At 42.4% G+C, this 72,089-nt stretch overlaps 1 protein-coding gene across 2 annotated transcripts; it reads left to right on the forward strand.

The window, feature by feature from the left end:
- The first annotated feature begins 7,079 nt into the window (after positions 1–7,079).
- Positions 7,080–40,453, forward strand: LGI1 (leucine rich glioma inactivated 1). 2 transcript variants are annotated; one of them, XM_060125432.1, is made up of 8 exons: positions 7,080–7,765; positions 8,159–8,230; positions 25,909–25,980; positions 26,079–26,150; positions 33,870–33,941; positions 36,496–36,665; positions 36,937–37,101; positions 39,261–40,453. In XM_060125432.1, exons 1-8 carry the CDS (start codon positions 7,080–7,082, stop codon positions 40,094–40,096), a joined length of 2,145 nt encoding a protein of 714 aa, XP_059981415.1. In that variant the 3' UTR covers positions 40,097–40,453. The 2 variants fall into 2 exon arrangements, with proteins under 2 accessions (XP_059981415.1, XP_059981416.1); XM_060125433.1 differs by lacking the exon at positions 8,159–8,230 and having other exon boundaries at positions 7,227–7,765.
- Positions 40,454–72,089: the final 31,636 nt, after the last annotated feature.

The following is a 72,089-nucleotide window of genomic DNA, read 5'->3' on the forward strand; positions in this document are numbered from 1 at the left end:
ATAATATCTAGCCCAAGGGATTGTTACGAGGATTAAATGAATTAATATTCATAAAGTGCTTAGAACAGCAGCTGGCACATGATATGCATCCTGTGTCAGCTTTTGTTATTGTTGCCTTTTCAACTCCCCTCTTGGCCAAACTTCTGTTCTCTTGGACCACAAGAGTTGAAAATGCCCTGATTCCACAGTCAGGACATAAGAGTTTAGCTGACTTTTGGGAAATTATTCATTTGTTTGTCTAAATTGTCCCCTGGTCATTGCACTTTAAAATCTTGAGGATGGATTTGGGATGATAGCTGCTATCATTTCCCTTTGCCCTAGCCTAACAGACGCCGGCACACGTCCTGTAGTGAGTGTCCCTTGGTTTTGCCTGCCCAGCATCCAGCCTCTTTGCTTCTGGTAGTAGCACCTTAGTTTCCTTTGGGGAGCCACCCCTCTCCCACAGTGTGCACTCTTGGTGGGATTGCCAGTCAAGGTGCCCTGGCTTCCCATGGCAAATGGGAGGGTACCTGACTCCAGCTGAGCCCCATGGACTCTCTCCTTCAGCAGGAACATGTGGATAAGAACTGGTAGGAGTGGATTCACCAGAGGACACTGCCCATTAGCTCCTGCTGCCTAGATCCCCAAGCTCCCACAAATTTCTCTATTTCTGAAGCCTGCTTGGACAGCCCTTCTGTGAGTCACTCCATCACCATGGCAGTAAGGTCCTTTATTTTAATATATTTATTTATTTATTTTTGGCTGCATTGGGTCTTCGCTGCTGCGCACTGGCCTTCTCCGGTTGCAGCGAGTGGGGGCTACTCCTCGTTGTGGTGCGCAGGCCTCTCATGGCGGCGGCCCCTCCTGTTGCGGAGCACGGGCTCCAGGCGCACAGGCTTCAGTAGTTGTGGCATGCAGGCTCTAGAGCGCAGGCTCAGTAGTTGTGGCACACGGGCTTAGCCGCTCCGCGGCATGCGGGATCCTCCCGGACCAGAGCTCGAACCCGTATCCCCTGCACTGGCAGGCGGATTCCCAACCACTGTACCACCAGGGAAGCCCAGTAAGGTCCTTTTATGCTTAGATGGGCAGAGTCAGTGTCCATCACTCTCTACCAAAGAGTCCTTGGTGACATACTACTTCTAATCTTTAAGATCTGGCCCTCTGCTCACTGCCCTCTCCTCCCCTTCCCATTTAATTCTGGGAGAGTTATCAGAAATTGAACGCCTTCTTTGTGACATGCCTTCCACGTGCACTGTTACTAATCCTAATATCAACAATGCAAAGAAGGTATTACTTCCACTTTACCAGTGTGGAAAATGAGGCACAGAGAAGCTAAGCAACTCGCCCAAGGTCACACAGCTAGTAAATAACAGAAATGATATTCCAACAGGTCTGATTGCTGCTCTCAATCAGTAAGTGAAAGTTACTGGAATTGAGATCAACATTTCTCTGCCATTTCACAGACTCCTGGGGGTGGGTGAAGCTCTTCAACATCCTGTAAGGTAATGTTTTCTTTTTCTCTCTTTCTTTTTTTTTTGTGTGTGTGTGGGGGGAGGTTATAAACCAATTGTAAGAAATACATTTTATATTGCAACCCTGAACACACACACACACATACATATCCAAAGAATGGAAACAAAGGCTTCACAAGGCAACAGCTACTCTTATAGGTGCAGTACAGTCCAATTTTGGATTCAAAACTATTTTATTCTTTAAAATTCTGCTTGACCTACTAGACTGATTTTGCAACCCACTAATGCAGCTGACTTGCTGCTTCAAAAACCCTGCTCTAGGTCCTGTCGCACCGGATGCTTTCCTTCACTCCCTCGAGCGCTCTCTCTTCTGCTGCTCAACTGCCTCTCCCCGTGAATACAGGCTCTCCTTTCTTCTTTCCATTCCTTTTCCCTGAATTTTCTGATTAACTCCCGTTCTCCAGCTGTTATCAGTGTCTCTCACATCTGCAATTTCCTTCGTTTTTTCTTTTCTTTTTTTTCTTTTGTATTTTAATGGGACATACTTCAGACAAAAAGAAAAAAAAATTGCAAGAATAGAACAAAAAATTCCTGGATACTGTTTGCTTAGATTACCCAATTTTTTTTTTTTTTTTTCGGTACACGGGCCTCTCACTGTTGTGGCCTCTCCCATTGCGGAGCACAGGCTACAGACGCGCAGGCTCAGCGGCCATGGCTCACGGGCCCAGCCGCTCCGTGGCATGTGGGATCCTCCCGGACCGGGGCACAAACTGTGTCCCCTGCATCGGCAGGCAGACCCTCAACCACTGCGCAACCAGGGAGGCCCTAGATTACCCAAATTTTAATATTTTAACACATTTGCTTTTTGCTTTAGCCTTCTCTCTCTTTCTCTCTCCCTCACACACACACATACATACTCAGTTACATATTTTTCTTTCTGAATGATTTCAAGATAAGTTGCAGACAGGATGTTTCTGTACCCCTAATACTGCAGTGTGAGTTTTCAAAAATAAAGAATTATTTCTCAAAAAAAAAAAAAGAAAAAAAAACCTGCTCTATTGAGAAAGCTGCTTAAACTGACACCAGTTTGCATGTCTGAGTGTAAAAGGAGGCAGGGCCAAGCTGGATCTTTTAAGCCTCATAATAATCATTTGTTTACTTGCACGATGTGTGTTTCCTAGGTCACCAGCCTGAGGGGAAAACTGGGATCAGAACCACAGCACACGCTGTTCTTCTCTCTCTGTGCTTTCATCAACTCTCCCAGAATTGCCAGCCCCTCCTCAAAGACCCCTTTCAGTTTCTGAGAATGCCAGGGAACGTCACACATGCGCTCCCAAACATCTTCATTTTCCTTCTCTGCTGCTTAGGCTCCCTGCTGGGATCATTTGCCACTTCCTATGTCTGTGGGGCTGTCACTACTGTGGGACAGTAAGGGTGAGTTGCTCCTGGTGGAAAATCCAGTGATTCTGGTGATGTCTGAGCCATGGACCTGGATGGAGATACTATTGGTCTCATATCTCTACAGCAGCTCTGGATGCCAGAGCACTGTGTGTGGTCCCCATGGCACCCACAAGGAACGCCGTTGTGCCCACCAAACTAGAGAGAACACTCTCTGTTACAGGGATCCCAAAGTAGATTCTTCTTATGCCTTCAAAATTACACATGTTCAAGGGCAATGGACTGAAGAAAAAAAATTTCCATCCCATGTTCAAAACCACCTTCTTTTTCTCCAGCCCTGGCCCTTACCCTTGGACCAAGCTTGGGGGCTCCTACTCTCACCCAAACTGGGAGAGAGTTCTTTCTTCCCCAGGAGGATTCTTGGTTCCCTCATGTGCAGAGACTCTTGGCAAGGCCACAGTCTGTCATCCTGCACAGAAGTGCCTGCTTCTTGGAGTGAATATACACTTGAGATAAACCCATTATTATTTGAGAAATTTGCTTTCCAAATATCAGAAGTTACATGTTCAGAATTCAAGTCCCATTGCAATGATGACAATGATGATGATAAATCTTTCGTGTAACAGACCCCATGCTGAGCACTTTAGATACATTATTGTCCTTCATTCTCTCAACAACTTTATGTGATATGTACTGTTATACATACTCCTCATTTTACAGAGGAGAAAACTGACCTAGAAAGGTTAGATAGCTAGCCCATGGTCACATGGCTGGCCAAGTGCAGAGCCAGCCCTGGATCCCCTCAGCTACTCCTCCAGAGCTGGAACTGGGCAGTGAGCCTGCCTCAGCCAGGCCTCCCAACCTCCCTGGGCCTCCTTCCAGCTCTGCTTTCATCCTTTCTAAGCCTGTCTCCCAAGGCCCCCCCGTAATGCACAGGTGGGTTGCCAAAACTTATATAAAGGCTTCCAAGCTGGTGGAAAGCCCTAAGCTTCTACCCTCCCACTTCCCACACCCTCTCTGTGCCCTACCAGGGCTTCCTGAAGGAGAGCAGGGAAGCTTGGTCAGCAACAGAGCCCCCTCCCCAGGCCCCTCAAGACTTCAATATAGGGACTCCCTTGGTCGCGCAGCGGATAAGACTCCACGCTCCCTGTGCAAGGGGCCCGGGTTCGATCCCTGGTCAGGGAACTAGATCCCACACGTATGCCTCAACTGAGAGTTCACATGCCACAACTAAGGAGCCCACATGCTGCAACTAAGGAGCCCACGAGCAGCAACTAAGACCTGGTGCAACCAAATAAATAAACAAAAGACTTCAATATAGCGGCAACCTGCCCTCCTCTCACTAGTTCCCTCCTCAGTCCAATTCTGGAACCTGTAATGTTTCTCCTCCCTAGATGAACATCAGCAATATGTTACTACACAGTTAAAATTGTGCCTGATCTCAGCAGGTGCTTTAATTGAATAGGAAATTCAAATCTGGGCTTTAAATGCCACAGCAAAAGAAAAAGTTATTGTCTTTTCAGAATGCCCATTGTAATTTCTCCTTAAAGAACCGCCCCCAACAACCCGCTATGGTCCTTTTTCCACTTGAACTGACAAACTGAACCGCCAGATAAATACAGCTGCAAAGTGAAGTTATGGCTATGATTTCTTTCCCGCATTCATTTGGTCTCCTGGATTAACCACGTCAAACATGAAAGACTGCTCGCCCTTTCCTTGATGGCATCTACAGAGCACAAAGCCAAGGGCTGATCACGCCATCTTGATAATCTGATACATTTGAAAGTGTATCAGAGGGGAGGGAAGTATTCTGTTTGCCTACACAGATCAGTTTAACCAAGCATCTGCCAGAGTGTCACCCCATGCAGAGTGGTGGCCCTGCCACTTTTCATCTGTGTGACCCCTCAGTACCTCAGTCTCCCCACTGTAACACGCAAACACGCAGTGATTGGAGCCGAGAACTCTGAGGTCCCTAAAAGATCTCAGGGTTTTTATCTTATAGTTACAAAACACATCACTTACAAGTCAGAGAACTTAGGGCATAGGTGATTGTTTGAATAAAAACCATCTTTTATGAAATTTTCGTCACATAATTATTTCACGGAGCAAGTTTCCACTGTGCACTCAAAGCAGGATTCAGTTTACAAACATCTGACTTGCAGCCAACTTTTGTGACACTTTTACTGTTTCAAGTGGGGCTTGCCCATAGGTCACGGTTTCTAAAATCACTGTGATAGACTCCCTTCCTCCATAGAGTCCTAGACAGCGAAGCAAGAGTAGAATGCATTCTAAAATCATTACTTCTCTTAGACTTAGTTTTTCCTTTCCTTGTTTTGTAAGACTTAGTTTTTTCTTTCCTTGTTTTGTAACAAAACACACACACACACCAACATATTTACAAGCCCCCCAAAACTGGTTTAACGATAATAACCTACTGGTCCTTTGGAAACACAAACCATATCCTATCGCTCTGCTGCCTAGAACTCTGCAGAGGCAACCTTGGCTCTCTGGGTGGTGGCCAGGCCTTTGCAAATGCTGCTTGCTCCACCTGGAATACTCCCGCCAACTCTGTCATTCCCCCTTAACTTGGAACTCAGCTGGATCATTGCTTCTCCAGGGAACTGTCCTTAACTTCCTTTATGATAGCTCTGAGGAGCTGTCTGGAGTTTCCTGGGACGAGCATGTCCCGATCACGGCTGCCTCCGCGCTCTGTGGCTGCCCATGAGGGCACACTTGTTGTTCACAGCGCTGAACAGGGCGCTGTCCAGGCACTGGATTCACCCAGGGGTCTCTCCCTTCATGGAGCCTGCAGTCTTCTGGGTAAACAGACAGCAATCAAATGCGGGAATGACCATGACTGCCACCGCCCTCCTCTCACAGAGCTTCCAGAGAAGTAAACGAGGGGCGAGCTCCCTACAAGAGGGAAAGGTTAGACCATCAACGCCTCAAGCTCCATGCAGGATGAGTTTATGTCACAATCACATATTTGCTTAAATAGTCCTTGTACTCCTTTCAGTCTAAGAAGCTGAGAGAAAAAGGACTGTGGACTGACATCACTGGCCAACGGTGCCAGCTTGAGGGATGGCCGCCTGTGGCGTGGTAAGAAGACCAAGCGTCTATTCCTCCATCCTAAGCATCTCCACGCCCACATAGATTATACCTCCCTGCCCCAAAGCCAGGGCCTCTTGTTTTTCTCTTGTTTAAATGAGTTTCCTTCTCTAAGGGTACATCCTCTTTCCCATCATACAGGCCAGTAACATAGCCTACCATTTGGATTTTTTTTAAATAAATGTATTTATCTATTTATTTAATTAGTTAGTTTTGGCTGCGTTGGGTCTTCGTTGCTGCACGTGGGCTTTCTCTAGTTGTGGCGAGTGGGGGCTACTCTTCGTTGCGGGGTGCGGGCTTCTCCTTGCGGTGGCTTCTCTTGTTGTGGAGCACAGGCTCTAGGCGCGCGGGCTCACTAGTTGGGGCACACGGGCTCAGTTGTTCTGCGGCACGTGCGATCTTCCCGGACCAGGGTTCAAACCGGTGTCCCCTGCATTGGCAGGCGGATTCTTAACCACCGCGCCCCCAGGGAAGTCCCTACCATTTGGATTTAATGTTTGTAATATTTATGGAACATCTGCATTATCATGCCCATTTTACAGACAGGAGAATAGATCCAGAGGCACCATCAGCTAGTTCATGGCAGAACTGGACCCTAAAAAGCCAGGTCTCTGGCTCTTAGGTTGGCGTTTTCCCCACCGTATCTCAGCCTCCTGGGTTCAGCCAGACCTTACCAGAGCCCTGGAAACCAAAGTTGGCTGCCTCCTGCTGGCAGGGAGTTCCTTCCAGGCTTCCGGTTCCAGCGCTCAAGAAAGGGGAGTGTGAGAGGTGAGGAGGGCGGGTTATACACAGAGGCAGTCAACGAACCGCTTCTATCTCCCTCCCTCACCATGGGAGGAGGGAATGGCTTACACATGGGGGGGAGGGGGCGGGGTGGATTATGAAAATCAATAATTTATGACAGTTAAGTGTCAGAAAAGTATTTACTCACATTCATTCCCTGAAAGTCACATTCTCCATGTGTTCTTGCTTGTCTTTCAGTGATGGCATCAGTCAGGTGGACTCAGCAAGAAATACCAAGGTTTTAGCCAAAAGCTGCGAAGGGAGAGAGTTTCATTTCACTTCCTATTTCCAGCCAGGGCTGGCTCCAAAGCTAGCTTTCCTTACTAGGCTGTTTGCCACATGAAAAGCAAATTCCCAAAGGTTTCTGAGATTGCTGAGATCCGATGCAAGATGACTGCTCCCACCCACCGGCCCACCCACCCACTAATAAGACATTATGCCATCCTATTTTTGGTAACAATTAAAGGGCTCCCGGTGCAAGCAGAAAGCTGTTTATTTTCTGTTACATCACTTCGCTTTGCCTTCGAAGGCTGGTCTGTGCTCAGTGTTTTCGTGGTGATGCAAGTCCGCTCTCTCCTCGAGCAGTTGGATCCCTCCCATCTCGCAGCACCTCACAGGTCTCTTCCCCGAGCAGTGCATCGCTGGAGCAAGGAGCAGCTCACGAATCAGCTGCAGGTCCCTGTTTTGAAAAGCAGAGAGACAGAGGCAGAGGAAAAGGGTGGACTCTTATGTGACCTGGTCTTAAAGCAAGACAATCACCATCTGAATTCCAGAAGCCCTGTTCATGTTTGGGGATATTTTTTCGACTGCATGGAATCAGAGAGAAGCCAAAGGATGGGAAATGCCTGCATCCCCCTGAAAAGAATTGCTTATTGCCTATGTCTCTTATCTGCGCTTTTGCTGACTGAGGGGAAGAAACCAGCGAAGCCAAAATGCCCTGCCGTGTGTACTTGTACCAAAGATAATGCTTTATGTGAGAATGCCAGATCCATTCCACGCACCGTTCCTCCTGACGTTATCTCATTGTAAGGCCCGTAAGCATTTTGGTATCTAATTTACAATTTAAAAATTCCAGCCGATGTATTTGGGGCTTTGCATGTATTGGTAGAAGGGCATGGGGAGAGATTCCTCTTGCACGCTTGGCCATTTGACAGGGCTAACATTTTGCTGCATTTAGAAATTTTGATTTTTATTAGCTGCTACAGAACATGCTTAGATATCTTCCACCCCTGAACATTATTATGAGAAACCTGTAGCAGATTCATCTCTCCTACTTCATCTGGAAAGGAACAGTATCGTACTTCATAAAATAGTGTCAAATAGTGACTGTTTTGCTAAACTGGATTAACATAAGGTTTGTTCTGTGTGTGTGTCTCTTTGTGTGTGTCTGTTTATTGTTTTGTTTTGTTTTCTTTCAGATCCTTTGTGAGATCTGGTTTTACTGAAATCTCAGAAGGGAGTTTTTTATTCACACCATCGCTGCAGCTCTTGTGAGAAATATTTATATCATGACTATTTTTAATACAGCATATATTTGGATAAACCCTCTAGTAAAACGATCTCAATATTAATTTTGTCAAATGTGATTATATTTCTGGAGAGGAAAGGAATATCAGTAAAGTGAGGTAGCTGGGTTTGTTTGCGACTTGACACCCACGGTGCGGATTGATGCTTGCAATTGTAAATTTGCTAACCTGTAATGCTAGCTACTTTCATGGCTATTTATGAAGTTGTTGGAATGTTGCAACAATGATCTTCATTTCATTCCACCCTTTTACTTTCATTTTTGACTTGGGAACTTTGGTAATTTTACCCTGGAGTTTCTGAATTAGTCAATACAGAACCCAGCATAACATATGCGCTCAAGATGTTGTCCTCGGGGACCTGGGGCAGGCTGCTACTCTGTATGATTTACCGTGTGGGGAAGAAAAATCTCGGTTCTTTCTAGGTAATTCCTTAAAATGTTCATTCTCAAGTGACTGCTTTCTAATCTCATCTAATTTATAACTCATCCCCTTATAAGGAGGGAAAGAAAATATTAATATAGGAGAGTGCAAAGGATTAGTCTTTGCTGTGTGTTTTAAGTTAGCCATGAGGGAACCATATATTCAGTCTATGTCTGAAAATAGTCAAAAAATAATATTTGACTAAGAAATCAGATCTCTCCACAGTCATAACGTAACATGGATAATTTGTTCTGACGTGTAACGTTTGGCCATTGGAGTGTTAGTTCTTAGATCAGGACCACATATGGGGGCAAGAGGTCCCCCCCCACCCCCCACCCCGTTCTCAGGTGTCAGGCCACAGACTGGGTTGTAGTTACCGGTTCCAGGGGGGGGAATCAGCCGAATGTCCATCAACTGAGCTGTAGTTATCTTAACTGCATGATCCTGGACCCAAGTTTTTTTGCTTGTTTTTGTTTTCTTGCCTTAATTGGCCATTTTGGCCTTTTGAGGTTTTATATACAGAGGCAAACAGCATGGATTTGAAATGCGAGAGACCTGTGTGTAAATCTCACCCTACCACTCCCTAGAAACTAGACGTGAAATTGTGTGCAAATGACTAATTCTCTCTGAGCCTCAGTCTCCTCATCTGTAAAATGGAGGTGATGACACCTTGAAAAGTTATCAGAGATAAATAAGATTTAAGTAGATAAAATGCTTGGTATAGGATGTGACAAATGGTTACACATTTTATAAATGGTAGGGTTTTAACTTTTCACATAAAGCTAAAAAAGCTAAAAAAAAAATCACTTAATCTATTGTTTCGTCTATATGAAATCGCCAAGCTGGTTTGACTATTTCATTTCATAAACCTGATCAGGTGTTTTGATATTATGTAATAATGTTGGCTACTGTCCTTCTACTAGCTAATGTCTTTGAATGATTAACAATTGAGTAGAATATTCCTAAGTGATTTATCTGTTTGATTGATGGCTAATAGTGTGATTAGGGTAAGTGTTAGTACATCAAACAAATTCAAAAAAGACAGAGTCTTTAGCACATAAAGGGGCAAAGTCTTCAGTGCTGGGATCCTTCCGTAGGATAAGAATTGCTTGTATGTGAGAAAGTGATCAGTTGTGCCTATGTTATTATTTGTTAAATACATAAATGGCTCATTTTAAAAGCATCCTTTTGTTGAGCTAAGGCACCTCTCTCTCCCCAGGAGAGTTAAATAGATCAGTCCTTAAAATTTGAGAAGCGTCAGTTGACACATACTACTCAAATTCCAACACTGGATGGGCATTAGCTGTGACACAGAAAGCCCGGATCGATCAACCTCATCAGTTAGCACCTCTCCACTCTGTGTTTCTGCTGGGTGGATCCGGCCTCAGCAAACACAGATGCTGGACAATGTTATAGAAATAGTTACCGGCTGCTGCAGAGTAATGTGATTACACGTATTTAGAATCACAGAGGAAAGCCAAGGAACTGGTTTTTAAATAGCCCACACGGAGCGTGTGTGCCATGCCCCTGCGTTCCATGCTCTGAGTTCCTATGGAACATTCCAGCCCTTATTTCTAAAAGCAGTTCAGTTTTCAGAAATAACAAAAGGGCGAGTAATTCTTGCCCTGGATGTCCTTACTTAACTCACACTGGCTAACCTCAACGTGGCAGATCTGTGCCAGTGCTGATCTCATGCAAAACTGTCCAGGGTCAAAGTTTGTCTCTGATCTCCAGGATCCTGTTTCCTAAAGATTCTGCTCCCCATTCTTCCTGTCCAATGTTCTCTGTTTCCTCCCGTCATTGGGAAAGGGTCTAATAAGCGCATTTTCACTGAGGAGAAAATAAATGAAAAAGCTCCAAGTATGAACAGTGTCATAATCATAACAGTGGTGGGAATGCATGGCTCACAGACAGAAAGAGTTTTTCTGTAGGAAGGACAGGGCCATCCACTGCCCTGAACACCCCACACTGGAACATGAAGACCCAGGGGTCTTATTTGCCTTTGCATGACTTTTGCCATCAGACCAGACCTGGATCACACCAACCATTGCTCGGGGTTTGCAATGAATTCTAATGGTATTCGTGACCGCGGATTACCAAACTGACCTGTCATATCCTGTGAAGAGAGAAACTTCAGAATCGATTCTGCTTGATTGATGTACAAAGGCAGTTGGTTTCTTGCTAAGTTGTGGAAAAGAGAAAAGAAATGACCCATTCATGTCGCCCACCCTAACAATCTGATAATTTCATTATGGCCCCAAATGCTTTTTCAGACCTTCTGCAGAAGGCATGATGAGAAGTACTTTTTGAAATGTTAGCCTGGGGTACTGAGGGAAACAGACGTAGTGCCTCCTTAAGTTACATATAATGTTTTTGGGGAAAAGATCCTGGTAGGCCTTGGCTGGCAATGTGTGTTGGAGAACAAGAAAAACAAAAGCCCACACTCTGTAGAGAGGAAGAATAAAATTATCCAATAAAAATTCATCAGATTAGTTATACAAACCTATTTTTTTAAAAAACACCTATGGTTTTAAACAACAGCAACAAAACCTTTCCCAAGCAAATGTAATTTCATTCATGTTTCCATAGGCCTGCTGTGAAACATAACCGGTGGGAATGATTATTCATTCTAGTCTGTTTTTAGTGATAGGAGCGAGTGGTACTTGTAGCGAAGGCAATTTACAGAAATGTGTTTTCACACAGGACAGTCCTGTTCTTCTCAACCACAGACTAAAATCCCCAATGATGTAGGCTCATTACAGAAGTAAAATTCAAACTTAAGAGCATAAAATGTGGCCACATTGCCATTTGTTGATCAAATTTTTAATAAACTAAAGCTATCCAACTCTAAAGAGAGTTCTATTTGCAGGGAGTAAATTACAGGGTTAGGTTAGTATCATGCACACACAAAAAATCTTTATATAAGAATTTGGTGTAACCAGAAAAAATTCTATTTATTCCAGTGAGATCTGATCTTGTCTGAAGCAACAGAATTGATCCCTCTGGGGAAAAAATATCATCATTTCTTTTATTAATCCACAATCAATACATAAATATATAGCCCATAAGAAATCAAAAACTAAAAAACAGAAAAGCAAACAGCATGAACATGATAAATCATAAGTCCATCCTTACTAAGATTTTATCTTTCAGTTTTTCAAAATAGGATTTGTCCGGGGAAAGCTATCCATAGCCTCTCTCACCTGTACAGCGATTAGCCTCTTTTTCTATTCCTCCTTACATGACAAATGTAAGAAACAGTTAGCAATCTTCAGTGACAACTCAAGCCAAACCCATCAGCTAAGAGGGCTTCTAGAGGAATTATTGGCTGGTTATGGATGAGCATGTTTTGGTTTGTGCCCAGTTGATGGCCCACAAGGGACGAAAAAGTAAAAATTTCAATCACCTAGGCTGTTTTGTCTACAATCTGCCCAATGACCCATAGCTCTGATTTTTAACTTCTTAATTAATTAATTGTTGTGACTGTGCACACAGCCCTGTACAACAAAGGTTTTCTCTGAAGGTGTATTTCATTCTCTCAATTATTCAAGCAAGAAACTTAGGAGTTACCTCTCCCTCATGTCCACTTTCAACAGGAAACAGCATGAGAATCTGCCATCTCCTCTTCACCCCAGGACCATGGCCCTAACTGAGGCTGCAATCACTGTTCCACAGGCTGCTGGGGAGATTCTGCACTGGTCCCCCTGATTCCGGTCCCTATTCTCCCCACCTCCATCAGTGTTACCTTCTTGAAGCGCAGATCTCATCATGTCACCCTCATGCTTGGAAGCCTTTAATGGTTCCCTAGAAACAGAGAAACATCTGAACACCCGAGTTGGTATTAATAGAATTTGGCTATTTGTCTAGGGTCATCTCTCGCAGTATTGATTGCACACACACATACACACACACATACACCCACACACTGTAAGATCCATGCATACCAGCCTGAAGTACCTCTATTTTCTCAAGCTCTGTAGATTTTACTGATGTCTATAGTTCTTTCTGTCATTTTTAGAGCTAACTGTGCTTGTGTCTGCCCTTGTTTCTCGAGGATTCTCAATAGCCAAGGTCCTAGAAAAGAGCCCGGATGTTATAAGCTTAGATCTTGCTTACTATATGTTTGTTGAATTCAGTTCATATTTTTATAGATTTTATACTAGAGATTCCTGTTTTCCTATCAGTAGATAGTCTCGGTCATGTACCTGCTGTTTTGTATGTTTTGTATACACAATCAGATTTCATGTGAATTAATAGTGTGGACGTCTGGAAAGTGGGCTGAACCAAAAAAAAACCATGAAGAGATATTTGTTCACGACATTATGATGTCAAACTCCTTCAACAGATATTTCCAGTGTACTGGAACTTAAAAGGCAAAGCATCCAAAATCTTTCTTTAGACCCACCTGCTGAATCCCTTTTGTTTCACTCTGATTTCCTCTAGGTCTTTGACAAGTACAAAATCATATTTGCCACCCAGGTTCTCTCCCAGGTTTGACTAGCCTCTCTCCTGTGAAGGTTCAAAGTCCCCCTTCATCCAGTCTGACAGGACATCCAAAGAAAAATGTTGGTTGAGCATTATTAAGATGAAGAGCAAATTTATGAACACAAAGACTGTATCATAAGGCAGTCATGATAAGCTCTCTCATTTTGTTCAAAATGATATCCAGTTGATTGGTGAGGATGGTGACTCTTGCCCATTGTTGAGCCTACGGCTGATATAGGCTACAAAATGATCCCAGGGCATTACAATGACAGCTGTGATGTCAAAATGGCTAACCCTGGTGAGCTGGCAATGTGGCAAGTAGTAAAGAACACAGGTTTTGTGGTCAGATAGACGTGGGTTCAAATCCTCACTCTGCTGCTTCCTAGTTCTGTGATTCGGGGCAAGTTTAACCAAGGCTCATTATCTGCATCTACAAAGTGGGCAATAACCATAGTACCTGTTACACAGGATTACAGTCAGGATTCAATGAAACAGTACACGTAAAGCACCTGGCACAGCTCCTGTAACTCAATAAACATTAGCTTTCATTATAGTTCTGAAAATCACTTTAATTTGAATGACCTTAACATCAGATTAGCATCTGATTGTATAGTTTGGGTTTTCCTACAGTGCTAGCTGTAAAATTTTATTGTTCTACGCATAGGTCTCCATCAGAACCTGCTAAGAAATCTTTCTTCAAATACTTCTCACAAGGAACATGAACTATTTACCTTTCCGAGAATGGGAGGGGAAAAGAGAAGCAGAACCCTTTCACTTCTTCCTCATGAAAAAACAACTGGAACCGTATTTTGTAAACATGTCAAGTTTTGTTAAAAATAATTAACACTGGCCAGTCTTCAGATGAGTAGTTTTGTGGTAAGATGGAAAGAAGCCTGAAGTAGAAGTCAGGAGACTTGGGTTTGAAATCCAGTTCAGACAGTAACGGGCTGTGTGACCAAGTATCCCTGGGCCTCAGATTTTATATGTAGAAAATATCAGAGATAGATTAAATTATGGTTCTCACACTCAAATGCCCAGTGGGGGCTGGGGTGATAAGGTAAATGAAGGAAACAGTTGGGTATAAGACAGTAGGGAGTGGTAGTGACTGGGGTAAACCAGACAAGACATGTCTTACCTAAAAATGACATCTTCAGTTTCAACTGATTATTGCTGACCGCACATGAATATGCGGTCTTACTTTTTAAATTTTCAGGGGAAGGCAGAAATCTGGAGGCAGATTTCTGAAACAGGAGACCAAACAAAACATATGTAATTGGCATTTTAAGACCTTCATGTTCAATTAACTAAGGTCTCTTTCTGCTTAAAAATTCTATTGTATTCTATTCTATTCTACAAACAGAGTACTGTTTGTAGGATAGAATACATAATATAGAAAATGGCCTTGTTAAAGAAAAGGACAAAATTTATTGTATCAATTCTAACAAACCAGTAAATTAGATTGTTAAATGAAAGAGCCTCATTCTATGGAATTGACTATTATAAAGTTATTATTAGAATAATAATGTAGTTTGGGAATAATAATTTCCCAAGCAGGTCCACTGGGACTTTACCAGGACCTCCCATGGTGGCTGATGGTAGAACAATGTTTCAATATCCCTCCCATGGGGCAAGGACTGGAAAGGAATTGTTGAGCCCATTTACATGGCAGGATGACAGGTGCTTGCCTGTGTAAATTGTGATTAAAAAACAACGACCTTTAAAAAATAAACAGACTAGAATTTATATGCACAAGTAACTCCTGACTTGCAGAGAATTCCTTACAGGAGATCAGAGATTCTTCCTAACTTTGCTTCTATAGCTAAACGTTTCTAGATCTTTGAGAATTGTTTTCACTGCCAGTTTACAAGTCATACAATAAAACCAGGCAAAGTTTTGTTAGGGGACATTGTCATTTTTGTATTGCCTGATGCCAAGCACTGTATATGTCTCATTTTTTATTTCATCATCACAATAACCCTGTGAGGAAGTGTGATTATGTCCATTTTGCAGATGAAGCACTAAATCCTAGAAGGGTTAGGTAACCTCCGCGATGTCACACCCCTCATAAGTCGCAGAGCCGGAGTGTAAACCCACATCCTCACTTTTAACTACTTCTCTCTGCTTCCTCTTGAACATGAATAACTGGGCTTAACTTTGCATAGCTTTGTTCCCCAAATCGAATCCCCTCTCAAAGGGTCAACCTTTGTCATTAGTGCGGATATGCAGGGGATGTGTCCTCATTCCTGGAGAAAATCGTTGACAAGCCCTTTGAAAGAGTGGCCCGCTGCAAGAACATCGAGTTTCCCTAGGGTTCAACTCTCTTTGTATGTGTAAACTCTGGTCTCCTTCCTTTGAAAGAGAGAGAGAGTGAAGAAAAGAGCAAATGGAAAGGGACTTATATACTTTAAAGTTATATCTTAGACCAATGTTTTCTAAACTCGTGTCCTATAGAACAGTTGTCCTGAAAAAAAAAAGAGTTCTGTGCTCAAATAAATTTGGGAAACCACTCATTCTATCCCTGCTTGGCTACTCGCAATGCATCTTGGCTTAGAAAAGTCTCTGGAATTATTTTATGTTGTTTTCCTTTTCTTAACCTACAACAGGATATTGGGAATCTATGCCTTCGGTGTTTGCTTTATTTATTTATTTATTTTTAAAGAGCTTCTTTTTATTTATTTATTTTTTTTTTTTGCGATACGCGGGCCTCTCACTGTTGTGGCCTCTCCCGTTGCGGAGCACAGGCTCTGGATGCGCAGGCTCAGCGGCCATGGCTCACAGGCCCAGCCGCTCCGCGGCATGTGGGATCTTCCCGGACTGGTGCACGAACCCATGTCCCCTGCATCGGCAGGCGGACTCTCAACCACTGCGCCACCAGGGAAGCCCTATTTTATTTATTATTATTTTTATTATTTATTCATTTATTTATTTATTTATGGCTGTGTTGGGTCTTCATTGCTGTGCACGGGCTTTCTCTAGTTGTGGCAAGCGGGGGCTACTCTTCGTTGCGGTGTGGGGCTTCTTATTGTGGTGGCTTCTCTTGTTGCGGAGCACGGGCTCTAGGCACGCGGGCTTCAGTAGTTGTGGCACACTGGCTCAGTAGTTGTGGCTCTCGGGCTCTAGAGAGCAGGCTTAGTAGTTGTGGCACATGGGCTTAGCTGGTCCGCGGCATGTGGGATCTTCCTGGACCAGAGCTCGAACCCATGTCCCCTGCAATGGCAGGCAGATTCTTAACCACTGCGCCACCAGGGAAGTCCCTTGCTTTATTTATTAGCTTAATTATTTATACCTCAGCTTGTTCTAGAGAGGCTTGCTAACAGAGCTTGGGTGGGTAGAAAGAATCCTATCTTAAAGGATCCATTAAACCATCTATCTCCATATAAGGAGTGACTCACTGCCAGGCTCTCTACCTGGTCAAGCAGCGTGGCACACTCTGCTTCTTTGGGGACCTCCCAGTGGAGCTCCATCTTTCAGAGGAAGTAGATTATCACTTGCAGCCCATTCAATAGGAAAAAGCCCTTGAGCTTAAATTTACACTCTTACTGTTCTTGTTTTGAGAGGATTCCCTCACAGCTGTTTCCCAAATGCCTAATCCAGCATTTCCCTGGGTATACACACTGTATGTAAAACTCAATGATAAAAGCGTCCCATTATCAATAAGATTGGGAAGCTGCATATTTAAATCCCTTTTGAAGAGTCTCAATTTACTTAAGGATAGAAAGATTCGTGTAATTAGGAACCCCGAGTAACTTCATTTACCCACTTTCCCCAAATTTATTTGTCTGTTTTTTTCTGTTGTTGTTCACGTAAAACCTCTCAACCCCGTAAAGGCCTTGTGTTCCAGGGACTACACTCGGGGAACTACTGGGCAAGGCTTGCCTAGATTTGTAGCAGATACTGGGCAGATCTGATAGGACTAAAAAGAGGAAGCATGGCCTTGCCCGTGACCATTACCAGTCCGGGGGGAGATCATACCGGAGCACAGAATCCCAGCTCTGCCAGTTACAAGCTTCAAATTACCTCTCTCACCTTGGGTTTCTTTGTATCTTAAATGGAGACTACACTACAGTGTTCATTGGAGGATTAAAATGAGTTAATAGATGGCAATCTGATAAAGATGAGGCTTGGCATAGAATAGGCTTTAAATAAAATTTAAGTCCCTCCTCCTTTGCTTTTTAGAAGCAGAGAAATACAGACTGAATTTACAAACAATGTCGGGAGGGTGGGCTGTTGACTAGTTATGCTAATGTCTATAAAGGAAAAGTTTTGACTATCCTGGGAGGAGAGGTAATGAACTATAAAACCAAAGGGGTGGGTCCATGCTCAAGCCTTTGCTAGTGTGCATGCCAAGAATATTCCCCAGGAAATCCCTGCAAATCTAAAATCTACATTCTAAACCTGGCGCTGCTGCTGACAAACGATGTGGCCTTGAATAAGTCACTTAATTCTGCAGGCCTCAGTTTCCTCACCTGAGGGATTGAATGGCATATCTCTCTAGGATGCCCCCCCCTCAGACTTATGAGAGCAAAAGTAAGGTTACTCTCCATCAATCCAGATCGAAGAGGTGGTGGTCTACTTAAGGATCAGCTGAATTACATTGAAAATGTTTTCCAAGGATGAAAGTCAAAAAGAACTGTGACATAATGCGCTCATACGTGATGTGTCCCATTTTAATGCTTTCCTATCTTAAGAGCATATTTTAAAATATTCAGATGTAAATTATTCACATGGCACATGCACTTAGAACGTGTGCATTTAACTGAAGTTAATCATCAGCCTATTATTAACTTTCATTCAACCAGTCCTATTCTTTTGGATAAAGGAGAATATTAGTAACAGCTAGCAGGTCTGAATCATTTAAGCAGAGGCAGCTCTAAACAAGTTGGCCAGCCCCTCCAGCTATGCCCTCGAATCTTCCAATGGCTATAACCCATGCATCTTGCTCTCTCATTTACATATATATGCACATATACACACACAGGCACACATATGTACTTGGAAGTATGTTTATGCAACACTGCCCACGGCTGCCTAATTCCCTGGACAACACTCATAACAGCTCTCTAGGTAGGTGACAATCTCACTGGACCTCAGTTTCCCACTCTGTATAACTAAGGTCCTTCACTAGAGCTAAAAGCTCTTCCAGCTCTGATATTTTATGTCTATGCTCCTTGCTGAGCGATTCCTTGGCAGAAGCATTGGAGACATGCTCTTATACATTATCTCATGGAATTCTTAGAATCTTCCAGGAAATCTTTTTGTTATTATCATTCCTATTTTAACAGAGGATGAAATAGATTTACCTCCTTGATGTATCATGTACATAATAAGCGGCAGCCACAAACTTACAAACCAGATTCTCTATTCTACGTCTAATCAGTGCCATCTCTAAGGGACAGCCCAATGCCGGCTGCTCACTCTTCTTCATCCAGAGGAGCCCTTACTGAGGGGGTTTTTTATGGGAGAGCCCCCTAATTCATCCCCCACTCCATAGCTGCAAGGATCTGCTTTGGGCTGGAAGATAAAATGCAGACCACTTGTGGAACAATGACAATTGTGATGGCAGTTAAGATGTCACGGGTGACTAGAGAGAGTCTGAAGAAGTGTCATTAGAGCCAGGGGGGCCTGATGTGACCAGATGAGCAGTCTGGCTTGAGACAAGGGGAGATTTTCCCAGGAGGGTTACTCCTCCCTTTCAGCCATCTGCAGACCTGCCTCCCCACTATGCCCCACTCCTCATGTAGAGGCCATGCCTACTCTTCCATGAATGAAGCCTGCAGCGCTACAAGCCTGACGCATACATCTTTCAAGCTAGTTTAGACCCCTCATTTGACAACATAGAGAGGAGAAGTGATGTGCTCAAGGCCACACAGATGATTTACGGCCAAGTGGGAATGAAGACCCAGGCTTTGCGATTCCCTCTGCAGCATGCTCCTTCCCTGGTCCCTAGAAGAGGTGAGAAGCCAGGGCAAGAAACCACTTCAGCAGCCCAGCAGCCTTGGCATCGACACATGTCCCTCCTGCCCAGTTATTTTACTCTTGCGGACCCCCAGCTGGACGTTGGGCAGCCTTAGCCTTGACCTCCATCTAATGTAGCTAGATCCTCATTCTGTGATCCTCTGCTTCTTCCTTTACTTCTCTGTTGCTGATCCCAGCACTTGAGCTCCATGCCAACCCTATCACACACTTCTCTGCCCCTTTTGAATTAAGTGCTGCTGGTCCTAGTTTTTCAACTAGGAACCCCCTAATAACCTTTCAGCCTTGGTGTTAATTTATTGCTTATGGAGAGGTGCGACCCACTCCTACAGACAGTTGAAAATAGGTAGTCAGAAGGAAGAACTGGAGCTCAGGGTTAGCAGACATTTTACAGATCTCGTCCTCTGGTCCCAGTGCAATATTAATTTTAAATTTATGAAAGCTTTAAAATAAAAAACTATCATCAACAGGAAATTTTAAGAATATTATTCTAAATATTTGTTGCAATCAAATATGCAATTTTAAGAGATTACATTTAAAACTTACTGGATGCTTTACGTAGAGGTAAAGTCATATTTCTAAATATTGATACTTTCATTTTAAATCAGAAAGAATAAAAACATATGAATTGAGCATGAAACAATACATATTCTAAGGACCTCAAGAGAAAATAAATAATAAACAGAAAAAAAAATAAATTAGGAAGCAGTGGGAATAAGTAAATCCAAGATTTCATTTTTGGAAAAACGCAATAAAATAGCAGACATTAAAGGAAGTAATACGTACTCGCAAGTGGCAGAGCAGGGGGAGGGCATTAATTATTCAACAACAGGCTTTGGCAAATTTGGGTAAATATCTAGGCAGGAATCAAGGCAATGTCTCACCTCACATCATAGATAAAAGTAAGTCCCAAATAAATTAGAGTCAAAAAAAAAAAAAAGCTTAAGGAGGGAGGTTTAGGTAATATTTCATTAATATCAAGGTAGGAAAAAACATTTTAAGAATTACAGCAAAGAAAGAATATATAATAAAAGTTGATATATTTTGTTAAAATGTAAAATGTCTATATGTTAAAAATCATGATTCAAAAGGCAAATCATAATCAGTAGGGAAAAACTCAGCATCAAATAAGAAAGGAAAAGAATAGGTAATATCCTTAGTAAATAAAAGGCGCTTAGAAAGCAACAAAAATGGTCACAGGACATGATTTCATAGAAAAAGAAACAAAAATGATAATACTAAATGTTGGTAAGGATGTGGTAAAAACAGGCGTTTTTATATTCAGAATTGAACATGTAATTTGATACAAGTTAGTAATAAACTAGAGACATACAAACCATATACAATCCAATAATGTTACTTTTAAAAATCTATCCTAAGTCTATTCTAAGGAAAGAATTAGGAATATGGAAAAATACTTGCATGAGAGGGTGGTTATGGTAGTGTTTATAATAGTGAAAATTGGAATCAACAATAAAAAAGTTAAATCCCGATATCTCCATAATACAAAACTTACTCATCTGTTAAAATTATATATTGAAAATGTATTGTCCTGAGAAATTATTCTTGAAAAAATAAGTACATGAAAAGGAGGACACAGAACAATAAAATTATTATTCCAATTTTATAAATATATACATGTATATATCATATATTTATTATATATACACATATTCACATCTTTAGGTAGTATGATTACAAGTGATCTCTATTTTCTTCTTTAAGCTTTTCTTTATTTTCCAGAATTTCTACACTGAGCATATAGCGTCCTTAAGCAGAATACACCGAACTGCATTCAGATTTTTAAAATTCTTGACTTGAAAAAAATACAAGTTGACATGACCTTAATGTGACTTTAAGACTGCTTATTTTGAGTAATTAATTCCTTTAAAAAAGGAATTATGACTTAATTAGATTTCTTAAAACTGCATAAGCTGAGTAATGTTATTATGGTTGTCTACCAGAATGGGGATGTTGTATCACTATGTGATCCGGGTCCTATACTGAGAGACCACCCAGTGTGTGGAAAGGGCAGTAGACCAGGAGTCTTGGGCCTCATGACCTTGGTCAAAGCTTTTAACATTCCTCTAGGCCTCAGTTTCCTCCTGCCAAACAGCTATTAACACCTACTCTACCACTTTCACAGAGTTGGTTCAAAGACCAAATAAGATAATGCAGCAGGAGTCTATGAAATACAGGCTATCATGGAGGCAACAATCATCATTTAAAGAATGAGCTATTGCCTGCATGGTATTGACAGTTGGTATGTATGGTCTTAAATGTCTTTCTTGATAAGGAAGTACACACTCCCTTGGTTGCAGAGGAAAAAACTCCTCCCCACACCTCCTACACTCCGTTGTTTTCGTACTGCACTCGAGACTGATGGCTAAGAGACCTAAGTGCACAGCCCTTGGGGGGAGGGTACAGAAAGGACAAGGTGCATCCCTGTGTCCACCTCCACCAAAATTCTAGGGAACAGTGCCTGCCTTTTTCCCTCCCTAAGAATAGAGGAAGTGGCAGAGACCTCAAATGTTCCCACAGGATCAGGGGCAGAGGGCAAACTCTACATTATCTCTGCACCAACCTACTGGATGGCCGCTTGGCAAGTGTATGGGTAGAGATCTCTGATTTGCAGCTCAGGGTAACCAGTTCATTCAGACAGTACACTTATCCCCACCCACCCCTCCATGTGCTACTTTTGTGAGGGCAGTTGTCAAATCTGAGTCATATTATTGTGGACTCCTGCTGCCTGTAGTTATGGAGACGGGACAATCCACAGCACCTCTGTGTACCAGAGCAACTATTCCAGCCACACTTGCTGCAAGGAGCACAGGCCCCCTCGGTCACCACAGGTAAAGGAAGGCCATTGTGGCTGACAAGCAAGTTTACCATATGCAGCCCTGGCTGTGTGTAAGAGACACCTGGGGAGCTTTTAAATATCTCATGCCCAGGCCACACCCCAGGTATAGAATTTAACCAGAATCCCTGAGGGCGAGAACCTGGTACCAGTATTCTTAAAGCTCCCCAGGTGATTCCAAGTGCAACTAAGATTGAGAAGCACAGGTGTAGGATCTAACACAGATCTGGGCATCTCCCTGCTCCAGCCTTCACACACACTGCCCTTTGTGGGGTCTCCTCTGCATTCCACTCTCTTCTGAGTGTGCCTTGCACAGTCTGCCTGCCATGGAGGTAACTCAACCCTAAGGCCTCTTTTCTCCTTCAGCTCCTCTGCTAGCTGGTTCCATCTATTTGTGATTCCAAATCCCCAAGAAGGGATTCATCTTTAGCCCAACTCACCTTTTCGAACCAGACTAGTTGGGCCAAGGGATGCTGACTGACCTCAGGATCAGCTACTCTGGATGAAGAACAGAGTCCTTCTTGGTCTCATAATTTATGAAAAGGGACAGAGGTCATGAGGTATAAAAGCTGGCCACCCTGGTCTGCCCCAGATCTGTTTTGTGTGAAGATGGGGTGGAGTGACACAGTTTCCCTTAACAGGGACTTTGGGATCCTTTAACACATCTGGCTCAATAACAAATCATGATACTGAAATCAAACATTTATAAAGGAACCCATACAAATTAAAGATTGGCATTTTACCCCCTTTATAGCACAGGACCTTTTTAAGTTTTTTTAAGTATATATAGGATAATAAAATAGATAGCCTGCTCAACTATATTTAGAATGTATGTCTAAATTTACAAATCTTTGTCCATGGAATCCTTGTCCAAAGAAAATTACAATTGAATTTAGAATCTAGATATTAGAATATCTAGATATTAGAATTAGAATCTAGGTATTAGAATTTAGATATTCATTATTATCTTAGCCAGAGGGATTTGTTTTAGCTTTTATAAGAAAACTTTTTATTGAAATATAATTTACTTAAAGAAAAGTGTGCATATCCTAAGTGTACATCTTGATAGTTTAAATTAAGACTTAATTTTTTTAGAGCAGTTTTAGGTTCACAGCAAAATTGAAGAGAAGGCACAGAGATTTCCCATAGACCCACTACCGTGACACGTGCATAGCCTCCCCCATCACCAGTCTCCTCCACCAAGGTGGTATGTTTGTTACAACTGATGAACTTACTTGATCGCCCAGAGTCCATAGTCTACATTAGGGTTCAGTCTTGGTGCTGTACATCCTATGGCAAATGTACAGTGACATGTATCCGTCATTATGGTAGCATACAGAGTATTTGCACTGCCCTAAAAATCCTCTATGCTCTGCCTATTCATCACTCCCACCCCTGCCATGATTCTTTATAAAGTTAACACCCTTGTAACCAGCACCCAGGTCAAGAAACCAAACATTATCATTACCCTAAAGACTCCCTTTGTGCCCCCTTCCCGTTACCACTCACCTTCGAGGGTAAACCCTATCTTGACTTCTGCCAGCATAGATTAGTTTTGCTGGGTTTTGTTCTTTATATAAGTGCAATCATGTAGGATGTATTTTATTGCATTCTGGCTTCTTTCCCTGGACTTACGTTTGTGAGACTCACCCATACTCTTGCGTGTTGTTGTAGTTTTAGCCAGAGGTTTTGATCCTTACGAGCTAGTTCAGCAAACACAATTCAGCCAGGAAATATGCTCAGGGCTGAGGACACAAAAGTCAATAAAGATAAGCCCGTGCTGTAAGGAACATTCAATCTAGTAATGTAGTAATGACCAGAATTTAATGTAAAGTAAATCCCTCTTTATTTAACAAATGTTTATTCAGTGTCCACTATGGGACAGGCACTATTACAGGTGCTAGGGATAAGCAATGAACAAGCAGATAAAAATTCTAGTGGAAACCCTGTTTTAGTTCCCTGACATGTGCGGGCTAATTCTGCCCACTAATATCTATATCCTACCCTGTTATGCATATGATTCAACATAAGAAGAACTAGTGTTAGAAGCCATTTCTTCCAGTGACTTGGAGTGTGATTTTGAAGTCACTGGTCCAACCACGGGACAGTTTGCAAACCAGTGAGCATGGGAGGTATTTCTCTGTATCTATTTCTGCCTTATTTCACTCTCTCCATCCTTGATGCTGCTTATACAGAATGAAATGAATATCTGGAACCCAAGGAAGACTTTGGATGGTAGCTTACCTTGGAGTAAGGCTGAGTAATCCTCTTGTTTCCCAGAACCATGAAGTAAGCAGAGACAATTGCCAAAGTTGCGACTGAAATCATAAAACCTTGAATTTGTTTGAATAACTATGGGCATCTAATACGTATGACTATTCGATAGTGTTGACTCTTCAGAGTCTAGTGAATCACTTGAGTATAAAGCTAAGTATGATGTTGGAAGGAGAAGGGATAGAAGAGAATCCAACATCATTCCAGGAATGATAGCTTAGGAAGAAATGCAAGAGATCATCTGGTTTTGTTTGTGTTTTCGCCCATTTTTACAGAAATTTTCAAGCATATATAAAAGTAGGGATAATAGTAAAATTCACTCCCATGGACCCAGCCTCCAATTTCAGAAATTACCACCTCATGCTCAGTTCATCTCTAACCCACTGCTACCCCCTCCTCTCAATATTCTGAAGGAATCCCAGATGTCAAATAAGTTATTCACAACTGTTTAGAAAGTGACATCTCCTAGTTTTAATCCCCTTAGTTAACAGGCTCAGAGAGGGTAAGTCACTAAGTTGGTTAGTGGCAGTTATTTTTAACCCCTACACCTCAAAAATAAAAGTCAAATAGTTTACTAACTGAGAATATTGGACTTTACATAGTACAATTAAACAGTACGTATGAGACATGAGGTGTCAAACTATGTCAAACTTCTGGTCTGTCCCATGACCACGGTCACATTTTAGACTCTAAGTACAAGTGAAATATGAGGTTCTCCTATATGAAAACCTTAACATGTAGACTAAATGTCACTTGAACTCATTATAAATTTGTCATCAGTACATGAAAAATTTATATTCAGTCTTTATCAACACTTTATCTAATGAATTCCATAAATTAATACTCATTCTAAAAAAATAACTTTGTATTATTTGACCTATAATCACCTCTGTTAAGCCTCCCATTCAGAAAAAAAAAATTCTTCGGGAAATTCAACAGGATGTGGGGACGGCTGGTTGATGTTCCTTTTCATCAGTTATTTTGAAACCAAATCCCTGTGGATTTTGAAATTGCAAATAAATTTGTCCAAGTAAAAATATTCCTTTTCAACTATGTAGTAATAAACTGGGTCTGAGACTCTTCCTAAGCCTCATGGTTTCCCATCTTCAGCCTGTTCTATTTGCAAAGTAGGAGGTTAGTTGCTTTTTATTAAGCCAGTGTCAGTGGCTTATCTACTATGAGATATCACAGCATAACTGGACATGGAGCTAGTTTTCTAGGTTTCCCAGGCTTGAAACCATGACACCATTATTTGGCCTGGTCAGAATGTTCCAGAAGTTTCTAGAACAAGAGGGAGAGATTCTGCTAGTGTCTTTGCATGGAAACCTGCAACATGTTGATTTGGCTGTCGACTGCCATACTTGCCCTATTGTATCTCAAAATGTTACCCAGGGCATGTGACATCCATCCCTGTGAGGAGTGGGGCACAAGGCACCCCTCAATGAGCATTTGATGAGATAATTGACGGTTAAAAAAAAAGCTGCAAAGATTACCTGAATAAATAACACTGTAGAAGGCAGACATCCAGACATTTTTCCATGCACAACTCCCACTCGTTTCTCTGAGAGATAAAAGCAGCAAAGATTGACAATCTGTCAGTTTAATCATTTCATTGTGAACTTTTTCTGGGCAGGTTATTCACATCGAACTCATTTGATGTGATCAGTGATGATGCTTTTATTGGTCTCCCACATCTAGAGTATTTGTAAGTAAAATAACTTTTTTTTTTTAACATAATGATTCAGTACAAGGGCTCTGAGGTTCCTACAGCTGTCTGACCCAAAATATTATAACCTATTGCAGATTCATAGAAAACAACAACATCAAGTCCATTTCAAGACATACTTTCCGGGGACTAAAGTCTTTAATTCACCTGTAAGTATGAATGTTGCTATTACTTTTTAAACTTGCCAGTGGGCAATGCAACTTGATAACCTGTGGTTAAAGCACCCACTTTGTGGGTATCCATGAAAATTTAAGAAAGCCAAATGATTTCTCTACATGCACATTTGCCTTCTCTCCCTCCCATTAGCCAGTGTGTGTCCAGGAAACCAGTTACTATTAATACTAGCCCAAACCAGCAATAATTAGGAAAACAATCTACTCCAGGGAAATTGTGTGACTGAAATAACGTTTGTAATTATCTACATCATTACTCACTTCATGAATTGACTATATAGCTTAATTTGATATTCTCTGTTTCTCTTTTTCTGTACAAGCCCTGACTTCATATACATTTAAACATATACTAGAACCACAGGCCACGTCTACACAGCACCTGAACAACTTTTTAATAAGAAAAATATTTATTCAATGGATGATTAGAGCTACATCAGCTGTTCTTAACGGGACAATTTTACCTCCCAGGGAACATTCACCAATATCTAGAGACATGTTTGATTGTCACAAGTAGAGGATGCAACTGGGATTTAGTGGGTAGAGGGCAGCAATGCTGCTAAACATCGTGCAATGCACAGGACAGCCTCACAACAAAGAATTATCTGGCCTAAAATGGCACAGTCCTGAGACTGGGAAATCCTGAGTAACAGGAACCAAGTAACTCTTTTCCCTTACCCTCCCCCACCCCCTACACACACACACACACACACACACACACACACACACACACACACACACTCTCACAGACAGATGTACTTTTAAGGAAACTAGAAGGGCATGGGAAGAAATGGCACTAACATTTGTTAAGTGCCTACTACTATGTTGGCCAGTGTGCTTTATGTGAATTTTCATTTAATCCTCTCAACGATTCTGCCAGTCACACAACCCCCGTTCTAGAAATGAGGAAACAGAAGCCTGGAGGGGATATGTGACAAGTGAACTGAGTAGTTATGGAATTATGATAACATAACATAGCTGAACTGCTATGGCTACTCATCCATTCAGGGACTGTTTCTCAAGTGCCTAATATGTGTCTCTTTAGTGTTAGATAAAGATGCAAGTCATCTAAGCATCATAGTCATTCTGTCGATTTTAACCTGTTGCCTCACAGTACCTCATTTCCAGCTCTGCCCTTTAAACCTTTATTCTAGGGTGTCTACGTGGTCATCATGCTGCCTCTACTAGTCCTTGTCTCTACTGCTGTTTGGATTTGTAGCAACAGGGAACTGATGGCCAGATGTATTTTACGAAATCACTGCACCTTTCAAGGCTTCTGTATATAGTCATTATAAAATGATGAGGAAAATAATGTTTATAAAATAAACAGTTTGCAACACTGCTTTTCACATCAGTGTTACAATGTGCTGCAAACCTGGCTGTGTATGGTACGAATGCTATGCCATTTGATTACGGAGCCAAACACCACCAAGCCTAATCTTTCAGCAAAAATAAATAAAAGAAATAAAGAAATGGAAAGATAAATGGAAGTTCATGACTTCAACTTGAAATCTACTTGATTCACATAAATCCATCCAACATGGCCTGTGTCTAATGGCTCAGCATCACGAGGGGCTGAAGGAAGGATGTAAGACCCTGGTGTTCTCTCTGGGAACCTGGACATAGCCTTGCCGTGCCCCTTAGTTCAATCAAGTATATCTTCTCTCCAGCCTAAGGGCCTACCTCACATGGAGGGAAGAATGGAAAGAAGGGAAGGAGGGAGGCAGAAAGAGAGAGAAAGGAAGGAATGAGGGGGAAAGAGGGGAGGGGTGAGGAAGGGAAGAAAGTGGGGAAGAAAATAATTTATACAACACCCTAGTGAAGAACATTCATTTTGTTTGACTAGAGCCTATCATGCCCATCAAATAAAATGGAAATATAAATTTGGGTCATTATGAGGCCCCTTCTTTAGAGGTATGAAGCATATAAGAAGAAGGCACTGGTATAGCATGTGCTTAATACCTAGAAATTTTCAAGCTCAAGGGAACACAAAAGGCAGGCTTCAAAGAGAGAGGCGTGACAATGAAAGAGTCAGACAATGAAAGGGAAGTCCCACCTGTCTGACAGGTGCTGGAGGTAGGAAGGAGGTTTTAGGAGGGAACAGGTTAAAGTCGATTGAATATGACCCTTAGATCTCTTGCATCTTTATCAAACACTTAGGTTGATTCATGTGGCATTGCCAATATGAGACTCTTTTGGATCTGCAAAAATGGCATTGCCATATGGTTCATCCTAAATAGTCTCTAGGATGTGCCACACAAAAATGAATAAAATCCAGCTCCAACCTGGAAGAGCTCAGTCCAGCAAGAGGAATTAGATGAACATATATTTTCTCACTGAGTGCCTTGTCCCCAGGTCATGATCTCCTTTCTAATTATGCTGTTCCTCCAGGTGTAGTTCTCTGCTTCTTCCTTCTTTCCTTCCTTCTTTCCTTTTTTCTTTTCTCCTTTCCTTTTTTCCTTTCAAGAAGAGATGGGTAGGGAAGATTTGAAGCCCAAATGTCCCTCTGACGGCTCAGCACATCAAGTTCATTTTCCATTATTTACCACTTATAAATAAATCTGACATTTGTTTGAGCCATTAATTTTCTTTTTAAGATTTTAGAGGTGTTAGGTTTTAAAGTGCACTTTCCTCCACCTCAGACCAATTCTTCTCAATTAAAGGCAAACATTCAAGTAGCAAAGAATTATCACCTCACCCTCTAACCTACAGAAAGAGTTTACAAAGCTTTTTCATATTCTTGACCTCATTACACTCTCTTGATGACCTTATGAAAGATACAAGGCAGGCACTATCCCCATTGGCGAATGAGAACACGGAGGTACACCCTCAGTTTAAGCTGCTCCCCAGTTAGTAGCGGTAAAAGTTAGAAGTTTCCCGAAGTCTTTAATGAGACGTCTAGTGCCCTCTCCACCATGTCAATTATGGCAGGACCGGGGAATTCCCTGGTGGCCCCGTAGTTAGGACTCCGGACCCTCACTGCTGAGGGCCTGGGTTCAATCCCTGGTTGGGGAACTAAGACCCCGCAATCCATGCAGTGGCCAAAAAAGAAAGGAAAAAGGGAAAAAAAATTATAGCAGGATCAGAAAGCTTTATGGAGCTGGCTGGATCCTTCCACAGGACATCATTTGAGGAGCAAATATGGCTGGGGAAGGAAGAGAAGATCCTGAAGAGAGGAGCCCTACCCTCGCTGTAGTCTCCAAATGCAAATAGTTGGGATTAGACATATACTTTTAGACCCAACTGGTTCCCACCCTGGCCTAACATTAAAGCTTCTCCAAGGGACTTGCCTGAGCATTGATATAAATTCAGTTCACTCCTAAAGAAGCAATGAACTTATCTCACCTTCTTATACATCTAACTCAGTAGACTTACCTTCTAAAGAGACATTAATAGACAACTTAAAACTTACTATATAGACTTCTCTCCCCCTCAAACCAACCCCCCCGCAAAAAAGAGAATTCCTTATATTTAAGTCCTTACAAATCCTGGGACCCTCTCTTGATTATTCTGAATGACTGTAATATTATACATGATTAACTTAAGTGTTTGAATAGCTTATATATTTCAGAAAGGTTTGACTTTTCCTGATGACCATGTATTACTTCTGAAATCAGGGAAAAACTGAATTAAAAAATCATTTATGACCAATGATCACAAAATCTCTAAACATTTTGTACTGGTTTCTGTTAACACCCATGAGGTTTTCGTAAAGGTTCCCTTGGGCGTCACATGAGTGTCCTCGTGGCTAAGGCCCAGTGGAGGCAGGATTCTTTGCATGCATGTATAAAGACATTTGGGGAAAATGTCATCCATGTCTACCTGCTGGGGAGCACCTACTGACTGCTCACCACTGCGGAGGTGCAAAAGATATATACAGCAGTCCCCAAGCTCAGGGTGCCTGTGTGTCTCCAGTTAGTCAGGCAGGATGTCCTCATTCCGGCCTTTACAATGACATGCATGTAAAGAGGGCAGTGCAATATACTGGCTGAGGGGGATCGCTGCCACCAGACTGCCTGGGTTCAAAGCACGGCTTTACCCGTTAATAGCTGTGGGACATCAGGCAGGTCACTAAACTTCATGGTGCCTCCAATTTCTTACGTGTAATATGGAAGTGATAATAATCATCTGTAAAAATGGGGGTGGGGATAATAAAATACTTAGCAGTACCTAGATCCTAAGGTTGTCGTGAGATTAGGTCAGTTAATCTATGCAAAGTGCCTAGAACAGAGTGTGCTATGCAGTAAACACCATCACGTAGGAATAAACTAAACCTCACTGCCTAACTTCCACTGGTCCTGGATCAGGACTCCAAATGCTGTAGTGTATTTATCCCCTTTAAACATTTTGTATGAAATTAAAATAACTGCACTTGAAGTACCGCAAATTCAGTGAGACACCAACTCAAGCTGAGAATCTGCACTGCAGGGAGCCTGGGAGCACCCCAGATGGCCGTGGGCGATGCTTTCTTAGCAGCAGACCCCAGTGGCACTGAAACAAACATGCTGTCTGAGCCAGTCTGGTCTGCCTTAGAGAGAAGACTTTCCAGTAGGTTCCATACTCCATAATTAGAGGTTTTCTCAGGTAAACCATGAAAACACCAAAGTGGAGGGAATGGTCATCAGTTCCATTGGGTAGGAAAGCCTGCCTGCCATTGAGAATGCTTGACCCTTCTCAGCTAGTCTCAAGGCAGCTAGGTGCTCAGTTCAGCAGTTTCCCCAGTGTTTTAAAGAATGTTTCTTAGGTAGACTCTGAGTCAGGACCTAGAGAATGGAGCTTAGTGGCAGGCACACTTTGAAGAGCCCTCCTAGGGAATTCCCTGGTGGTCCAGTGGTTAGGACTCGGCGCTTTCACTGCTGGGGCCTGGGTTCGAATCCTGGTCGGGGAACTAGAATCCTCATGGCTCAGCCAAATTAAAAAAAAAAAAAAAAAAAGAAGAGCCGTCCTATTGTTTAGGGCTTATTACCACAGTGAGGGCTCAGAGGAGGGAGGGCACTTTGTGAGCATCGTGGAGGTGGGGCAATGGTAATTCACAGGGCTTTGCAATTTCTCCCTAACTCGGTGTCTTGGTACAAGGGCCTAAGAGAAGCATTCTCTGCTCTTTTCTTTGTCTGGATGGATGGCCTTCTTCTTATCAACTCCAGCCTGCCCCATTCATTCATTCATGTAAAAGTAGCTGTTGAGGACTTATATTATGCCAGGCACTGGGGATACAGTGGTAAGAAAAACATCCTTCCAGTACTCACTACAAAGTCATCCTAGAAAAAAATTAACATTGATGCATGTTTTCTCAAACCTCTCATTGGCCTGTTTTCACTCTCTCCCAATCAGTTCTACCCCTCATCAGTTACCCAGATACAGTGCATTCCTACCCCATAGTAAAACCTAAGGTGGTGATGCTCATTGAGTTTTTTTTTAATTTTGGAATTCCTTTTTTTTTAATCTTTTTTTTTTTATAACCAAAACCCCCAAAAAAACAAAAAACAAAAAAACCCGCAGTTCACCCATTTCTCCCATCCCCTCAACCCCACCTCTGGCAACCACCAATTTGTTCTCTGTATCTATGAAGTTCATTGACTCTTAACACCTTGGGTATGTGAGGCTTAGAGCTCTGTTCTTTGGGCAGGAAGCGGGAACTCTCAGATTCACCTGCTGTTTAAAAGAACTGCCCAGGGCAGCAATAAAAACATGGTGCCTCTTCCTGTGTAACCCTAGTGGCTGCAGTAATTCAGGGCTTGACTCTCATCATTTCACTCCCACTGTCCTATGACCCAGCCTCCTCCAAGCTCATGCCCTGCAGCCAGTTGCACTTCGTGCTGGTTTCCGGGGGAGGGACGTCCACTTAGGAGAAGTTAGCATGAGGACTTCAGGACACATTGTGCCAGCAACTATATTGAGACACATAACTTGAGAGAGATTCTAGACTGGTCCAAGACCCAAGAAATCTCTTCATTTAACCACCATTCAGTAAAAAGAACTATGGAGCTGTTCTCTGGAATAATCTTCTTTAGCAGCATTTTATTAATTCTGCATAGGCGGACAGTCACAGCAGTTCATTTGTATGGTCAGTTTTCTAAATGTTGTTTCTTGGGCAAAGACCACACAAAAGCCTTTCTCCTTCCTGTCCCCCCCCCACCACTCCTCCCAGCTGCCCTTTATTGAGAGTAGTCCAACTACCATCCTGAGTTACCGCATTTACTTTTTCTAACACTCTTATGATATGAGGTATTATTACCTCCGCTTAAAAAATGAAAAAGCTGAGTCGCAGAGAAGGTACATAACCAAAGTCACACAGCCTGTAAATAGTGGAGCCGGGATTCAAACCAAGCTCAGAAAGAATGACTCCAAAGCTGTGCTCTTTGTCACAAAATGGACCATCACTGAGACTGGAAACTTCTGATTCAGTTCCCTTTCTTCTGTGTCGAGGTTCATTGAAAAAAAGCTTTCTAATCTAGTGGTAATTTCTAAAACTCAGAAAAACAACATAATTGACAAAAATAGATTTTAAAAGTTCTGAATGCTTGCACCTGAGAAATCTTGTATTAATTAAAGGAGGTGGAAAACATAGAAGACTTTTGAGAGTGTTTTAAATGGAATGTGAGAGAATTTTCAAGGGCTTTGGAGGCTGACAGCATAGACTCTTTTGTTTTAGTTTTGGTTTTTTTTGTTTTTTTTTGCGGTACGCGGGCCTCTCACTGTTGTGGCCTCTCCCGTTGCGGAGCACAGGCTCCGGACGCGCAGGCTCAGCAGCCATGGCTCACGGGCCCAGCCGCTCCGCGGCATGTGGGATCTTCCCGGACCGGGGCACGAACCCGTGTCCCCTGCATCAGCAGGCGGACTCTCAACCACTGCGCCACCAGGGAGGCCCTTAGTTTTAAATTTTTATTGTGAAAATTAAAAATACTCCTAAGAAGAGTATATAACATGTACATGTATAATGCTGGTTAAAAATAGAAAATTACCAGTACCTAGTACCCTTCCCTGTCATACAGCATCTGCTCCTTGTTATGTGCACATTTCTGCAGTATGGACACATGTCCCTTTCCTTGATACTATCAGGACTGTTTCTTACTTATTACCCTTGATTAGCATCAGAATCATTTTAGCGGTAAGTGAAAGAACAAATAGAAAGAGAAGGAGAAAACAATTCCTGTGATAATAGGGCAAGAATTGGAAGAAGGGAAAAGGAGATGATTAAAGAGGATGAATGGATGGATGGATGGATGGGTGAATAGATGGATATTTATAAGGAAGCTATTTTCTAAGGAGGAATGAATGAATGGAGCTAAAAGGGAAAAAATGTAGAAAAAGGAGGAAACAAAAAGAATGTGCTGGCAGGGGGATAGATCAGACAGGCCTCCAAATTTGAGAGCTGTTGGTACTAAGAGTTGGAGGTTGAGCTGCTCTCTATAGCAAGTGGGGCGGTGGGGGGAGGGAGGAGAAGGGCAGCCTGAGTGAGAGGAGAGAGAGCACATGGAGACCATGGACATGGGGAGGCATCCCTTAGATGGAATGCCTGAGTGTGTGATGCTCATACTCAGTGCTAAGTAGAAAGACCGATGCCCAGGCATCATTCTGTTACTCGTATTTTGGAGGGTTTGCTTGTTTGTTTGTTTAATACCATAATACATAAGGGGTCATAAAATGCATTTATTTCATTTATGACTACAGTTTACATCATTCTTTTTTTTTTTCCAGGAGCCTTGCAAACAACAACCTCCAGACTCTCCCAAAAGACATTTTCAAAGGCCTGGATTCTTTAACAAATGTGTAAGAGGACCTAAGAAATCACTGATTAATTAATTAATTTGCAGTCGTTAACAAAGAAGCCTGGTGTGGATTATTAAATTTTTTAATTGGCTTTAAATTAAATGAGAATTTTTAAATTGACTTAAAATTTGAATTTAGTTGGACTAATGTTTGAGTCTCCTATGGTATTTACCACTATATTCTGAAAATATAGTCCCAAGTTTGCCTTTGACAAAGTGTGTGCCTGTATGGCAGGGACTGATGACAAGGGACTTGGAGCAGGTAGGAAGAGGAGGGCTAGATAGAGATTTCAAGATGCCTTTTTTTTCTCATGAGGTCCAGGAAATGGGGCTACAAAGAAAAAACATAAAGAAGTCTGGGAAACTGACAGAATAAAGATGGAAGTTTACACCCATGGGTTGGTCAGTCAAGAGAGAAATGGAGCAGGAAGTGGGGGAAGGGAGGAAAGTTTGCCTTTTCTCTCATTAGACTGAACAACAGCTCTAGGCTTAATCCCCAGGAATTTGGCTTAAGCCCCAGGAAGGGAATGAACTTAATTATTTTTGACCCTTTTTCAAACAAAAGAGCTTTCAAACTTTGACTTTTAAGCCTCAGAGTGAAAGATCTTTGTAAAGAATTTGTGTATTTTGTAGTAAGGAAAGCAAGTAATATATGCCTAACCCTTTCAAAAGCAATTTAGCTTCAATAAGTGCCTTCCAGAACATTGGAAAGGTATTTAAATATCACAAGGTAGAAAACAGGAACAAACGAAAGATGTGTGAAAACAAAGGAGTTCTTGTTTTTCAAGTACTTTGCTATAGAATATATATTCAAAACAACTTTTCTCCAATAACAAAAATTTGAGTCAAGAATTTTCTCCTAAACCTAGGATTTAACTTCAAATCAGTAAGCTATGAAAAACTTCCTTTGTTCCTTGTAGTATTCCCCCCACCCCTCCTCCATGCCTATTACCCCAATTCCTGAAAGATGCTTTATTTCCAAGAGAGTGTCAGAATCAGGACACTTCCAAATAGTTTTGGACAGACCACAGTTATCCGCTCTGGTTTACAATAGCCCAGAAAAGTTGACACTCATTATTCTGGGTCAGAGTATTCTTGAGATATGAGGTGAGTCCTGAGAATGTCTTGGAAGTTAGATGATTCCCCACGGCAGCCTTGGGGATACAGCGTATTTGGGGACCCTCTGGCCCAACCTTGTGTCAGCCTATACCCCACAATAGCAAAAGAAAAAACACTTGAAATTGGCTCAGTCTCTCCAAGGAATCCCATAATGGGTTTGGCCTCTTGGGCCTACCTTGATATGCCCAAACCAAGAATCATCTAAGAAGTGCAAGGATCCACGCCGACTTGCCTTTTAGTAGATTTCTTGGTTTCTTGAATTACCCCCTAAAACACATTTTTAAATGCTTCAACGTTTAAAAAGTATTCATATGCTGTGTGAAAAGTAGGTGGTACCTATCTTAGGAATTTTGTGTGACCAAGAATGGTTTTAGGGAAGAGATAGAGTTTTTGAACAGAAGCAATGCAAATAAACAGAGAACTTGGCGAGCTGGGATCATATGTGGAAATTTAAACTATCTATGCTGTGCAGTTTATTATGGACATGAGCTATTATTGTATGTCTGCACTAGCTCAGCTGTGTCGACGTCATTTCCTATTAAAATTGAATTTGTAGACCATGGAATAGGATCAGGGTTAATTATGCCTGTGAGGAAGAAGAAAAGCAAATAGCTCACTCGATGTAATTAAATATGGTACAACAATCACTACATCTTTCTTTTAGACCTGTGCTGCCCAATATGGTAGCCACACATGTGATCACCAAACACTTGAAATGTGTTCCTAGTGTAAATGAGGAACTGAATTTTAAATTTTACATAATTAAAAATATTAAATAAAAAACTAAATTTAAAAACTGATTCTCTGTTCAATCATTGGAAGACTTTTAGGTATGCTTGGAACAACTTGGGTGTATAAATCTGTTTTTTTCAACTGTAAATTTTGTTAACTCTAAATACAAATCAGGAATTTCTGCTGAAATTTTATTTTCCAAATTGAGATATACTGTAAGTATAAAATACACATCAGACTTCAAAGACTTAGTATACAAAGAGAATGTAAAATATCTCATTAGTAATTTCAATATTGACTATATGTGAAAATGATAAAATTCTGTATGTATTGGGTTACATAACATATGCTATGAAAATAATTTCACTTCTTTCTTTTTAGTTTTTTAATGTGTCTGTAGAAAACTTTTAACTACATATGTGGTTCACATTGTATTTCTATGGACAGCACAGCTCTAGACTGAGCTACCTTTGAATCCAAGAGGGAATAAGTTATGAGGTTCCATTGACTAGGGTAGCCTGCAAGGGCACACTGTGGTCATTCTCTGAGCCCAAAGTGAATGGTCAGTCAGGTTGAAGGTAGATTATGAGACTTTATATAAAGCCAGGTGAGGTCATTCTGCACATGTTAATTGCTAAAGTAAAAGTCATGCCTGGGAAGGAAGGGCCCTCGTATATCAAAAGCAGCTGAAGTTTGTCTTTCAGGGACCTGAGAGGTAATTCATTTAATTGTGACTGTAAACTGAAGTGGCTGGTGGAATGGCTAGGCCACACCAATGCAACTGTTGAAGACATCTACTGTGAAGGCCCTCCAGAATACAAGAAGCGCAAAATCAATAGTCTCTCCTCCAAGGATTTTGATTGCATCATTACAGGTAATGTATTCCAAATGACTCCACCTCATAAAATTAAAATAAGGGCTAATTTTTTACATATGCAGGAACTGATTCTTTAAATATATATATTAAAAACCAACTGAGCAATTTAAAAATATTATGAACCGTTAAAATTCATGTGTTTAAAAGCAAAGTAAAATTGTCATTTCACTGTTTCTCTAGAATAAATATATTTCTTGTGGACATTTGAGATCTAGCCAAGGAATGAGGCATCAGCACAGCTATTCATCATCATTTTCAATTTTTGCAGAGTTTGCAAAGTCTCAAGACCTGCCTTTTCAATCACTGTCCATAGACACTTTTTCTTACATGAACGATGAGTATGTAGTCATCGCTCAGCCTTTCACTGGAAAGTGCATTTTCCTTGAATGGGACCATGTAGAAAAGACCTTCCGGAATTATGACAACATTACAGGTACGAAAAGCCTGATCGTATTTTGAGTGGAAAGTTAAGCCACTTGGGCCAAGGGCAACAGGAAAAGATGAATGATATCAGGGAATTCTTTGGGCAGGTTGAGAATCATTTGAATCCCAAATCTACCATTTACTGAGTGCCTGGGATTGTTCCCTAAAGCTTAATTTCCTCACTTGTAAAATGGGAATAATAATACCTAACTTTCAGTGTTGTTATAAAACAATGAGAGCATATGTTCAAGAAACTTAGCATAGGACCTAGCTTAGTAAATATACAATAAAAGGTGGGTTATTTTTCTTCAATGAAAAAGTACTGGACTAAGAATTATGAGTTCTAATCTAGGTTCTGCCACAAGCTAACTGGTCAAGCCACTCACCCTCACTGGGCCCCTCTTTTTAACTATAAAATAAGGAGGTTATTTTAGATCAATGAGTCTCAAACTTTACGGCAAAAGCATTACTTCTGCAAAATGTTCATGGGAAATCTCCTGAATTCCCCTCAGTTTTCCAATGGATTGCAGCAGGGCTTTGTGAAATCTAAACCTTACCTTTGTGTAAGGTTCTTCTTACATGTGTACAGTCTGTCAATTGCTTTGAATGAATCTTTAGATGAGCACTTAAATGAAAAATGAATCATATATTTGCAGACTTTCAGATGGCATCATCTCGTCTAGGATGATGAATATGTGTCATATATACAGTCATTATCCCCTCCCTCACCCCAGACAGACATCGCTAATCTATCATGATGCTCTTTCTTGCAGAGGACAGAATCCTTAACACAGTTCTCCAGGCAGTCACAATCAATCAATCAATATTGGTATATGGTTGAAAACTAGTGGCCATCTCTGATCTAGTTCCAACCCTCATTGTACAGAAGAGAAAACTGAATCCCAGAGAAGTGATTTTCCCAAGGTCACAGAATTACACAGCCTTGAAAAGGGTCCCAACTAGAATAATTTTGCCTATGGATGAAGCCAATTAATAGAAAGAGTTGATCCGGAACTTATTACCTCAAAGCCCTTAGAGCTGCAGTCAGAAAAAGCCTGGGACCAGATTTGCCCGGCTCTCTTTGGATTTCCTAGAGCCAAGCTCCTTCTATGAGATGAGATCAGAATCTATTGATAAATGTTAAACTTTAACAAAGGATATTGAGGTAGGCTTCTGACAGACTCCCATGTAGTTTTCTGAGATTTCCCAAAGGAGAAATCTCATCAGCTTCGCCCATGACTGTACCCCTCTTTCACTTTTCTCAAGGATTTCTCTTCCTTCTTTTCTGCCACCAGTGACCTAAAGCTTCACAAGTGGCATCTCTCTCCTTTCACAGGAGAACGTCAATTTATTCTAGAGCAAGAAGCAGTTTATACATAGAGCAAACCAATTGCAGGTAGAACCGTGGGCTGCCCAGACTACCGCTCAAAACTTTGTGAGGTTCTTCTAGAACCTTGTGGAATGCTGGCCAAGCTGGAAGCTCTTGTACAGCTAACTGCCCACCCCAGGTTGGAATAAAAGCGTAGAGACGCTGGTAGCCTTGGGTTTGAATCCCAACTCTGCCTTCTCCTAGCAGCACCGAACCTCTCTGAGCTTCTGTCTGCTCATCTGCAAAAGGGAGGGTGATAATATTTATCTCTTAAGATTGTTGGGAAATTTAATGAGATGATTTGGCAAAGCATATAGTTGGTGCTCAATAAATGGCAGTTTCCAACTCATGATATGTCAGGGAAAGAAATGCTTTCTTTCTGTAAGAAGCGAGAGGAGAGGGAGTCCCCTGGCGGTCGAGTGGTTAGGACTTGGTGCTGTCACTGCTGTGGCCACGGGTTCAATCCCTGGTTGGGGAACTGAGATCCACACATGGCTTGGCCAAAAAAAAAAAAAAAAAAAAAAAGTGAGAGGAGAAAACTCAGGCTGTAGCCATGTATCCTGAACGTCTAGTACACGTTGGATGTGACATGACAACTCAGTTATTGATAACAAGGCTCCATGAGGTACAAAGGCACAGAACTTCGGGATCCCGCTGCCATTGGACCTGATTAGGAAATTGGCCTTTTGCCTAATCAACCAAGGAAATGATTTTGGTGGCAGTTGCATGGCTTCGGCATGCGTCTTAACAGGCTCCAAAAGGGACGGCCATCCTCCTAATCTCTCATTTGTCTTTTCCAGGCACGTCCACTGTAGTGTGCAAGCCTATAGTCATTGAAACTCAGCTCTATGTTATTGTGGCCCAGCTGTTCGGCGGCTCTCACATCTATAAGAGAGACAGTTTTGCAAATAAATTCATAAAAATCCAGGATATTGAAATTCTCAAAATCCGAAAACCCAATGACATTGAAACATTCAAGATTGAAAACAACTGGTACTTTGTTGTTGCTGACAGTTCAAAAGCTGGTTTTACTACCATTTATAAATGGAACGGAAATGGATTCTACTCCCATCAATCTTTACATGCGTGGTACAGGGATACTGATGTGGAATATCTAGAAATAGCCAGAACACCTCAGACACTCAGAACGCCTCATTTAATCCTGTCCAGTAGTTCCCAGCGTCCTGTAATTTATCAGTGGAACAAAGCAATACAATTATTTACTAACCAAACTGACATCCCTAACATGGAAGATGTATATGCCGTTAAGCACTTCTCAGTGAAAGGTGACGTGTACATTTGCTTGACAAGATTCATTGGTGATTCCAAAGTAATGAAATGGGGAGGCTCCTCATTTCAGGATATTCAGAGGATGCCATCGCGAGGATCCATGGTGTTCCAGCCTCTTCAGATAAATAACTATCAATACGCAATTCTTGGAAGTGATTATTCCTTTACTCAAGTGTATAACTGGGATGCAGAGAAAGCCAAATTTGTAAAATTTCAGGAATTGAATGTTCAGGCACCAAGATCATTCACGCATGTGTCCATTAATAAGCGTAATTTTCTTTTTGCTTCCAGTTTTAAGGGAAACACACAGATTTACAAACATGTCATAGTTGACTTAAGCGCATGACACACGAAATTCTGTGGCTGCCATCAGAAACTTTCTGCAGTACACGATCCGGATGAACTCAATGCATGATGACTCTTCTTATCACACTTGCAAATGAATGCCTTTCAAACACTGAGGCTGCTAGAACCAAGCACTACCCGTAATCTCCACCCTTTCCTGTCCAGTCCAGTGGTGTGGGAAGTTACCTTTTATAAGACAAAATTGAATTGTGTAACTGTTCTTTGCAGTGAAGATGTGTAAATAAGCGTTTAATGGTATCTGTTACTCCAAAAAGAAATATGAATATGTACTTTTCCATTTATTTATTCATGTGTTCAGAAACAACTGCCAAATAAAATGTTTACATTTTCTTTCATATCCCAAAGGTGATTATTTACAGGAGTTATTTTATTCTTGGTGATGGTATGTTGAGGAAGGAATTTTATACAATAGGGTTATATTTGGATCAAGAATTTATGGTGTGCATAATGAGTGAAGATAAACACTGATACTGATTACTCATCATTTATTAATAGGACGATCAGTTGAGTTTGAACATTCAAAGGTGTTTCTAAAGGGCATGGCTTTGGGGAACATTTTGAGGTGAAATGGTGACAAATGGAAAGAAGGGTAGTGAAATTTGCCTATTACAAGAAGGCTAATTTGACAGTTAGACCCATCCTTTTCTATCTGATAGCTCCAGCTAAAAACATCATTCAGACAACTCAGAGAAGAAGCCAAAGTCAAGATTTTGGATTTTTAAAGGACTGTTCCAGGGCTTTCTAAATGTTTGACTCTGGAATCATCTGACAGCTGACAGAGATTGTAACCTTACAGCACTTGTTTCAGATGTATCCCATATGAAGTCCTCTTAATATGATCAAGGATGCTTCACTTCTAGACACCAGTTCTGATACATTACTGACATACTGCAGAGTGCCTACGAGGCTCATATTTGATCCTGCTCCTGGATCACATGGTATGTTAGCACTTGGCACAATGCCTGTGATAGAGCAGGCTCTTAAAAACTACTTTTGAAGATGCACATGTCCGCCTGTTATAAACTTAATAATAAACTTCATGAGGCCCTTTGATCTAATCAGTCATACTGATCTGAGTACCTATTAAGAACAGGGTATCATTCCTCTGGTTTGGGGAGGAAAACTGAGGAAAGAGGAGGGCATAGTCCTTGATCCGTGGGGCCTTAGAAGACTAATGGGGGGTTAGGACACAAAAAACTACAGTTAGCAGTGAGTGCCAATTCAACTGAACATTCTGATTTTAAGTATCGGGGGAGTATCCACAATGAGTTCCTGCAAGAAGTGGTCCTTGTTTGAACTTAAAGGGAAGACATGATTTCAAAAGGGGATCAGGGCAGAGAAGATATTCTTGGCATGATGTGATTCTGTGTACTGCCTTCACAGAGGGGATCAGAGCTTCCTCCAACTTATTGTTCCCCAGAATCTTTTGCCAAATGACTAGGGGTGTGGGGGCAGGTGGGACAGACAGCAACTCCACTGGCAGCACATGCCTGGAGAACTTGAGGCATCAGAGGTACACGTAATAGTTACATAGTCTCTGGGAAGCAACACCTTGGGGAGTTATGCATAGAAACCAGACTCCTTTACCACATGGGGAAGATACTAACTCTGACATCAGGGTTATGGGGGGACAAGAAGACGACTTACCCGCTCCCAATCCTACACATAGGGAGACCTGGCCTTTGAATGTCTGACTTTCTTTGCTCCCTTGTCCTATAAGCAGCACATATGTGTTGGAGAACACCTGCTTGGTACAGACTGGGTTTAAGTCCAGCCCTGCAATGTCCTGATTTTGTCCACAGGCAAGTGACATGACCTCTCTGAGCCTCAGTGTCTTCATCTGTAAAGGTACAATGATGCCTACTCAAAGGACAACAGAAGGATTAAATGAAACAATGCACACATGGTGGATTGAATTTTACAAATATGGCCACAACAATATCTCCCAGCCTACTTGCTCTATGAGAACTTCCCCCAACCCCATCAAGAGGTGATGCCTAATTCCCCTATCCTTCAATCTGGATGGCCTTGTAACCAACAGAACGTGGTGGAAATGATGCAGTTTGACTTTTGAAGCTAAGTCATAAAAACAATGAAGCTTCTGCCTTGTGAAATTGGGACAATCCCTTTGGGAGGCCTGAGCTGCTGCATAGAAAGTCCTATTAGCCTGAGGCTACCATTCTGAGGAAGCTCAAGCTTTGGTCAACAGCCCCAGATAAGGTCCTAGCCAACAGCCACATCGACCACCAGTCCTGTGAGTGAAGATGGCTCCAGGTGATTTCAGCCCCCAGCTCTCAAGTCACCACAGCCCATCAAATCTTCCCAAGTGAGGATCCGGAAATCATGGGGCAGAGACAAGCCATCCCTATGATGCCCTGTCCAAATTCCTGACCCACAGAATCTAAGAGCATAATAAAATGGTTGTTTTAAAAGGCCAAGTTTTGGGGTGATTTGTTATACTGCAGCAGTAATCATGCAAAGAATAGCATGGGAAGTGCTTAACACAGAATGGCACAAGTTAGCACTCACCAAGTGCTAGCTTTTACTAATGGGCTCCACACTCAGAATACTGTATGCTTTGGGGTCATGCTCTACCTTACTGTTGTAATATAATTCACCATCATTTCTTTTTTTTTTTTTTAATTTATTTTTGGCTGCACTGAGTCTTCATTGCTGTGCTCGGGCTTTCTCTAGTTGCGGCGCACGGGGGCTACTCTTCCTTGCGGTGCAGGGGCTTCTCATTGTGGTGGCTTCACGTTTTGGAGCACCGGCTCTAGGTGCGTGGGCTTCAGTAGTTGCGGCACGCGGGCTCGGTAGTTGTGGCTCGCGGGCTCTAGAGCGCAGGCTCAGTAGTTGTGGCGTACAGGCTTAGTTGCTCTGCAGCATGTGGGATCTTCCCGGCCCAGGGCTCGAATCCGTGTCCCCTGCATTGGCAGGCGGATTCTTAACCACTGTGCCACCAGGGAAGTACCTGTCATTTCATTTTTAAAGGCTATCTCCTGTTTTCAGTATGTTCCGACTCTGTGCCAGGTACTCTGCTGACTTCAGGGCTGCAGAGATAGTGGATCTAGACTCTGCCCTGTTTGTTTTCATAGACGCATTGGCTGTTTAAGTTAGCAAACCAACTGTCTAATTTACCTCGAAGCTGAGACCCAGAGATGTGAAGCAAGCTCGTGAGGTAAGCTACGGTCCAGGCCTCCTGACACTTGGCCCAGTCCCTTCTCCATCACATGGTGCTACCTTTCAAAACCCTCCCATTGGAACCTGGGATTGCAGATGGGGAGAGAGGTGAGGAGTGAAGAGGCTGACCGAGAAAATAAATTCGAGAAAGACTGAGAAGGAGGACATATGGTAGGGTCCACTTTTGCAGGAATTGACCAGTGTTTTCTGAGAGTTGCCCTCTCTCCCTGTAACCCTCATCTACTCTATACTATGCAACTCTGCCCGCTCTCCAGCCATAAATGATTGCACCTGGAGTGAACTCTCCATCTAGGTGCTCAATCCAGAAGCTGGGCTAGGCTCAGCCTAAGCCAATCCATTCTCCCTCCTGGATATCTGGAATTAGGACAGCAGAGTCTGGGCCAATTAGCCACAGGCACCAGACTTGTAAGGTGATGATCTTAAATTTGGTTCCCTCGAAGCAGTGGGATTTACTGAAGGAGTGCTCTCAGGTAAGGGAGAGAGAGGCACATAGGGCAGGGGAAGATGTCAAGCAAAGATGTCCTTTCAGGAGAAGTCCAGCTGCAGCCTGACCCCATGTGGAACTCTAAAGCATGAATTGTACTACAGAGTGTGTCCTGCCTTGAAGCAAGGAATGTGGACATTTATATCCCTCATCTGACAGTCAGTGACCGAAGAATGTGGGGCATAACCTCTCAGGCATCTCCAGCTGAGAAGGTTGCAATTGGCTAAGGGTAATCCTGCAGAGAAGGGTACCAATGTAAGCAGTCATTAACCAACACCCACACTGCAGGATGGGTGCACCAGCCTAGCAAAGGGCACCTGGGTGGGTGACCGAAAGCATACGCTACAATGATGGTGGCTGAGGCACTACTCTGCTTTGGAGCAGCCATGATGGTCCATGAACCAGAAGAGCAGAGGGAACTGGTCTGAAAGGTGAGAAGAGAATGAAGCAGACACTCAGAAAGGAGGGGTGAGAAACTACATAGTCAAGAGAGAGGGAGGGAGTGGAAAAAGAAGGAGGGAAGAAGAGAGAAAAGGGGTAAGAAAAGGGAGAGGGAAGGAGGGGAAACGGGAGAGTAAAAAGGAAGGGAGGAGGGAGAGTGGGAAGATGATTGGGAGGCATGGTGTCCCAGCTTGGGTCACCTGAGAACCAGACTCTGAGAAGTTAATGTACGTGTATTAGGTAGTACCTTTGAGACCAACACTGGGAAGGGAGAAGGAATTAGAATTTGGCAAAGAAAGCAGCTGAACTGTGATGCAGTTCTAATAAAAGCAACCCTGTAGGGAGCTCTAGAGCTGAGATGTCCTTTCTCAGCTGTCCCAAGTTGGAGCAAGGGGATCAGACCTTTATAGCTCCGTTGGAGGTGGGCTGTCCCTGGAAGAAAGCATGGCCTTGGGTGAGGCTGTTTTTTCAGCCAAGGCAATCCCCACAGAAGGCAGACAGTAGAGACCCATCTTCTGTTAGTACTCCCAGAAGCTGGGAAAATAAGTCCTTTATTCCTGAATGAGGATCAGCCTCCATCCCAGAGGGAAAGGAGTGAGGAGTAAGAGTGGGAGAGAGGAGACGGGGAGAAGCAGCCCTGATTCCTAGTGACTGTTCATTTTCCACTCCATCCCTCACGATATCCAATGGCACGCCCTGTCCTTGAATTCCTTGAGATACCTCTGTAACCTTCTTATAACAACCCATCACACACACACACACACACACACACACACACACACACACACACACATTTTGTCTTGTTTTAGGTTAGTTTGTGTGGTTTTCTGTATTTGCCACAAAATTATCTTCAACTAAGTCAGAACACTTAGGCACAATGTACTATAAGGTAGATACAGTGGTGAGTACTAGATATTTCAATCTCTTTTCTCTCTGCTATTCAAACTGTATAATTTCTATTGCTCTACATTCAAATCCACCAACTCTCTCCTCTGTCATCTCTGACCACAAATTTCTTTAAAAAGTAGTATTATTTCAACTAGCTCAGAGCTTCTCAGCTTTCTAAAAATATTTCCAGTGTTTAAAAAAAAATTTGGACCATGGAAATTTTAAAATCTCCAATGTATTTTAGACCAACGTATTTCCATTTATATTGTGGACCAATATTTTTGGAAATTAGAATAAAAATGAATTACTAGAAAAACAATCACGCACTTGGTTATTGTGGCAATGTCAAATTGCTGTAAGAGTTTCTCACCGCTGCCTCTCAAGTTCTGGACTTATCTTATCCCAAATGGATTCCACAGTCTTCCTGGACTGGCAGTGGTCCTAGAACCACATCTATAGGTAAACTGAACTAGGCAATGAGAGCTCAACTCACTCATTTCAGCTCTTGCAGTTATATGTCAATCTTAATGCGGGATGTAGACGCATTTTCATACGATTGTTATCAAGGGCATCAGGGCATCCACAGAAACCACAGGCCCAGGAAGACCTACAATGGCCCTATAAAGTTCTGAACGTGGAGTTCAAAATTTGACCCAGCTTCTTCTCCCACTCTAGCATCCTCCACTTCACCCACCCACCTCTTACCCACACAACTGGCCAATCCCTGCCTATCTAAGCACTTACATGCTTCCGTGCCCAGGCTGCTGCAACCACCTACAATGCCCTTTCCTTACTCTTTTACCTTTTGAAATCTTAGTCCTTCTCATCGAACCAATTAGATAGGATTTCTCCTTTCTCTGGCTTTCTCAGCCCGTTGCTTTTACCATGAGCGAGACTCACAATTCATTCTGCCTTGCCGTTTGGTTAGTTGTTGGTATGTCCATCTCTCCCACCAGGTTACACATCCCTGAGGGTCAGGACTGTCTCTTAGGCAGCTATGATCATTCTATGCCACCCCACCCTCAATCTCCTAGAACAGTCCCACTTTTAGAGAGAACACAAAGTCGGTGGGAATGAAATAGATTTAAGCCCAGCAGCTTCAGCCTTCATGTTCACATATCTGAGAAGCAGCCACATTCCCTATTCCCTGTGGTAAATTTCCAGTCCCACAAAAAGTCCTCGCCATGGATTACCCCAAAAGAGCAGGCCCGCATAGGCCCACCTGCTCCCCAGGGGTAACCAGGGTGAGATGGAAGGTAAAAGAGACATAATTTATTTCCAGAGTCATTAAAAACACATACTGCAAGACTTCCGGGAAGATGGCGGAAGAGTAAGACGCGGAGATCACCTTCCTCTCCACAGATACACCAGAAGTACATCTACGCGTGGAACAACTCCTACGGAGCACCTACTGAACGCTGGCAGAAGACCTCAGACCTCCCAAAAGGCAAGGAACCCCCCACGTACCTGGTTAGGGCAAAAGAAAAAACTAAACAGACAAAAGGATAGGGACGGGTCCTGCACCAGCGGGAGAGAGCTGTGAAGGAGGAAAAGTGTCCACACACTAGGAAGCCCCTTCGCGGGTGGAGACTTCGGGAGGCGGAGTGGGGGAGCTTGGGAGCCGCGGAGGAGAACACAGCAACAGGGGTGCGGTGGGCAAAGCGGACAGATTCCAGCGCAGAGGATCGGGCCGACCGGCACTCACCAGCCGAGAGGCTTGTCTGCTCGCCTGCCGGGGCGGGCGGGACTGGGAGCTGAGGCTCCGGCTTTTGTCAGAGCGCCGGGAGAGGACTGAGGTTGGCGGCGTGAACACAGCCTGCAGGGCGTTGGTGCGCCGCGGCTGGCCGGGAGAGAGTCCGGGGAGGGGTCTGGACCTGCCGAAGAGGCAAGAGACTTTTACGTCCCTCTTTGTTTCCTGGTGCACGAGGAGAGGGGATTAAGAGCGCTGTTTGAGAGGGCTCCAGGGACGGGCGCGAGCCGCGGCTAAGATGGCGGAGCCCAGAGACGGACATGGGACGCTGAGGCCGCTGCTGCCGCCGCCAGGAGGCCTGTGTGCGAGCACAGGTCACTAGCCACACGCCCTTCCGGGGAGCCTGTGCAGCCCGCCACTGCCAGGGTCCCGGGATCCAGGGACGGCTCCCCCGGGAGAGCGCACGGCGCCCTCAGGCTGCAGCGTCACGCCGGCCTCTGCCGCTGCAGGCCCGCCCCGCACTCCGTGACCCTCCCTACCCCCCGGCCTGGGTGAGCCAGAGCTTCCGAATCAGCGGCTCCTTTAACCCCGTCCTGTCTGAGCAAAGAACAGACGCCCTCCGGCGACCTACACGCACAGGCGGGGCCAAATCCAAAGCTGAGCCCCTGGGAACTGTCAGAACAAAGAAGAGAAAGGGAAATCTCTCCCAGCAGCCTCAGAAGCAGCGGATTAAAGCTCCACAATCAACTTGATATACTCTGCATCTGTGGAATACCTGAATAGACAACGAATCATCCCAAATTAAGGAGCCCTGTGGATGAAAGGCTCTTGGTGCTGCAGCCAGGAGTCAGTGCTGTGCCTCTGAGGTGGGAGAGCCAACTTCAGGACACTGGTCCACAAGAGGACTCCCAGCTGCACATAATATCAAACAGCAAAAATCTCCGAGAGATCTCCATCTCAACGCCAGCACCCAGCTTCACTCAACGACCAGCAAGCTACAGTGCTGGACATCCTATGCCAAACAACTAGCAAGACAGGAACACAACCCCACCCATTAGCAGAGAGGCTGCCCAAAATCATAGTAAGTCTACAGACACCCCAAAACACACCACCAGACGTGGACCTGCCCACCAGAAAGACAAGATCCAGCCTCATACACCAGAACACAGGCACTAGTACCCTCCACCAGGAAGCCTACACAACCCACTGAACCAACCTTAGCCACTGGGGACAGACACAAAAAACAACAGGAACTACGAACCTTCAGCCTGCAAAAAAGGAGACCCCAAACACAGTAAGATAAGCAAAATGAAAAGACAGAAAAACACACAGCAGATGAAGGAGCAAGATAAAAACCCACCAGACCTAACAAATGAAGAGGAAATAGGCAGTCTACCTGAAAAAGAATTCAGAATAATGATAGTAAGGTTGATCCGAAATCTTGGAGATAGAATGGACAATAGAATGGACAAATTGCAAGAATCAGTTAACAAGGACCTAGAAGAACTAAAGATGAAACAAGCAACGATGAACAACACAATAAATGAAATGAAAAGTACTCTAGATGGGATCAATAGCAGAATAACTGAGGCAGAAGAACGGATAAGTGACCTGGAAGATAAAATAGTGGAAATAACTACTGCAGAGCAGAAAAAAGAAAAAAGAATGAAAAGAACTGAGGACAGTCTCAGAGACCTCTGGGACAACATTAAACGCACCAACATTCGAATTATAGGGGTTCCAGAAGAAGAAGAGAAAAAGAAAGGGACTGAGAAAATATTTGAAGAGATTATAGTTGAAAACTTCCCTAATATGGGAAAAGAAATAGTTAATCAAGTCCAGGAAGCACAGAGAGTCCCATACAGGATAAATCCAAGGAGAAATACGCCAAGACACATATTAATCAAACTGTCAAAAATTAAATACAAAGAAAACATATTAAAAGCAGCAAGGGAAAAACAACAAATAACACACAAGGGAATCCCCATAAGGTTAACAGCTGATCTTTCAGCAGAAACTCTGCAAGCCAGAAGGGAGTGGCAGGACATATTGAAAGTGTTGAAGGAGAAAAACCTGCAACCAAGATTACTTTACCCAGCAAGGATCTCATTCAGATTTGATGGAGAAATTAAAACCTTTACAGACAAGCAAAAGCTGAGAGAGTTCAGCACCACCAAACCAGCTCTACAACAACTGCTAAAGGAACTTCTCTAGGCAAGAAACACAAAAGAAGGAAAGGACCTACAATAATGAACCCGAAACAATTAAGAAAATGGGAATAGGAACACACATATCGATAATTACCTTAAATGTAAATGGACTAAATGCTCCCACCAAAAGACACAGATTGGCTGAATGGATACAAAAACAAGACCCATATATTTGCTGTCTACAAGAGACCCACTTCAGACCTAGAGACACATACAGACTGAATGTAAGGGGATGGAAAAAGGTATTTCATGCAAATGGAAACCAAAAGAAAGCTGGAGTAGCAATTCTCATATCAGACAAAATAGACTTTAAAACAAAGACTATTAGAAGAGACAAAGAAGGACACTACATAATGATCAAGGGATCGATCCAAGAGGAAGATATAACAATTGTAAATATTTATGCACCCAACTTAGGTGCACCTCAATACATAAGGCAAATACTGACAACCATAAAAGGGGAAATCGACAGTAACACATTCATAGTAGGGGACTTTAACACCCCACTTTCACCAATGGACAGATCATCCAAAATGAAAATAAATAAGGAAACACAAGCTTTAAATGATACATTAAACGAGATGGAGTTAATTGATATTTATAGGACATTCCATCCAAAAACAACAGAATACACATTTTTCTCAAGTGCTCATGGAACATTCTCCAGGATAGATCATATCTTGGGTCACAAATCAAGCCTTGGTAAATTTAAGAAAATTGAAATTGTATCAAGTATCTTTTCTGACCACAACGCCATGAGACTAGATATCAATTACAGGAAAAGATCTGTAAAAAATACAAACACATGGAGGCTAAACAATACACTACTTAATAATGAAGTGACCACTGAAGAAATCAAAGAGGAAATCAAAAAATACCTAGAAACAAACGACAATGGAGACACAACGACCCAAAACCTGTGGGATGCAGCAAAAGCAGTTCTAAGAGGGAAGTTTATAGCAATACAAGCCCACCTTAAGAAGCAGGAAACATCTCGAATAAACAACCTAACCTTGCACCTCAAGCAATTAGAGAAAGAAGAACAAAAAAACCCCAAAGCTAGCAGAAGGAAAGAAATCATAAAAATCAGATCAGAAATAAATGAAAAAGAAATGAAGGAAACAATAGCAAAGATCAATAAAACTAAAAGCTGGTTCTTTGAGAAGATAAACAAAATAGATAAACCACTAGCCAGACTCATCAAGAAAAAAAGGGAGAAGACTCAAATCAATAGAATTAGAAATGAAAAAGGAGAGGTAACAACTGACACTGCAGAAATAAAAGAGATCATGAGAGATTACTACAAGCAACTCTATGCCAATAAAATGGACAATCTGGAAGAAATGGACAAATTCTTGGAAATGCACAACCTGCCAAGACTGAATCAGGAAGAAATAGAAAATATGAACAGACCAATCACAAGCACTGAAATTGAAACTGTGATTAAAAATCTTCCAACAAAGAAAAGCCCAGGACCAGATGGCTTCACAGGCGAATTCTATCAAACATTTAGAGAAGAGCTAACACCTATCCTTCTCAAACTCTTCCAAAATATAGCAGAGGGAGGAACACTCCCAAACTCCTTCTACGAGGCCACCATCACCTTGATACCAAAACCAGACAAGGATGTCACAAAGAAAGAAAACTACAGGCCAATATCACTGATGAACATAGATGCAAAAATCCTAAACAAAATACTAGCAAACAGAATCCAACAGCACATTAAAAGGATCATACACCATGATCAAGTGGGGTTTATTCCAGGAATGCAAGGATTCTTCAATATACGCAAATCTATCAATGTGATAAACCATATTAACAAACTGAAGGAGAAACACCATATGATCATCTCAATAGATGCAGAGAAAGCTTTTGACAAAATTCAACACCCATTTATGATAAAAACCCTGCAGAAAGTAGGCATAGAGGGAACTTTCCTCAACATAATAAAGGCCATATATGACAAGCCCACAGCAAACATCATCCTCAATGGTGAAAAACTGAAAGCATTTCCACTAAGATCAGGAACAAGACAAGGTTGCCCACTCTCACCACTCTTATTCAACATAGTTTTGGAAGTTTTAGCCACAGCAATCAGAGAAGAAAAGGAAATAAAAGGAATCCAAATCGGAAAAGAAGAAGTAAAGCTGTCACTGTTTGCAGATGACATGATCCTATACATAGAGAACCCTAAAGATGCTACCAGAAAACTACTAGAGCTAATCAATGAATTTGGTAAAGTGGCAGGATACAAAATTAATGCACAGAAATCTCTGGCATTCCTATATACTAATGATGAAAAATCTGAAAGTGAAATCAAGAAAACACTCCCATTTACCATTGCAACAAAAAGAATAAAATATCTAGGAATAAACCTACCTAAGGAGACAAAAGATCTGTATGCAGAAAATTATAAGACACTGATGAAAGAAATTAAAGACGATACAAATAGATGGAGAGATATACCATGTTCTTGGATTGGAAGAATCAACATTGTGAAAATGACTTTACTACCGAAAGCAATCTATAGATTCAATGCAATCCCTATCAAACTACCACTGGCATTTTTCACAGAACTAGAACAAAAAATTTTGCAATTTGTATGGAAACACAAAAGACCCCGAATAGCCAAAGCAATTTTGAGAACGAAAGAAGGAACTGGAGGAATCAGGCTCCCAGACTTCAGACTATACTACAAAGCTACAGTTATCAAGACGGTATGGTACTGGCACAAAAACAGAAAGATAGATCAATGGAACAGGATAGAAAGCCCAGAGATAAACCCACGCACATATGGTCACCTTATCTTTGACAAAGGAGGCAGAAATGTACAGTGGAGAAAGGACAGCCTATTCAATAAGTGGTGCTGGGAAAACTGGACAGCTACATGTAAAGGTATGAAATTAGATCACTCCCTAACACCATACACAAAAATAAGCTCAAAATGGATTAAAGACCTAAATGTAAGGCCAGAAACTATCAAACTCTTAGAGGAAAACATAGGCAGAACACTCTATGACATAAATCACAGCAAGGTCCTTTTTGACCCACCTCCTAGAGAAATGGAAATAAAAACAAGAGTAAACAAATGGGACCTAATGAAACTTAAAAGCTTTTGCGCAGCAAAGGAAACCGTAAAGAAGACCAAAAGACAACCCTCAGAATGGGAGAAAATATTTGCAAATGAAGCAACTGACAAAGGATTGATCTCCAAAATTTATAAGCAGCTCATGCAGCATAATAACAAAAAAACAAACAACCCAATCCAAAAATGGGCAGAAGACCTAAATAGACATTTCTCCAAAGAAGATATATAGAGTGCCAACAAACACATGAAAGAATGCTCAACATCACTAATCATGAGAGAAATGCAAATCAAAACTACAATGAGATATCATCTCACACCAGTCAGAATGGCCATCATCAAAAAATCTAGAAACAATAAATGCTGGAGAGGGTGTGGAGAAAAGGGAACCCTCTTACACTGTTGGTGGGAATGTAAATTGATACAGCCACTGTGGAGAACAGTATGGAGGTTCCTTAAAAAGCTACAAATAGAACTACCATATGACCCAGCAATCCCACTACTGGGCATATACCCTGAGAAAACCATAATTCAAAAAGAGTCATGTACCAAAATGTTCATTGCAGCTCTATTTACAATAGCCCGGAGATGGAAACAACCTAAGTGTCCATCATCGGATGAATGGATAAAGAAGATGTGGCACATATATACAATGGAATATTACTCAGCCATAAAAAGAGACGAAATTGAGCTATTTGTAATGAGGTGGATAGACCTAGAGTCTGTCATACAGAGTGAAGTAAGTCAGAAAGAGAGAGACAAATACCGTATGCTAACACATATATATGGAATTAAAAAAAAAATGTCATGAAAAACCTAGGGGTGAAACAGGAATAAAGACACAGACTTACTAGAGAATGGACTTGAGGTTATGGGGAGGGGGAAGGGTAAACGGTGACAAAGCGATAAAGAGGCATGGACATATATACACTACCAAACGTAAGGTAAATAGCGAGTGGGAAGCAGCCGCATAGCACAGGGAGATCAGCTCGGTGCTTTGTGACCGCCTGGAGGGGTGGGATAGGGAGGGTGGGAGGGAGGGAGACGCAAGCGGGAAGAGATATGGGAATATATGTATGTATATAACTGATTCATTTTGTTGTGAAGCTGAAGCTAACATACCATTGTAAAGCAATTATACTCCAATAAAGATGTTAAAAAAAAAAAAAAAACACATACTGCGATTTACCTAAAACCTAGTCCACAAAACTGAAGGCTAGGAACTGATTTAATTAATCCATGGAGACCCTGAGGATGAGAAGTTTGATACTCCTGGAAATTCTATGCCCTTTACAATTTTTATCCCCAGGTAAGGATCCACATCCATGATCAGCACTACTCAGAGATGCCAAGGGGAAGCATCTTGCCTAGATGAAGCTTTTAACAATAATTCCCAGCAAAACTGTATCCCAGAAATCAGTCCTCTTAATGGTACCAGATCTCAGGACAACTGTCCTTTGTCCTTTATTTCCCTGACCTTGTCTACCCACACATGTTTAACAATTCTACCTTTAATTTAGGAAATATTCTTTAATATTTTAATTGCATTATAATAATGGGTGCCATTTATTGAGCACTTACTATGAGCCAAGTAATATACTAAGTGCTTTACCTGCATTATCATTTTTATCCTTTATAGTTCTATATAATAGTATTATTTTACAGATGAGAGAGCTGAGTCTTAGAAAAGCTAGGTAACTTGCCCAAGTCAAATAGCCAGTTAAGAAGCAAAGTCAAGATTCATTTGGATAGTATTCATCAGTGACACCATGCTTTGAAGTGCTTAAAGACAAAACATATTAAAACTTCCAAACTCTGTAAACTGCCAGATAGACAGATATACCACTCAGGAACCTAGAGTGTTCCTAGTAGCTTCAGGCTATCAGATACCTACACCTATGGACACAGCAAGCGCAATTTCATTGAAGATGTTTATTGATCACCTACTATGTGCAAAACACTATGATAAATGACAAAAACAAAACAAAAATGAGCAAGAAATTGTCCCTACCCTTAAGGGATTTGTACACCACTGGGGCTATTTCTAAAAGGCAGCATGCAAAAAAATAAAAGAGGCAAAAGTAAGATCTATAGGAAAAGTGAGATGTGACCCATGTTTTCCCATTTTTGCCTGTAGGTCTATCCTGATGGTGCCCACGTCAATTCTCTCTTTGGGGCAGTAGACACAGTGGTTAACAGAATATGTTTTAGACTCAAGCAGACCTGGGTTTGCATCTCAATGTGGCCACTTATTAGTTCTGTGACCCTGGGTAAGTTAATCTTGTCTGCAAAATGTGTATAATGATTACATAGAATGGGTTTGTAGTGATATGTGCCCTTATTTTTTTTAAGTGTATAATGTTTCTCTTTTTTTTTTCTAAAAGAAGACAGAATCAGGTTCAGAAGCGGTTTACTCTGTTGAGGCTATGTGACTTTGGTCAAGCTTCCTCAATTAGCATAAGTCATTCTCAACTAATAGTGGTGAGGAAAAGCATAGTGCCATTTCCTGTCTCCAAACTCTGTCCACTCTCAATGGGTGTATCAAAATTATCCGTGGGTGTATTTCTAAATACACATGACCATTTCTCTACCCCAGCTTCTGATCCCTGAGGAGACACAGTGGTCAGGATTCTTTTGGTTGTCAGTTGCTGAAATCCAACTGAACTAGTTTCAACATAAAAATGCATCTAGCTTCAGAAAAACCTAGATCAGAAACTCAGGTGATATATTCATTAGTCTGTCTTTCTCTGACTCTTGGCTCTATGTTTCTCCATGTTGACTTCTTCCTAAGGCAGTCTCTCCATTCACGGTGAAGAGACAGCCACCAGCAGCTCCGACATTGCCTCTTGCCAGTCTAGCCATGCCCAGTAACAAGACCTCTTTCTCTATAGTTTTAGCACAGGTTGGAGGATGATGCTCAATGGCCAGAGTGCCCACCTGAAGTAATTGTTTTGGCTAAGGATAGAGTGCTCTGATTGGCTAAGCTTGGGACCCATGGATGAGAACCATGTGGAATGAGAGTGAGGTAAGGGTGATTCCCTAAAGTAAAATTAGAGTGCTGTTAAAAAGGAGGAGAGGATGCCACATAGGCAAAACAACAACAGTCATCAGCAAGAGGTGTGGTCTCTACTGAGATCCTCTACTTAGAGAGACAGGGTAACCAGAGGAGAAGCCATGGCCTCAGATGTGTTTAGAATCCCTTCACTAAAAGGTTTCAAAGAGCCCTTCCAGCTCTTATCTTGTGAAACTTGACAAAACATAACCTCCCATCTTTGTTTATTATTCATGATGATTCACTGGTACAATTTCTATATACATTTTTAAATGGTGTTCTCTCAAATATTCTGTTTTAAAATATTTAAACGGATAACCTTTATTTTAAAAGGATGTTTTCCCAAGTGAAGTCAAGCTGCCAATTCTGATTTAGTGGCCACCCATGCCTAGGAGATGAGACCAAGCGTTCCTAGATCATTTTCTCTTCTCCTGGATGTGTTTCCACTTCAGATCAATCTTCATCTGGCGAGGGCAGCTCTCTCCTTGCTCTAGTTACCTTGAGGTTGGCTTTGCAGATTAAAATCTTAGAGGCTCCTTGATGGCCCAGGACTTTCCCTGACTAAGCTTTCCCATAGGTATCTCGTCATTATCTGGAAATTATCATCGGCCAGTCTCAGCAGAGAACAGAATATAAAGTGCTGGCTTCTGTTAATAATGGTTCCCCAGACTTGAGGACATGGGGAGGGGGAAGGGTAAGCTGTGACAAAGCGAGAGAGAGGCATGGACATATATACACTCCCAAACGTAAGGTAGATAGCTAGTGGGAAGCAGCCACATAGCACAGGGAGGTCAGCTCGGTGCTTTGTGACCGCCTGGAGGGGTGGGATAGGGAGGGTGGGATGCGGGGAGACACAAGAGGGAAGAGATATGGGAACATATGTATATGTATAACTGATTCACTTTGTTATAAAGCAGAAACTAACACACCATTGTAAAGCAATTATACTCCAATAAAGATGTAAAAAAAAAATAATAATAATGGTTCCCCAATCTGGATGTCCCCCAGAATCACCTAGAAAGCAAACTAACTATACAGATTCTGGGGCCCTCACCTCAGACCCACTAAAACTGAACCTGCAAAGGCTGGGATCCAGGAATTTTTATTTTTAAACATCCCTTAGGTGATTCTGATGTTGATAGCTCATTCCCAGTCCACTAACTGGGACTTGGGGTCCCCTACTCTAAATAACCACATTGGACTGACCAGTGGTATGTCAAGAGCACCAAGCCTATGGTTACAAAAGTTGGCCCCAAACTCTAGCACGTGCTAGCTTTAGGTATTACCCTGGGTGAGACATTTAAGTTTCTTTTGGCCTCAATTTCCTCTATAACTTATTGGAACTGGATCAGGTCATCCTGAAGGTCTTTCCAGCTCTGAAAATTCTGTAGCTCTCTGTTATAATGGGGAAAAAAAACTTAGCTTGGAAGTTTGGAGATCTGGGCCCAGTTCCAGCACTTCTATATTTTTGTGACCTTGAGAAGTCATTTTCATTCCCTGGGCCACAATTTTCTTTCTTTAAAAATGAGTTTGTTGTAGTACATGAGTTCTTTATGTTTATAATTTAAAATAGCTCTAAGATAACAATTAAGCCTTAGAGAATCCTTCAGGATAATCTGCTGAGATGTACAGTATGAATAAGCTGAGGATGATCACAGCTTCCTGTTAGCTTGGATTTGCTGGGTTGAGGATCTGCATGCAGCATTTGGTATGTTGGTGTTTAATGGATATGACATTTCACTGCACCAAATGGGAATGGAATATTTTTAGCACAGAATTCATCAAGGTTTAGTAAAAAGGACTTGTTCTCTGAATGGAGTGTGAACAAGCAGAGATACTATTTTAAAAGACCAAAAATAAAGGCCCCTTCCCCTCCACTATCACAAAATAGTCATATGTGCACTTATTTTCACCACAAAGCTTGAAGAACTTACTCCTTTCTGTATCTCCTAAAAGGCAGTATTCCATCTAGTGCAATAACTCTGCCAGCTCACACACATTCCTCCTGTATTTATATTGCCTGTGAACTTATGTTAAATAGGCTAAAAACACTGTTAATCATTGAAAGCTACCACTTATTGAGCACTTACTCATGTGCTGAATGTTTTACATGTATTTAGTCATCCAAGCCTTGCAACAATCCTATTATCAGTGTTTTCTAGAGAAGGAACTGAAGTTGAGAGAGGTTCATAAGTCTACCTAAGGCATATAGCTAGGAGACAGCAGAGCCCGGATTCAAATCCAGGTCTGTCTTTCACAGACATCGAAAACAAACTTGTGGTTACCAAAGGGGAGAGGGAAGTGGGGAGAGACAAATGAGGGGTATTGGATTAACAGATACAAACTACTGTATATAAAATAGATAATGAACAATGATATACTGTATAGCACAGGGAATTATGCCCATTATCTTGTAGTAACCTATAACAGAATATAATCTGCAAAAGTACTGAATCACTATGCTGTACAACTGAAACTAATGCACTATTGTAAATCAGCTACACTTCAATTAAAAAATAGCTAGGTCTACAGGTGAACTGGTTTGCAGGGCAGAAATTGAGACACAGATGTAGAGAACAAATGTATGGACACCAGGGGGGAAAGTGGTGGGGGGGTGGGATGAATTGGGAGATTGGGATTGACATGTAGACATTAATATGTATAAAATGGATAACTAATAAGAATCTGCTGTATAAAAAAATTAATAAAATATAATTCATAACTTAAAAAAAAATCTAGGTCTGTCTGAAATCAGAGCCTTAGTGATTGACCACTGTACCTGCATTGATTGTATCAGTCAGGATAGGCTGGGGTACATGCAATCCTTTGGTAGAGCTCAAATATTACTTGCCTAAAATAATAAAGATTTCTTTCTTATTCATGCTACTAAGAACACTATTCCAAGTCATCATAATCTTCATATACTGATGCGTGCATTGATGGAATAGCCACTGCTTGGGACATTACTATGTAACTGTATCAGAGGGGAAAAAAACCCCAACAAAGCATGCACTGGCTGCTACTACTATTTTTATTGGAATTCCTTTATTCGATTTTTTAAAAACTGTTTTCATATAATACCTGAATAACCCTTTTAAAGAAAAGTTTTCCCAAAAATGGAGATTAAAGGGGACTAAGCTCCCTTACTGCCCGACCCCAGCCAACTCTTAGAGATGCCACTATTGGTTTGATGAGGATTTTGCTGTCTCATCCTCCTAATCGAAGGCCAATTTGCCCTGTAGTCATCAATGATATGGGGCAGATGTTCATGCTTACAATATTTACACTGGTGTGGGGGAAGAGTGCAGACCACTTTTAAATACACACATCTGCTAAAATGCTCTTCCATGGCAAACAAAACAGGCTACGTAGTAGGTGGACCCTCCCAGAAGTACTTCCCAGATCCTGCACTGCTAGCCTGCATTAGTGTGCTGGGAAGGATCAGCTCAAGACTCTGAAGAAGTCTACACTCTAAAATAAAATTTGACTTGTATTAATGGTCCCTAATAACCCAGCATGTTGGGGTATCTAAACCTAGGCTCCTTTATTTCTAGGATACCCAAATTTACCCCCAACAGCATCTTTCTAAATCTTTTCCCCTTTGCTTTCTGTTTAAAGGGTCAACCTGATGCTGATATTTGAAATTTCTGCAATGCTCAGCTACCACTTCAAGGATGCTGTAGCAGATAAAGCATAACAATAACAATTATAATATTACTCTGCTGTAGTGAGTAGCCTCATGTTCAGAGGCCCCCAAATAGGAACTATCACAAAATGTGGGAGCAAGGTCAAGAGATATTACCGTCTGACAACAAATTGAATGAGAGGCAGGGCAGAGTTGATGAGCTCAGACATTTTCTGGTCATATTTCAGGGCCCTTCCCAGAAATAACCCATTATTCTTTATGATGGGTGCCAGGACCATTCACAGGGCTTGTGAGATAAACTCTACCCGGAAGCTGCAACATGGCTTCATGCCATGCTCCTTAATAATAAGAGGGTCTGGTACCTGTTAAGGACAGATGAAGAAGGAGAGTTGGAGGGTAAAAATTGCAACCTTGGTGGGGAGGGGGATGTGACCCAATGGTTAACAGACAGAACAAGCCCACTGTGGTCAGAGAGGGCAGCAGAACCAGACTGCCCTTGCAGGTGGCCCCAGAGACCGTGTGGCATCTACTGTGGACATCTGAGCTCCAGGGGATCCAGTCCACGAAGGGTGGTCCCCGGAAAAGTTGCAGCTAAAGTGGGAAAGGAGGTTTGGGGAAAGAGATTTCCTTTCCTGAGGCTGTTCTGGAAATTCCAAGAACAGAGTCCAGGGGCTACCAAGGTTCAAGAACTAGGATAATAATTAAATTTTTGCTGGATAAACTTTGCCAAGGTCCTGCTTCAGCCTGATAAGGAAGGCAGCAGAGGCCAGAGGAGGAATCTGCAACTGAGGAAAAATATTTAAATAGCATCTTGCTTTAGTATTGTAAACAGAATTTCTCAGTGGGAAAGCAGCACCCCAAATCTGTCCATCTTCAAGGCAATGTTCTCCCCTGAAATCAATACACTGGCCTGCCCCCTGACAGACTGGGTTAATCCTCCAAAGCCTGGTCATCCCAAGAGGAACCATGAGAACAGCAATTTGGATCATGCAAAGCTGAAGACTAGAACATAAACTCCTAATGACTCAGCCAAGATATAAGCAGTTAATTAAATTCAGCCTGAAACAACCACCCATCCTACCCAGCAGGTCTGAACAGACTAACCGTTGCTCTGCCTGTGTCACCAATGTCCACCACCTCCACAACAAAGAGAGATAACATCTTCCCAATAGACCTCCTGCCCTCTATCTTCTTCTCCAGAAGGTGAGTTTTCTCACTCAGGTGATGGTGAGCATGGTGAGGGTCATGTACACACAGAGGGGGCCTGCTTGGTTGCCTCCCTTTCTTCTTGGGTTAAGCCAGAGATGACTATGTGTAGTTGAATTTTACTGCCCTTAAATACAGCAAAACCGATCAAGCCCTGTGTGTGTAGGGTCAAGTACCAAGTACCACTCAGAGTTATTGCTAGTTGAGATGACTGTCCCAGTGGGTCAGGACAGTAAAGGAAATTATTTTTATTTATTTATTTATTTTTTTGCAGTAAGCGGGCCTCTCACTGCTGTGGCCTCTCCAGCCGCAGAGCACAGGCTCCAGACGCGCAGGCTCAGTGGCCATGGCTCACGGGCCCAGCCGCTCTGCGGCACGCAGGATCCCCCCCAGACCGGGGCACGAACCCGCGCCCCCTGCATAGGCAGGCGGACCCCCCAACCACTGCGCCACCAAAGAAGCCCAAGGAAATTATTCTGTTAACACTTTGTTATCAAAGATGTTAGTCTAACTAGGCACAACTGTTGCTGTCAATGTATTCCCAGCCCTTCTCCTGGCTCTAAAGGTAAAGAAAATTCTGCCTTCTTCTACTCAATTTCTTCCTCTCCCCAAGTCCTCCCAGAGTCCTATTTTGGGGTCTCTCCTGAATCAGCACTGGGAGGAGAATAACACAAAGAAACTCACAGATTAGGCTGAAGGAGGGTGTTCGGATTTGGGTTTTGGAAGGGAGGGACCCAGAAGCAGCTGTGTAAGGGAAGTGGGTGGGAGAAAACATGGGGATTCTATGAAGTGTTTCTGTGGGTTACAGCCCTTTTGTGACATTAAAAAAAAATGTTGGGCTTCCCTGGTGGCGCAGTGATTGAGAGTCCGCCGGCTGGTGCAGGGGACACGGGTTCGTGCCCCGGTCTGGGAAGATCCCACATGCCGCGGAGCGGCTAGGCCCGTGAGCCATGGCCGCTGAGCCTGCGCGTCCAGAGCCTGTGCTCCACAACGGGAGAGGCCACAACAGTGAGAAGCCCACGTACCGAAAAAAAAAAAAGTTGCTTGCCTGTGTTCATTTGAAACAAGTCTTCCTTGAGAATGGGCCCTATAAATCATAGTTTCAATAGAATTACAGGAGAAACTAACATAATTCTGCCTCTTCCTTTGAATGAGCATTTGCATAATCCAAATAGGTTATTCTGAACCTCATGAGGAACACGGAAAAGTACCCAACACACAGGATCTCAAGTTACCCCCAACCAAGCAAACCGGAAGACAAATAGTTATCAAAACCCTGCTATTTCTGATCTTCCCTTCCTTGGTATCACACCTAAAGCTTTCTGGAATCATTTTTGCTGCTTTAAAGCTGTTGGAGACATTTCCACTCCATCTTGCTTCGAAAGTTTCTTTTTCTGGAGGCCTTTGGCTTTAATGTCTCGTTACTTGCCTCCCGCTGCCCTTTAAAACCTCTCACTGTGGGCTTCCCTGGTGGCGCAAGTGGTTAAGAATCCGCCTGCCAATGCAGGGCACACGTGTTCGAGCCCTGGTCCGGGAAGATCCCATGTGCCACGGAGCAACTAAGCCTGTGTGCCACAGTTACTGAGCCTGCGCTCTAGAGCCCGCCAGCCACAACTACTGAGCCCACATGTCACAGCTACTGAAGCCTGTGCGTCTAGAGCCCGTGCTCCACAACGAGAGAAGCCACTGCAATGAGAAGCCTGCACACCACAACAAACAGTAGCCCCCGCTCACCTCAACTAGAGAAAGCCCACGTGCAGCAACGAAGACCCAACACAGCCAAAAATAAATAAATAAATTAAAAAAAAAAAAAAAAACCTCTCACTGTGGCCTGGGCTGATGTTTCCTACCTTCATGTCTCCCCCACATGACAGAGCTGGTGTTCTTGGTTCAGTTCCTTTTTCTGTCCTAAAGGGACCCTTCTAGCTTCCAGAACTGAAGGCATTTAAAGAGGAAAACAGCCACAAGGCCCAAAGGCGCTTAGTTAACTAAGTGTTAAATATGCACTAGGTTTTACACCAGAGTATGAGGCATAGGATCAGGAGTGGCTTTTCCTGCTAAAGAAGGAAAACGGAAAGAAGAGGTAGCATCAGCTGGAGAAAGTCTCCTGGTTACAGATAGAAAAAAATGTTGGTATCTGAGCTGCTGGGGTTCTTTCTCCTGCCATCTCCCTCTCTGTCTGATTTTTTTTTTTCTTTCATCGAAAGAGGATAAGGGCAGAGATAACTAGGAAGAGTTGGAATTCACTGGGGAAATTACCTCACAAGCAGGCTATGGAAGAGGGCACCACAGAAACAGCTCCCCACGTAACCATGGTGACGAGCTGAGGCAGGAAGGGGTGGGAGGGAGGGAGCAAAGAGCCAGTGCAGATAGAGGGCAGGAGGGGACACAGGGAGGGGAGAAGACACCCAGGTCAAAGGGGTGAGTGACAGGAACTCTTGAGTCTTTTAAGCTAAATTCAGGTTTTTAAAGGAAGAAAGAATTAATTTATGATTGCAATTAATTGAGAAGGCAGGATGCACGTTATATCATGGGTTCTTTTTACGTTTAGACAGGGTTTTAAATGTTTCTTTGGAGTTTAGCTACTGTAACAAAGCAAGATTAGGAGTGAACAGTGGAAAGTTGTGGTTAAATGGGGGTGGGTGCCGGGAGGGTTGAAGAGGAAGGCAGACAGACCTAGAGCTACCTAGAAGCCCAGAGACCACGTGTCATCTCTCCTGAGCACAGCACCCGGCTGCCTCCTGGTGGTGGCTGTCATATGGAAGATCTGCTCCCTCAGGCTGAAGCAGCAAGACCAAAGCCATCAGTGCAGGATGGCTAGGTTTAGCAAATAAAAATACAGGATGCCCAGTTAATTTTGAATGTCAGATAAATGGCGAATAATCTTTTAGTATGTTTCTGTTCCCTAACACTTTAGTGTGTTTGACAACCCTAGGAAGGGTGACTCCCACTGGTTAAATATCTTCTTGATCTCTCATCATCATGTATTTAAAAAAGGAAGGAGGGAAGGAAGGAAGGGAGGAAGAGAAAATATGAACCCCAAATGGTTAGTTTCTCTCTAATTACCTATCCACACACTCCACCCCTTCTTGCTCTTCTGTCTCTTCACCATCACAGGACACTTCCTAACCAGTCCCCACAATATGTCTTCAAAAAATCAAATCAGAACAAAGCCACACACAATCAAACCAAACTTCTCCGGCTCCTACAAACTCAGAGTGTCTTTGCCTAGGCGCTAATAGTGTATTACAACACCCCATATAGCCTCACCCGTGAGCCTCTGAACTGACCTCACTACTTACCTTTCTTGCAGCTGCCAGATCTACACCTGCTGGTTGACCCCACCTCTGAGCTCCCTGCTTGCACTTTTCTTAGGCCCTTGTCTATGATTAGGACACAATTCTTAAGGTGTCGACTAGTTAAGTGACAGGTGTCAATAAATCCTGTAATGGGGCTTCCCTGGTGGCGCAGTGGTTAAGAATCTGCTTGCCAATGCAGGGGACACGGGTTCGAGCCCTGGTCCAGGAAGGTCCTACGTGCATTGGAGCAACTAAGCCCGTTCACCACAACTACTGAGCCTGCGCTCTAGAGCCTGCGAGCCGCAACTACTGATTCCACTCACCACAATTACTGAAGCCTGTGCTCCACAAAAAGTGAAGCCACCATAATGAGAAGCCCACACAGCGCAACGAAGAGTAGTCCCCGCTTGCCGCAACTAGAGAAAGCCCACGTGCAGCAATGAAGGCCCAATGCAGCCAAAAATAAATAGATAAATAAATAATAAATTTATTTTTAAAAAATCCTGTAACAGTAACATTTCAAAGAAATGTTTCATAAAAGAGATCGATGTCTGTGGTTCTGCACATGGTGAGTGGTCCTGGTGTTCTTTGATGGATTTTTCTCACACATCCCACCGCAGGTCCCAGCCCCCAGCCCTAACCTAACACCACTATAGAAAAGACCAGAAGTAAGACAAGAAATTGGCTCACAGATCATCTTAAAACTTCAGTCAGATCATGCCGTTCTATTTAAAACCCTCCACTGCTCTCTCATTACATTGAGAATAAAATACAAAATGTTCACAATGGCCTGTGAAGTCTGTAGGATTTTCCTCCACCCACACATCTCACTCTTTTCCAAGCTCACTGCCGGCCAGTCACATGGAAGCACTTTCTGTTCCTGGAAAATGCCAGGTCTTTTCCTGCTGCAGGATCTTGCACTTGCTTTCCCTTCTGCCTGGAATGCTGCCCTCTGCCCAGATCTTTGGTTGGATAAATCATTCTGACCCTTCAGAATGCAGTTTTGGGGTGCTAAGAATATTCTATATTATACCTTCAGATTTGTATGCTTTGCTCTATGGATGTCGTGCCTCAATAAAAGCTAAAATATAAAGTGGGCCACCTATAGTAGTTCACTACCACAACACCCTCTTTATTTACTTCTGGACGGTGATCACAATCCAATATTCATATTGATGTGTTTGTTTAATGTCTGTCTTCCCCCCCAGATCAGGAGTTGGCAAAATGATGGCCCACTGGCCAAATCCAGCCACCATCTGTTTTTGTAAATTAAGTTTTATTGGAACTCAGCCACTCCCATTCATTTAATGTCATCTAAGATGGCTTTTGTATTACAGTGGCAGAGCTGAGAGGTTGTGACAGAGATTGCATGGCTCCACAGAACCTAAAATGTTTACTATCTGCCCCTTTCCCAAAAAAGTTTGCCAACCCCTGCTCTAGACTGTAAGTTTCATGAAGGCAAGAACTGTATCAGTCTTCTCTATCTGTATTTTCAGGGTCCAAACTGTGCCCGACACAAACTCAATGAATGTTGGCTCCCACTGTGTCTCCTGCCAGCTGACCTCCAGTGCCATCTCTTAGTTTGCCCTTTCCCTCATTGGAGCCTGGCTCCTGGCCAGTTGCCCACAGATTGTAGGTTCTTGCCACCTGCCTCCCCGCCTAGTCCTGCCTCCTTGCTCTGTATCTCCAACCTGGTGTTACTTGTCCCCTGATGCTGAAAAGTGATCTGATCACAACAAGTAATCCTATAACCCAAAAGCTTCCTCTGCTGGTGGGGCCCATCAGAACCATGTTTTGTAATCAGTGATTTTGTGGCATCCCAATCCATTCTCTCACAGGAAGCACGCCTATTTAAATTTCAGTCTTCTATTATTCAGCTTTCTGGACAACATATTTACTTAGGTCTTTTTCTGTTATAAAAATGATCCATCCACATAACATGAAATTTTGGAAGTAAAGAAGAAAATAAAAGGAAAAAAATCACCAAGAGACAACCATTTTTAATACTCTGGTATCATTTCTTTCCATTCTCCTTTCTATCTTTCTATTTTTTTTTTTTAAAAGCACACTTGTATGAAACAAAAAATGGCTAAGGGCAATTTTCTCTCTTGCATTCTGACAAGCATTTTTTAAATATTATACATTCTTTGTAAATTATTATTTTTAGAAGCTGCACAAAATTATATTGAGTGGATATATTTATGAAATATTTCCCTATTGTTGGGAAATATTTGTAATATATCCAGATTTTTATAACCAAAGATAATTATGAACATCTTTTGTGCATGAAGCTTTTTTTCTTCCTTTTGGATTACTTCCTCAAGTGAATTTCCAGAAGCAGAATGACTGGATCAAAGGATATATCTATTTTTTGAGTTCAGATACATATTGTCATTCTCACTTTTTAAAAGGCATGAAAACCTCTAGATAATGCCTCAAAGTAAATACACTCATGATACTATTTCCTGTGCTCTAAATCCATAAGAATGAGGGATAAGATGTCAAAATATATATTTATATGCTTCTCCCAAAATACAAGAGGAAAATCTCAGCAGCTCAATATACAAGTAAAACTTAAACAATAAGCAAAATGTTAAACCACGGGTGTGAGCGGCTGGAGCCAGGCAAGCTGGGCTGGAGTTAAATTCCCTCCTGGCCAAGCCTAAATGCACCTTCTGTAATAGGAATCTGAGCTGGGCTTCCTACCCAAGAAGAGCGGGCAAGATAGCTCCACCCAGGCATGGAGAATTGTAGCAGAAATACACTACTTGCTCAGGCAGTGTCCACGGCAGAGTCCCTTCTGCTCTGTGCCATATGAACTGTGGAGAGTTGTCACTCCAGAAATGGGGAGCTCTGAAGTGAGCTGCACACATATGACATGGGTTGAGTCTGGTTAACCCATGAGATGGAGGCTAAGGCAGCTAAGAAACTGCCTCACAGACAAGGGACATGTGAAAGAAAATTCCCATGCAAAATGAGCTTTCCAGGAAAGGTTTGAAAACACACTTAGCACAATGAGAAGTAGTCCCAAAGGAGAGATTTATATCCTGAGGTGACAGAGATACAAGAAGAATCTAAAAAGAACTTTGAAAAAGGGGCTTCCCTGGTGGCGCAGTGGTTGAGAGTCCTCCTGCCGATGAAGGGGACGTGGGTTCGTGCCCCAGTCCAGGAAGATCCCACATGCTGCAGAGCGGCTGGGCCCGTGAGCCAAGGCCGCCGGGCCTGCGCGTCCGGAGCCTGTGCATCCGGAGCCTGTGCTCCACAACGGGAGAGGCCACAACAGTGAGAGGCCCGCGTACCGCACAAAAAAAAAAAAAAAAAAAGAACTTTGAAATGCATCTGTTTAAAATCTTCAAAAAAATAAAATAACATCAATAAAATCAGAATAGGAGATTATGAAACTGGAATAGGTAAATAATTTAAAAGAGCATTAAAAAATTATCCACCCCTCAACTTAAAAATAAAACCATCCTTTAAAGGAAATGTACTTCACGACATTGACAGAAGAGGGTGATCTTGAACTAGGAATGACAAATTACTCCAAATCCATAAAATGAAACAAAGTAGCATAAATCAACACAAAGCTACTCTAAGGGGAAAAAAATGAGAATAAAAAAATATTTTTTAAAAAAAATTATTTATTTTATTTATTTATTTTTGGCTGTGTTGGGTCTTCGTTGGTGGGCACAGGCTTCCTCTAGCTGCAGCGAGAGGGGGCTACTCTTCATTGCCGTGCGAGGTCTTCTCATTGCGGTGGCTTCTCTTGTTGTGGAGCACGGGCTCTAGGCGCACAGGCTTCAGTAGCTGTGGCACAAGGGCTCAGTAGTTGTGGCGTGCAGGCTCTAGAGCGCAGGCTCAGTAGTTGTGGCGCACAGGCTTAATTGCTCCACGGCATGTGGGATCTTCCTGGAGCAGGGATCGAACCCGTGTCCCCTGCATTGCCAGGTGGATTCTTAACCACTGCGCCACCAGGGAAGCCCCGAGAATAAAAAAATCTTAGCTGGAGAAAATTCTTACCAAAAAACCACAAAATTCCAAATGGATTAATATCGCCAAACAAGCATTTGGAAACAGGAAAAGCCACTTTAAATTAAAATTCAAAATCCAAGGGGGCTTCCCAGGTGGCGCAGTGGTTGAGAGTCTACCTGCCGATGCAGGGGACACGGGTTCGTGCCCCGGTCCGGGAAGATCCCACATGCCGCGGAGCAACTGGGCCCGTGAGCCATGGCCGCTGAGCCTGCGCGTCCGGAACCTGTGCTCCGCAACGGGAGAGGCCACAACAGTGAGAGGCCTGCGTACTGCAAAAAAAAAAAAAAAAAAAAATTCAAAATCCAAGAACAGAAATGGACAAAGTGATAGGTAGATAGATAGATAAAGTGATTGAGCAATCAACTGAATGAACTTGGGGAAAAAAAGACAAAATTATTTTAGGAATGAAGGCTAAATTTTAAGTACCCAACAGAGAATAGACTCAAATGAAATTTTAATGAAGAGTATTGAGGAGAGGCAGAAAAATAAACAAGAAAATAAAAATGAAATAAAGAACTAAAACGATTCAGACAGAAAGTGGTTGAAATGGAAGACAAAGAAAATTAAGGATACAAATCATTGGAACTCCTGAAGAAGACATGTAAAACAATGGAATACAATTTATATTTAACCGTATAATTCAAAATGGAGATCTATATCCTGTTTATGTACTGGAAGACTCAATATTGTTAAGATGTCGATTCTCCCCAGATTGAACTATAGACTTATCTAGGAAAAACTCTCTGTGTCTCCTTTACCTTTACACTCACTGACACTTCTGACATGAGATGGGTGGGTTTATTCCCACACTCACCCATTTTCCAACAGCAGCTGGGTGTCCTACAGTTCAGTTCAATCTGACACTATGTACCTGGAGTGGGCGTCAGATCCCCTAAGTTAAGGGCTCAGTCCCACAAGACTGTCCACACTTCAGGTGCCAATCACAAGGCTCAGGTTGTCCCTGGTACTTCTGACTAAACAGCTATAAATCGAAGTTCCCACAACCACCTCCCTGGATTTAATAATTTGCTAGATCAGTTCACAGAACTCAGGGAAACATTTATTACTACATTTTCCAGTTTATTATGTAATAAAGGGTATGGGACTTCCCTGGTGGCACAGTGGTTAAGAATCCACCTGCCAATGCAGGGGACACGGGTTCAGCCCTGGTCCGGGAAGATCCCACATGCCGCGCAGCAACTAAGCCTGTGAGCCACAACTACTGAGCCTGTGCTCTAGAGCCCGCAAGCCACAACTACTGAGCCCGTGTGCCACAGCTACTGAAGCCCGCTTGCCTAGAGCCCGTGCTCCGCAGCAAGAGAAGCCACCGCAATGAGAAGCCCACGCACCACAACGAAGAGTAGACCCCGCTCGCCTCAACTAGAGAAAGCCCATGCACAGCAACGAAGACTCAATGCAGTAAAATAATTAATTAATTTTAAAAAATGAATCTCAACTATTGCTTTACATTATATATAAAAATGTATTCAAAACGAATCATAAACCTAAACATAATACCTAAAGAAGTAAAATTTGTAGAAGAAAACACGTACAAGAAAAATTTGTGACCCTGGGGTAGACAAAGATTTCTTAGATCAGGCACAAAAAAGCACAAAATATAAAAGAAAGCTGATAAATTGGACTTCACCAAAATCATAAATTTCTGCTCTTTTAAGTACAGCATTAAAAAAGGAAATAGTCAAGCCATGTAATGGGAGAAAATATTCACAATACATACATAAGACCAAGGACTTTTATCCAGAATATGAAAAGAACTCTTATAACTCAATAATGAGAAGATAGACTACTTAACCTTAAAAATTGGAAAGGAAGAAAGATTGGGATGGAAGAGTCTCAGGCAAGCTGTCGAGGAGTTTTCAAGCCAAAGTCACACTCCTCTTGATGGAATGGGCTTGCCTCAGTCCCTCTGCTGTGCTCAATCATTGGAGCAAGTAGCCTAGGGAAGCGGGACTCCGCCCACTGGTGGTGGAGATAGAGGGGCAGGAGTAGGGGCCGGCTTGCAATTTTGCTCTTCGGTAGGAAATCCAGTGGCACATTTTCACAGCCACCCCTTCTCTGTCTCTACTTTCTGTTCTTCTGCCTTTGTTCTCCCAAGTATCATTTTTCTCTGAGCCTCTATCCCTCCTTTACAAAATCAGAGATATGATCATCAGATCTTCAGCATTCTCCTAACATCTGGCAAAGATGAGGAATTCCGGCTTTGTGACCCCCTGAAACTTTGCAGCAGAAAAACATTATTCTCACTGTTGTTAGGGCCACTCCTTTTCTCCAGCCCCACATCCCCTAGCATGGTGAGTCCCTACCTCTCTCAGGGAATTCTGCCCCATTCTTACACTGTAATAAGATGCTAGAATGCAGAAAATCCCACATTACACCATCAGCCAACTCTGTGTGTGTGTGTGTGTGTGTGTGTGTGTGTGTGTGTATTCTCACACAGTGTTAAGCTTTTAAATGTTTTAAGCTTTTTTTTTTTTTTTTGGAAGACCTGGTGATTCTATCACAAACAGTTTTCTGGAGATTCCCCTGGCCTAGATGAGCTGTTAACCTTTGAAGTTGTTATGGGAACCTGTGTATTTTTTAATAAATTATTGATGTAAAGGAAAGAGAATCAGTGATGCTTATCTCAAAGGAAAACAAATGAGGCATTGGAAGATATGAAAAAATTTAAAAACCTGAACAAATCAAGTAATAAAAACAGCCTTTCCACCTTTACTCAAAACATACCAACGGAAAGCTCTCAACAATTCCACAATTTGGGGAATAAGAGCCCTTATTTCTATGGATAAGGTCAATTCGTACTTGTTGGATGAATGAATGAATGCAGAATGGGAGACGAGGTGACCCTGGCATTGTATTGGGTAAACAGGTCGTGCTTTACTACTTGCATGGATTCTAGGAATTAAAGAGGTTCATCACCTGATGGTTAGCCACTGATCCCAGTTTTTCATCAGCTCTGTTTCTTAAACCTGGAGAAATTTCACTGTGAATCACTCATTCATTTCTCAGAATTTTATTTTCTGTGCTGTGGGAGTCTGAAAGTTAGTATCTACAGAAATATCACCCTGTGAAGCAGTTCAAAAAAGCCAATGATAATATGTGGCTGTAGGACACAGGTCTCCTTTCGAACAAATTTAACCACTGTATCCAGGTATTGCAGCATCTCAAGCATAAAATGAGATCACATTAATTTTTCATGCCCGCATTTTAATGGCTGGAACCACTGAGCTCTTGCTAGATCTTAGGCTCTTGCAGTGGACACAGGGATGGTGAATCCCCAGGTCTCTGTTCAAGGAAGGACTTGCCCAGCTGCTGGGAGTGCTGTCAGCAGAGAACCTTCAGCTGTCAGCCCCTTCAGGGTCAGCCTCATACTTATACGGACGGTCCCTGACTTAGAATGGTCAGGCTTAGAATGGCTACAGAGAGCTCCTTTGCCTAAGGTTACACCCTTCCTGGGGCAGCTTATACCTAATGATGGATGGGAGCCGGGCTATGTAGTCCCAGCCATTTCAGCCCAACATGGGACAACTCAGATGCATTGGGTTGCCTGTAGGGTTAGTGGAGGCTGGTGGACCTACATATTAGTCCACCTTCTCTCTCAGCCCAGTCCAGCTTCCCTCCCCTTCCTGCCACATGTGTTGATCTCAAGGGTGCTTCCTGTAAACATCCTGCACACTAAACTCCATCTCAGAGTGTGCTTGTGGAGGACCCAACCTGCAACAACTCCTGCCCACTGCCACCTAGCACTGCCAGATAAAATATGGAACTCCCAGTTAAATGTGAATTTCAGATAAACAATGGATAACTTTTTAGTACAGATCTTCCTCGGCTTATGATGGGGTTACATCCAGATAAAGCCATCATAAGTTGAAAATGTCTTAAGTCAAAAATGCATTTAATACACCTAACCTACCAAACGTCATAGCCTAGCCTAGCCTACCTTAAACATGCTCAGAACACTTACATAAGCTGAACATTGGGCACAATCATCTAACACAAAGCTATTTTATACCATAGTGCTGAAGATCTCATGAAGTGTATTGAATGGTGTACTGAAAGTGAAAAACAGAATGGTTGTAAGTGTATGGGTGGCTTACCCTCATGATCATGTGGCTGCCTGGAAGCTGCCACTGGCCAGCATCACTATAGCATCATACAGCATATTGTGAGTACAGAAAAAAGTCAAAATTCAGAATTCTAAGTACAGTTTCTACTGAATGCATATTGCTTTCACAACACTGTAAAGCCAAAAAAAGTAAGGCAGAAAGAGAAAAACAAATATCGTATATTAACGCATATATGTGGAATCTAGAAAAGTGGTACAGATGAACCTATCTGCAAAGCAGAAATAGAGACACAGATGTAGAGAACAAACGTGTGGACACCAATGGGGGAAAGGGGGGGGTGGGATAAATTGGGAGATTGGGATTGACATATATACACTACTATGTATGAAATAGATAACTAATGAGAACCTGCTGTTCTCAAGCACAAGGAACACTCAGTGCTCTGTGGTGACCTCAATGGGAAGGCAACCCCAAAAAAGAGGGGATATATGTATACATATAGCTGACTTGATTTGCCGTACAGCAGAAACTAACACAACAGTGTAAAGCAACTATACCCAATTAAAAAAAACAATCGTTTAAGTCGAACAATTCTAAGTCAGGGAGCATCTGTATAAGTATGTCTCAAAATTGTTTTGGTTCTATTCCCTATGCCTA

Source organism: Lagenorhynchus albirostris, chromosome 16 (genome assembly GCF_949774975.1).
Source record: "Lagenorhynchus albirostris chromosome 16, mLagAlb1.1, whole genome shotgun sequence".
NCBI lineage: Eukaryota > Metazoa > Chordata > Mammalia > Artiodactyla > Delphinidae > Lagenorhynchus > Lagenorhynchus albirostris.

Excerpts from the sequence above, each read along its gene's own strand:
- LGI1 (XM_060125432.1), top strand. The coding sequence starts at position 7,080 with ATGAAAAGCAAATTCCCAAAGGTTTCTGAGATTGCTGAGATCCGATGC. Across the intron at positions 33,942-36,495 it reads CTGGATTCTTTAACAAATGT|GGACCTGAGAGGTAATTCAT; the intron begins GTAAGAGGACCT and ends TTTGTCTTTCAG. Across the intron at positions 36,666-36,936 it reads TTTTGATTGCATCATTACAG|AGTTTGCAAAGTCTCAAGAC; the intron begins GTAATGTATTCC and ends CAATTTTTGCAG.